At 36.6% G+C, this 68786-nt stretch overlaps 5 protein-coding genes and 1 pseudogene across 8 annotated transcripts; 4 read left to right on the top strand and 2 right to left on the bottom strand.

Moving 5' to 3' along the window:
- Positions 1 to 12169: 12169 nt before the first annotated feature.
- LOC137721890 (zinc finger protein 10) lies at positions 12170 to 13777 on the bottom strand. Of its 2 annotated transcripts, XM_088692668.1 has the most exons (3): positions 13591 to 13777; positions 12473 to 13443; positions 12170 to 12387 (listed from the first exon to the last, which is right to left on the bottom strand). In XM_088692668.1, exons 2-3 carry the CDS (start codon positions 13427 to 13429, stop codon positions 12370 to 12372), a joined length of 975 nt encoding a protein of 324 aa, XP_088548794.1. In that variant the 5' UTR covers positions 13430 to 13443; positions 13591 to 13777; the 3' UTR covers positions 12170 to 12369. The 2 variants fall into 2 exon arrangements, with proteins under 2 accessions (XP_088548794.1, XP_068317016.1); XM_068460915.2 differs by having other exon boundaries at positions 12170 to 13443.
- Positions 13778 to 21810: 8033 nt separating this feature from the next.
- Positions 21811 to 23749, top strand: LOC137723589 (tropinone reductase homolog; annotated as a pseudogene).
- Positions 23750 to 29335: 5586 nt separating this feature from the next.
- LOC137722682 (tropinone reductase homolog) lies at positions 29336 to 31993 on the top strand. The gene is made up of 5 exons (XM_068461743.2): positions 29336 to 29564; positions 29879 to 30086; positions 30895 to 31111; positions 31266 to 31375; positions 31482 to 31993. Exons 1-5 carry the CDS (start codon positions 29488 to 29490, stop codon positions 31650 to 31652), a joined length of 783 nt encoding a protein of 260 aa, XP_068317844.2. The 5' UTR covers positions 29336 to 29487; the 3' UTR covers positions 31653 to 31993.
- Positions 31994 to 35457: 3464 nt separating this feature from the next.
- On the top strand, positions 35458 to 37274 carry LOC137723485 (tropinone reductase homolog). Its single transcript, XM_068462680.2, has 5 exons — positions 35458 to 35659; positions 35772 to 35979; positions 36333 to 36549; positions 36651 to 36760; positions 36890 to 37274. The coding sequence occupies exons 1-5, from the start codon at positions 35583 to 35585 to the stop codon at positions 37058 to 37060; spliced, it is 783 nt and encodes a 260-aa protein (XP_068318781.1). The 5' UTR covers positions 35458 to 35582; the 3' UTR covers positions 37061 to 37274.
- A 2353-nt stretch (positions 37275 to 39627) lies between these two features.
- LOC137722236 (ultraviolet-B receptor UVR8) lies at positions 39628 to 43389 on the top strand. Of its 3 annotated transcripts, none has more exons than XM_068461193.2 (11): positions 39628 to 40053; positions 40160 to 40233; positions 40346 to 40430; positions 41077 to 41208; positions 41299 to 41535; positions 41697 to 41912; positions 42174 to 42217; positions 42404 to 42586; positions 42718 to 42808; positions 42907 to 42950; positions 43053 to 43389. In XM_068461193.2, exons 1-11 carry the CDS (start codon positions 39840 to 39842, stop codon positions 43173 to 43175), a joined length of 1443 nt encoding a protein of 480 aa, XP_068317294.2. In that variant the 5' UTR covers positions 39628 to 39839; the 3' UTR covers positions 43176 to 43389. The 3 variants fall into 3 exon arrangements, with proteins under 3 accessions (XP_068317294.2, XP_088548795.1, XP_068317295.2); XM_088692669.1 differs by having other exon boundaries at positions 39706 to 40053; positions 42910 to 42950; XM_068461194.2 differs by having other exon boundaries at positions 39706 to 40053; positions 41341 to 41535.
- LOC137722235 (transcription factor EMB1444) lies at positions 43215 to 48537 on the bottom strand. The gene is made up of 11 exons (XM_068461192.2): positions 48243 to 48537; positions 47707 to 48153; positions 47136 to 47342; positions 46709 to 46802; positions 46556 to 46597; positions 46387 to 46446; positions 44994 to 46169; positions 44805 to 44906; positions 44295 to 44435; positions 44079 to 44204; positions 43215 to 43627 (listed from the first exon to the last, which is right to left on the bottom strand). The coding sequence occupies exons 2-11, from the start codon at positions 47802 to 47804 to the stop codon at positions 43538 to 43540; spliced, it is 2136 nt and encodes a 711-aa protein (XP_068317293.2). The 5' UTR covers positions 47805 to 48153; positions 48243 to 48537; the 3' UTR covers positions 43215 to 43537.
- Positions 48538 to 68786: the final 20249 nt, after the last annotated feature.

A 68786-nucleotide genomic window follows, 5' to 3' on the forward strand; every position in this document is an offset into this window, starting at 1 on the left:
GGCTTCGGGTTCCGTAGGAACTCCGAAGTTAAGCGAGTAGCGCGCGAGAGCATTCCCAGGATGGGTGACCCATTGGGAAGTTGCTCGTGAGTTCCCAAAAAAAAAACCGTGAGGGAATGATAAGCCCAAAGCGGACAATATCGTGCTACGGTGGTGGAGTCGGGCCCGGGAAGTGGTCCCACCTGGGCCGGGATGTGACAAATTGGTATCAGAGCCTAACCCTGGCCACGTGTGTGCCGACGAGGACGTCGGGCCCCTAAGGGGGGTGGATTGTAACATCCTACATCGCCCAAGGAAGTGATCCTTAAATGTGTATTCTCATCCTTACCTAGCACGAGGCCTTTTGGGAGCTCACTGGCTTCGGGTTCCGTAGGAACTCCGAAGTTAAGCGAGAAGGGGGCTAGAGCAATCCCATGATGGGTGACCCACTGGGAAGTTGCTCGTGAGTTCCCAAAAACAAAACCGTGAGGGAATGGTAAGCCCAAAGCGGACAATATCGTGCTACGATGGTGGAGCGGGCCTGGGAAGTGATCCGCCCCGGGCCGGGATGTGACATATATATATATATATATATATATATATATATATATATTCAAATCTAACGGCTAGCTGACGTCAGCTAGCATGTGGGTTACTAACAATTGAGACAAGCTTTTCAGGCTGGCTGGCTGGCTAAGGATGCCCAGCTCGCTGGCCAGCTAAGGATGCCCTGCTCACTGGCCATATGGCTGGATTTTGGCCTTATGGGTCCCAAATGTTTTGGCCCAACCCTCTATTGGATATGGGTTTTGTGTCAAAAAGGGTCATATTTTGGCCTATAGCCCTTTGGCCAGAGGTCATCTCCAACCGAAGGGGCTATGTTTAAGCCTTCGTCCAAATTATAGCCCTACAAAAAATTATTTTTTTAATGAATAGGGCCAGACCATATTTATATATCATCTCCAACCGAATAGACCCCTCAATAATTTATTATTTTAAGTTTTTTTCTTTAATTTTATTGGTTAATTGAATTAAACTGCTATATTAAAATAAGATTTCTGGACATATTTTGAGTGCCACTTGAAGATGCGGAGAAATTATGCAATGGTATTGTATTACCACGTCATCCATGATACTTCCCCTCAAAATCTAACATCTGCACAATTTATTAACAGTTGGACTAAACATATATTTTACTCTTACAAAATAAAAATTAAAAAAAAAGGGAAAAAATAGTTAAATTCCTGTTGAAGATGTTTACTAAGGCTGTCTGGAATCAGAGAATGAATGACATTAATCTATATAAATTGTTTACTAATTCATATGAATCGAAATGAAAACTAATGTGATTACTAAAGTATCTTTATTTTAACTAATTATTTTATATGTTAATTATTACCCTTATTTTAACTAATTATTTTAAGTAAAATTTTATTCTTGATTTTTTTTTTAAGAAAAACTAACGAAAAGTCCAAAAAAACTTTAGTTTTAATGAAAAATGACAAATGAAAGTGTAGTGAATAGTACCAGGGAAAGGTAAAAATGTGGTTTTTCGTTAAAAGTGAACAATACCAGAGTGTTTCGTTAAAACTCCCTTTTTATAAACCAGAGATAATTTTATTTTACAAAAATCTTAGGCTTATTATGTTAACACCCCACAAATTGTTGAATAAACCCCACATACTTAATACACCCCACATTTGCTTTTTCACTTAAAAATTATCTTAATTCACCCCACATACTTTCCCATAATACCTCCACACCCCACATTATTAATATACGCCTTATATTTTATACATACACCCCACATTTTTCAACTTGCCTCTCAAACTGTAAACAATATTATTCAATGCTTTCGGTGAATGTGTCTCATCAAGCTGGTCATGTAGCACACAGAGCGCCACCTCCAAAAACCAACTGAGACTCGCCTCCGCAACATTAACAAGACCAAGCGATGCATTTATGTTCATAAGTTTCGTGACGACGAGTCCGGCTAGAAGTTGCTGATTTGCCTTCACATGCTCTGATATGAAACAAGGGAAAAGTATTCTTCTGAAAAGCAACGGCTATCTCTCTTTTTGCACTTCGGCTGCTTGAAACTTGTAGGATATGTTCCTGACCAAATAGCATATATAAGAGAAGATGTTTCCGTACGAAGAGTTGGAGATGATAGTGCGCAAAAACAATATTTCTCAATCAATATGTTTGTAGTTTCATTGGTTAGGGTTTTGTTCAACAATGGAGGGTGTGAGGGTTTTATTCAACAATGGAGGGTCTGAGGGTTTTGATAGTTGAAAAGATAAATAATACGCTAAAAGTAATTTGGGGTGTATTTAGATTTTTTTTTTTTTTAAACCTAATAAGATCAAAATTGTCATTGCATAGTGGGATAAATAAGTCATTTAATATTAAATTTTAATGTGGGGTGCTAATATAAAAAGCCAAATCTTATTCTTGCTGTTAGAGAAGACTTTAGACTCAAGTAGAAGACCAAATTAGTTCAAATTTAACATCAAATCCCCATAAGCCAAGTAGAACTAAAATAAAATTGTACTTATTTTTCTCTCTTTCTCCCTCTCTTCCCTATCTTTCTCCACAGCCCCTTGACCAAAATGCCCAACAAATTTCAACAACAAACTCTCGTCCACCGGAGGTTGCCCCAGCACACAATATCCACATCCCACCATCCAATGAAGCCATGACCCACCCCATCAACAAAAAAAATCTAATTTGCACAGAGTGAAAGTGATCCCTGTTTGGTTCTGCAAATCACAATAAATGGCGATTTCAGCTTTCATTGTTCCAGATCATGTTAGTCAATGCGGCATCATTCCAGATCCCGAGCGATCGTTATTCCAAATCGCAGGCGTTCTTTGTTCTAGATGAAGCATTGTTAGGAATATACATCAGAGTTGGGAATACGTCGGAGAGGGAGGTGGCTGGGTAAACGGGCAGGCTGGCTGGCTAAGAATGGTCATGCCGCTGGCCATATGGCTAGATTTTGGCCTAGTGGGTTCCCAAAGTATTTTGGCCCAGACCTCCATTGGAGATGAGTTTGGTGTTAAAAAAAAAAAAAATTCTATCCTTTGGCCTATGACCTTATGCCTAGCTCGATTAGAGATGACCTAACAAACCATACTGGCTGCCATGAATATCGAATTGGTGGAACCCGGATTCTTTTGTTAGCAGCACCCCGATCTCACCCAAGTAAGCTTGGAACCTTATATCTAGTTGTAAAATTGACCATTGCCTTTAATGCACCTGTGTAAGATTTTTACGAGCTCAATCGCCAAATGGTAGCTAATAGTGAATCTGCCACCACCTTAGGCCATATAATCTATGTTGCACTAACACTTTGAAACTTTGAAGTGTCAAAGGGTCGGACACCTCAACACGTCCTGGACATGTCCCGAGCACAGTTTGGACGCAGTCAAGACACAACATGGGCTTTTTTGAGAGTCCATAAGTAAAGTGAAACGAATTTTGAGTTTCAAAGAATAAAGCGGGGATTTTTCGGTTACAAGAGGTAAAATGAGATCAAATGGAGTTTTTAGGAGGTGTAGTTAAAAAAAAAAAAAAAAAAAAAAAAAAAAAAAAAAAAAAAAAAAACCTAAAAAAATTCTCATGTTTATCATTATATGAAGATAAAGATAAGCCCAATCCTACGATTAATTGTTTCGTTTATGGCAAACTACAATGGATTTGGGCTGCACAGAATTTCCCAATCCTACGAATCATTGTGCTCAATGCTCATGGATAGGATATTAGAGCAGGTCTAATGGTAGTAATTTAGCCCAGGTCAAATTGGATTCTATCTCAAAATGGAAATTCTGACCTTCAAGTGGAGACATTCCAACCTAGTACAGAAGGAGCCGAAGGCGAGAGGGGGGGCCATAATAGTCTTTCCCTAAGCCTAAGCAGCGAGAAAGAAGAAAAACAAGCCGACACATGTCCGCACATGAGGGCATCTCGTGTAAAGGGACTGTTGCTTACAAAGGTTTTTTTTTTTTTTTTTTTTTATAAAGAAGAGATTTTCCCCCGCTCTCTTTCACTAAGGTTACTGGATCAAGTGATCCAGGTTTCTAAAAATTCATCCAACGGTCCACCTATTTTTTATTCCTTAAAAGTTATAATAATTTTTTGCCATTGGATGAAATTTCAAATAACCAGATCATTTAATCCGGTGATCTTAGTGTAAGAGATCTCTCCGAATCTCTTCTCTTTTTTGTGTGCTTCTTTTAATAGCAGAAACTGGTGTCATAAAAACATACGTACAAAATAACTTTTTTTTGACGAAATTAACGACAAACTTTATATCCTTAGTGTTATTTTATTTTATTTTATTATCCACAAACTTCTTTTCCTTTCAAAAAGTCATGAGTACTACAATTTTTTCACCAATTTAGAAAACCATGCCCCTTCCATTGGATTGGCCTCTTGCCTCTTAGCCCCAAGCCCGCATATCATGTGTTATTTTGAAGGGCTAGTTTGGCCTCTTAGGCCATGCCTCTCCCATTAGATTTGTTCTTTAAAAACCGCCACTTTTCCACAAGATTTATCCACATTGAAAAAAAAACACCATGTTGAAGTTGGGTGTTCTTCTATAAATGGCTTGTAACAAGTAATAGTTAATCCCCATTAAAGATGAGCCATCAGAAAGTAGTTAGAGCATCTCTAAAGAAGATGTCAAAATCCTAGGTGAAATGTCACTGTGCATATTTGACATTAAAAGTCTCTCTAACCAAAGTGTTATTTGCTGACTGGATTTGAAAGCTTTGTGATTTGGAGTCAAATTTGACATCAATGTCAAATTTATTTTAATAGTGGGTCTCTTATTCCACTAACATTCCAACCAATAAAAATTTTGTTTCAACATTTTTTGAATAATTACAACCATTTAAAGCTCTATTTAAATAATAAAATAACATTTGACAATTTGGTTGGAGAAGTACAAAATTTGACATAAGACTTCAAATTGTCATATCAGCCATCAATTGTAATTTGAATCTTATAATTTGACATTTCCTTTAGAGATATTCTTAGAGTCTGCATATTTTTTTTTCAAGATATAAAGAGCAGTTAAAGAATGTGTGTGCATGTGCTTGTGATGCATGGTATAGGAACGTAGCTATGGATGCAAATTTCTTCCTCATTGATCTTGGACAAAATTGTACCTACAAAACACAAATAACACCTTAGGTCAAGGCCAAGAGCCTCACGCGCCCACGATGATTTTTTTTTTTTGGGGGGGGGGGGTAGGGCATTGGCCGAAATGCCAAGGTTAGAATTTAGAGAGAAAAATGTTTGAGAGTTTTGGAGAATTTAGCAAGAGTGCAGAACTAGCTTTTTAGAGAAAAATGGGGTTCAATATATAGAGCATGGCCGGTCCTCTTTGGAGAAAAGGTGGCCGGCCCTTTGGGGTATTTTTGGTGTGTAATGGGTGATGATTTGTGTAATGGGTGATTAATTGGTATAATGGGTGATTTAATTGGTGATTAATGGATTAATTAGGAAATAAATCCATTAATTAATCAATTAACCTAATTTTTATGGTATGTTTTGAAGGTTATGGAATGATTGCTTTGTAGAGAATATGGAATGAAGAAGGATGAAATAATTTTGAATTTGTTACCTTCTTTGGGCACTTTTGACTTGGTTGAGGGATGATTGCCCTTTGCTCGCACGTAGGAATCCCAGTATGCCTCAAGGGTATTTTTGTCCTCCTTTATCCAAAAATTCATGTGTCGCCTTGTGATTATTTTTGGCTCCACAGTAGCCATATGAAAGAAATTGGACAGAATGTAATATAACTAATGGAAGAAAAAGATTCATTTTTTATAGAGGAATGAAAAATTTTAATCAAAAGAGAGCAATGAAGTCACGAAATTTTTTTTGAGATAATTATATCATAAGCACCAAACTTCTTTATAAGTTCCTACAATGAAGTTGAACAAAAATTAATAATCATGGCTCAAAATGCAGTAATGAAAATTGTCTTTCAAGATAAATTCTTCCTCTATTCCATATATGCATGGTTTCACTATAAAACAACACTCTATCATCCAAAATAGTGAACTAATTAAGGAAGGCTAACTGATATAAGGCTTTAGTTTCATAACACTATAACTCAACTGTTAAACACATTATTTTTTTTTGTCAATTAGAAACACAATAAAGCTAGCTGACAGTAAAAGTACATAAGTCGAAGAATGCAGAGTATTCAACCAAAAGCACACAAACAGAAGATACAAAATGAAAAACTTCAGGGTAGGTCCGAACCTCTCCTAGTCCTCAAGTGGCTCCGCTCCTAGTTGTGATATTAGATAGCTACTAAAAGGATGCCATATGTTAATTTACATGGGTTGGAAGTTAAATTTTTTTGTAAGGTGTTAAGTTTCTATCTATGCGTCTCAAGTTCAAAAATTTCTCTCCTCTAAGTTTATGTAATAGTTTCAAATCCTAGAATCCTTCCCCTTTTCCTTAACAATAATAATTTCTCTTAAAAATGGAAGTTTTCAACTTGATAAATGTTTTCAGCTAAGGAGGATTTTGGGCCTTAGATCGTGGTGTGTATTAATCTTGTATCGGCTAGCGTACCTTAATCTTTGTATGTACATATTCAGGCCCATATAGATTCTACAAATTATAGATATTAATTATGAATTAATTTGTAATAATACAATATACTCATGGATTCAGTGCACAACAAACTAAAGAATCCAACAATCGATGTATAGAATCCATATTCATCCATTTCACACCAGCAATATCATTATAAGATTCAAGTCAAGGTGCTTAATTCCCATGCATAGGAATCAACCTCAACTCAACTGTGGAGACATAAATTAACCACACAAATTAAATTGTGCCATGTAAATTATGAGCTCAATGTAACAAAAATACCCTTGACGACGTGGGCATATTACAACGTCAACCCTAATGGGTAAGCATACCCGCACACTGAATGGCAAAAGGCCCCATCTATAGGCACCAAGGCCTAAATTTCGCCAAGCACTCTAGGAGAAAATTTTCAGGTTCCGGAACCCCACCTCAGCAGTGAAATGTGGAGTAACCAATGAGAATTAGACACCTACATTCTTTTTTTTTTTCCTTATATTAAACACAAGGTTCTAAAAGACTCTAGATGCTAGTTGGGTAGCAGGCTAGAGCCTAGCGCTTAGACGGATTAGGCGAATTTAAATAAATTTATTATATTTCGTGTAAATAAGTGTGTTTATACTTAACTATATATATAATTTCATCATAAACTACAAAATAGAATGACATATGTATTATGAAGTATTGGAACATAATGAAAACATGGAGAACAAGCATATAATGTGTGTTCATATAAGTATTCAACAAGTCTTTTACAATTTATTGAAAGAAAAAAAAACGCAAAATGAAAGTTATTTATTTTCTGTCTAAGTGAGTCGCAAACTAGGCGAATCTAAACAGGCTAGGCAGGTTCCTCAGCAAGTCTAGGCACCTTTTTTTAATTTTCAAACGCTTAAGTATTAATCGGGACGGTGACTAGCAGCCTAGCGCCTAGGCGGGACCTAGGTAGCGCTAGATGAGAATTTTTAAAACAATGATTAAACCACACTCTTAAAACTAAAACGTCAGCCCCAAAACCATTAAGTTTAACAATGGGAAGCAGTGATCCTTGTTACATTGTCAGAACTTTTGTTTGGAGAGGCAAATAAGAGTAAAAAATTATAACAATATTACTCGAAAAGAGACTAATACTCACAAATATTTAGTGAACTCTTAAATGCATCGAAATTCAAAGACCAGTGTTTAAGTTTTCTTTTGTGATTTAATATACAAATAGCTAGCATGGATACTTAGCGAGCTCGTGAGAGCTGGGACTCCTTCCCATACAAATATACCCTTCGTTGTCGAACAATATATAAACAATTACTCCCAAGTCCCAACACACCTACCTAATAACCCCAGAATTTATTCTTCAAAATTCTTTGACCAGAATAATATCTCATTCTCTCACTCAATTCTATATAATACCCCCCCGCCCTTAAATAGAGAAGAGAAAAACGACATCTGAAACCCCATGTGCACCACTGCCACTTCCCATCAAAACTTCTCTGTAAAACTATCAGACCTATCCAACTCATACCTTAATATATCAAGACAAAACCCAACCATTCACCATTATAACCGTTTTACATAGATGTAGCACTTCGTAGAAGCCGAAGCAAACAATCTCACTTTCCCTAAATTAACAAGCCCCGTCCTTGTATGGACATTACACAACCATGCATTGGTTGTTTTAAATTTCTACTCTGCCCTTCGTTTTCACATGTAACGTAGAATACAAAGTCCCACATCGAAAGCTTCTCAAATCATTAAAACAATCTTCATTTCATATCCTTTTGTGGAATATAATTGTTGGGTGCGACTTAAATTCCTTCCAAATAATTGACGTTTTCATATTTTTCCCTGTGAAACTCATTCAAGTCAAGTCGGTATAGTTCAAATTCTGTTTGGTATTGGTTTTTTTTTTTTTTTTTTCACCAAAAGTTATTTTGCTTTAGAGTTAAGCAATACAAAATATTGGCAAAACTAAAATATCTTATTTATTTTAAAAGCAATGGTCTTTAAAAGCTGTTTTCATAAAAAACTAACTCGAGCCCCTAAAGAATATTTTCAATTCTTGTAATGCCCTCATTAGTTTTGTTAAAAATGACATTATTCAACCTTCTACACAAATTTTATCCTTGTAGAACAAAAGTGACCACGACCACCAACAACTACAATCACTAACCTTTCACCACCACCACCATTACCACCACCATTGTTGCCACCATCACCAACAATTCCACCACAACAGCCGTTGCCATAGCCACCATTGTTACCTCCACCACCACCACTACTGGCACTACCAATATACCCTTACCATTGTCGCTAGCATCAGCCCCACTGCTAGCACCACCACCATCACCATTGCAGTCATCGCCACTCCCTCAACTATCATATCTAATTTTTTTTCATTATATACAATTATCTCACTTTTATATTAAATTTTTACCAAACACATTACCCTGTTTTTTCATACTCACAACACTTTTAAAATATAATTTATCAAATGCTCATCTGCTTTATTGTAAACTTGATTATTCTTAATGTAACATCTCACATTGCCCAGGAGAAAGGATCTTGTAAGCCTTATATGTATATTCTCATCTCTACCTAGCACGAGGCCTTTTGGGAGCTTACTGGCTTCGGGTTCCGTAGGAACTCCAAGTTAAGCAAGTAGCACGCGAGAACACTCCAATCATGGGTGACCCACTGGGAAAGTCTTGTAAACAAAATCGTGAAGGTGTGGTCGAGGCCCAAAGCGGACAATATCGTGCTACGGTGGAGTCGAGCCAGGGATGTGGTGGAGGCCCGGGTCGGGATGTAACAATTTGGTATCAGAGCCAATCCCTGGTCGGAAGTGTGCCGATGAGGACATCGGGCCCCTAAGGGGGTGGATTGTAGCATCCCACATCGCCCAGGAGAAAGGATCTTGTAAGCCCTTATATATATATTCCCATCTCTACCTAGCACGAGGCATTTTGGGAGCTCATTGGCTTTGGAGTTCATTGGAACTCCGAAGTTAAGGGAGTTCGCGTGAGAGCAATCCTAGAATGGGTGACCCACTGGGAAGTTCTCATGTGAGTTCCCAGAAACAAAACCGTGAGGGCGTAGTCGGGGTCCAAAGCGGACAATATCATGCTACGGCAGAGTCGAGCCCGGGATATGGTGAGGTCAACGCTGACTTTGACCGTTGACTAATTTTGACGTCCTGAACCCGTTTCAGATGTCCGTTTTCCCAAATTCAATCGTTTGAGTAGAGTTTGACTAAATGTACCCTTTATGTGCTTAGGGGCAATTAATTGTGGCGTTTCCATCTTCGCAAGTTGCGTGGCTCTTCGGCAGCTAAGTATTGTGAGTGTACCCCTACTAAAAATGCATGTTTTGATGGTAGAAATGCATACATGAAAAACATGATTTGAAGACTATGTTTTATGAAACATTTTATGAGATAACATGTTTACTGAGGCTAATTTGAATTATTACTATTTTTCCTATAACCCGTGTTCTTATAGAAGTTCTGATGGATGACGATATGGTATTTAGAACATGTTTAGAACACCTCTTTATAGTATATATGATGGACGACTTTATACTACGAAGTTGCTTTTCAATATATGTATGTTCAATGGTTTTGTACTTACCTAGTGGTCCTTATTCCGCTACGGGACGTAGGGATAGATTTCGGTCCGTCCGGGCGACGGTTTGGTGTAAGCATAGGGCCTGGAGTGTATTTTCCTCTGATTGTCTGCTCAGAAACGGGGAGCTGGCATGGGGCCTGGGGGTTATCGAACATTCACTAGTGATTATTATATATACAAGTTATGATTTGAGACATTGCACGACATGCTAGGTTTCGGAAAACCTATGTTTATCATAATATATGTGTTTTCATAAAACCTGTGTGTTAGTATGTGGATAACTGTTTTATTATATATATATATATATATATATATATATATCAACTTGGTCCACTTATGTTTGTTTTAAGCCCCCTTCAGGACTTAGAATCGAGGCATACAATCCTGGCGTCCAGGCACTTCCGTATCGGCATCTTCGAGTCCTCTTGGTGTAGGACCCACTCCTTTGTTTCATTCAATTTTATATTATTTCTTTTAGTGTTCTAGATTAGATGTGTGCTCTAAACACGTTCCTTAATTGCATATTCATCATTCTTTTATATTTATAAGCCTTATCTACCCCTTGTTTTCAGCATTTGCACTCAATAAATGGCTTTCGTCACCCTCGGGTGTCGGCCAACACGTGCATATCCTAGTATTCGGGGAATATCGGGATCGGGGCATGTCGCTTAAAGCACATAAGAAGTGTTTTTTTTTTTTTTTTTTTTTTTTTTTTTTTTTAAACACAACAATCCTAAACTGGTCCTAGTGTTAGAAAAAAGCAGAAAATTAAAGAACCCAGCAGAATGATCACCCTTGTGTCCTGCAAGAAGTTGAGCACTGTGCGTACCTCGCTAGGGTTAGGGTTTATATAATTAATTTGATGTTGTTTGTAAAATATAAAATCCGCAATTAGGATTTTGTAAACTATACGATGCATACCACAAGCAGATCCAAAAGAGGTGGTGAGACAATAATATTCTCTTTTGTGATTAAAAAAAGTTGGTTTTAACTATATAATGTAATGGTGATGAATAGTTAATTAGATTGATTCCATAGAGTTGGTGGCAATTTTGGACAGATTTGAGAAGACGAGGGGAGAGATAAAAAAGTGAGACAGATAACACAAGCAAATGGATTTTAGCGGGGAGAGGATACAGAAATCTGAAACAAAAGAGATCTGACGGGGGTGATGATAATAATACAAGAGAAAAGAGAATCGATGTTGGGAAGTATCTGACTTTATGTGGCTTTGAAAATCTCTCTCTCTCGAGTCTGAGTTAATTTTTTTGCGTGGGTAAGTTGATTTCTCTATGGCCCTATCTGACGGAATGTCAGTGAGGTATTGAATGGGAAAATGAGTCACGATATTCCGTGCAGTTTTTAGTCATTTTCTTCACCCTTCAAGCCCCACAAACAAAAACTCTACCACTCCTCTCTCTCTCTCTCTAACCTGAACTCTTGTCTGCACTCAGCATGTTGTTGATATCATGATTATAATCAAATTAACTGCTTAGTTAGCCTATAACAAGCTTACCTCAAAGTTTTTTTTTTTTTTTTTTTTTTTTTTTTCAACCAAACCAAAGTCTGCATATATTCAATTCATCTAAATTACAAGTAGAGGAATTCAAACTTGGATGGAGAGTGGAAGCAGGCTCAAGTTAAGTTAATTCTAGTCACATTTGATATTTAGAGTAGAGAAAGGAGTTGAAGCTCCCATTCTGGGCATGAGGAATGTCTTGAAAAAGCTAATCTTAATTATATGCATAACTGTTCGCACATACAAGTAAGTTATATACTGGTATCAATTTCATTTCAATAACTGAGCAAACAAAGCTACACGAAGATAATGGTTTTACTTGAAAGCGGATAAGAATCCTAATTTCACTATTTTTAATGAACATATTAATTGGTATGGACCCTGTCAAGGAGCAAACAATCATATACAATGTACTCTTAGGAAGTTGTAACTCCGATTAAGCTGAGATGCATTGTGATTACCAACAAAGACGAATTGTAATTAATTTCTTCCTTTCCTTTAACTCACATATAGTTGTTGTTACACCCTAAACAAATTCATACAGCACTCCAAGAGATCAAATCAAATTAAACAAAGACAGAGGCCTTGGCCTCAAAGAGGAAAGGCGAAAATAGGTGCATATTGAGGAGGATTTCATGAAACAGAAATGACCTGCACAAGGTCAAGCAATTAAGTATACGTTTATACGATCAGCAGTTGATGATGCGTCTCTCTGCTACTTATTAACTTTAATTACCTTAGGTTGGTCACCAAGCCTGAGCTCAAGATCTAAGTCTTCTATGGAGCTGGAGCTAATTTCAAACCCTTCAGCTGATTGGACATGATGCACTTTATCAGCAGAACCTGATTTTAGGAAGAAGGGTATCGATGATGGGACGTCATCCGTTCTTCTCCTCTTGCTGCCAACTATAGCTTCATCGCCGTCATCGGAGGCAGAAGTATGCGCACAGCATACAACCAAATTCAAACTCACAGATAAATTACGATCATTATTTGCGACATGGTGATCACCCTTTTCCCTACATGAACTAGATTCCACCTCTCTCGAAATCTTGTCTCCTTTGATATGATCTCTCTCGACAGATTTTTTGTTATAATATCTGTTTATGCCCATGACAGACGAAGATTGAGGAGAAGACGCAGAAGAAGAAGAAGGTGGGATCAGGGTTTGTTCAGCACAATTTTTTTTGCATGGTAACTGAGCTGAAACCCTAGAAACTGAGGACGGTGATGATGTTGCAATAGTACCGGGATCGGAACTAGGGTTTTTAGGGTTGTAAACCAGGGCACAAACTTGTTGAGATGAGAATTGAAAACTACCCAAAGATGATGAAGAGGGATTATTAGCACTATTTTGGACAGAATGGTCATGATCCTGATGATGATGAAGGTGGTTGTGACGGGCAGTTTCGTCATTTGGAGACTGCTTTAGTCTAGCCCTGTCTCTCCTGTGAACATTCATGTGGCCGCCAAGAGCTTGAGCTGAACGGAATTCTCTCCTACAGAAACTGCAAGAATAAGATCTCGGAGGCCATATGCAGCCTCCGAGAGGTCCTGCCGCATCTTCGGCGAAAGCTTGTTCTTCCCATGAATCATCGTTTGAAATTGGCACTTGAAGATGATGATCGTGATTAGATGAACTCAAGCCGTTGTGTTTGCGCTTCGCCCACATCCAGTACCGTGGTTGTTCCATTGTTGCACTGCTCTCTGCGTAAGGCTCAATTGAAAGAAAAATCAAAATTCCAAAAAAAAAAAAAAAAAAAAAAGAGGAAAAATTTGGTAGTAGATGGGTTATGAAAGAAGTAGTGCTATAATATTTAAGTTTATATGTTTAAGTTGGAGACTGAAAAGTACATGGACTGATCTTAGCCATGGAGGACTGAGAGGTTGCTTAGGGTGGTGTCTGTTTGATTGGCAGGTAATCAAAGAGGCGAGTACTCTATGCCTTGCCTGATAAAATGGTAGCTATACTTTTTCTTTTTGTTTAGTATTTCTGGTTGGCTTTCAGTCAGTATTCACTGAAACGAGAAGTATTATATTTTTTTTTCTCTGTTTTTATCTTTGGAGGGGGAAGCAATTATGGTTTAATATATATTAAATCACTGTTGCGAGGTCCTGATCTGATGAGTCCCTCTTGTAAGTTGAGGGTGCTTAGTGACAAACTGAAACAATCTGACTGAAATCTCCTCAAATGAAAGAGTGCCAAGATGTTTCAATTCCTCCTCCTTAATTTGTATTTAAATTAATTTAGCCTCAACAATCAAGCAACACGCATGATTTCATGCATAATCATTATTATTTCGTTAGAGAACAAATTTTTTTGGAGTGCGATCGTCACACAATAAGATAGTACGTTCTACAATTAAGCCGTCAATTAGGGCCGTTATAGAGATGGAATTGTATTAAATGAATTAATTTTTACAACTAATTAACATATCATATCGGTCAACAAAGCTCATAAACAACTACATGTATAATTCTCACTGAACAGTAAATTTTGATTAAGAGGCTAAAAAACTATTTAGCAGAGAGGTAGCCAGGCTGCCTTGACAATTTTGTATTAATTCTTTTGTTTCTCTCATATTCCAAAGATATACACATGTACCGAATATTGAGTCTTCTGGGTTGACAGGAAGCCGTCCGTTGTTGAACTTCTAGCAAAGTACCTAAAAACCACATTTACAACACATGACCGAAGGGCCAAGACACATACAATATTGGAAAGAGAAGAAAACACCCCCATAATTAAAGAAACAAAAAGAGGAAAAGCAATGGTGACCATGCAGCAGATTGCTCCAGGTTTATATTTTGATCTTTCCTTTCATTCCTTTATATCAATTTTAAACCACTGGTTGTCAAACATAATTTTATACAACATTAGATTACATTGTTTGATAAGATTTTTGCCTTTTGTTTTCACAATGGGAGATAGATTGGACTTCTATTTATTATTTATATGGTGAACGGAAAACCCCATATATAACAAAACCTACAACAGAACAATTGTAGGACTTGCCAATTTAGATTCTTATGTCCTTCTAATCAAGTTTATTATGATCTAGTGATATTCTTTTTTACTTGTATTACGATCTAGTGATATCCTCATATGTATATTAATAGGTTTACACATATGATTGTACTTATAATTATGTACCTATGTATATATTCAAACAAATTGACCCAAAAAATAGATATCTCCTAAGTAATTATTAACATATTTATGGTGGAGATTGGTTTATTATTGAATGTTGGAGATTGGTATAGCTGATGAAAGCTATTAGAAGAGTTTGTTGGAAGGTTATAGAGTTAGTTATTTTGTAAACTCTCTCTCATTCTTCTGTAATCTGTTCAACTTAAAAGATACCAATACAAGATTTCATTTCCTTCTAAACCTTCATCATCTCTTCTTCTTCTTCTCTGTTCCACTGTAATTAAGTTTCATGCCTTTTTTCAATGTAGTTATTATATGTACATTATCAAAAGAGTAAGATCACAATTTGAACAGAGTTTACTTTTTTAATGAAAACTAATCATGGAGTACATACAGAAGGATGTGGTTGCAAGATTATTCTACTGGATATATGTGTTGAAGGGTAACAAATTTTCAGAAATATAATAGAATAATATGTAGTTTTTTATGTGATAAAACTATATAACTAGCTAATAATAAGTAGTTAAGGACAATATTGACGATGTTAGTAGTAGACTATGCTGAGCTTAAATTTTTTTCCCTCCAGTTCCTATCTTAGTTGGAGCAGGGCTTCTACTTTTTCCAACGGCAACAAAAAAATATTCGCCATTTCACCAAGGGCAAATTTAAGCTTTACTTAACCTTAATTTGTCGACTTGAAGATGTTTCTTATTGTTTCTATATCGAACTGAAAGTGTTTAGATTAACTTGCAAGACTTAGAGTCATTATATATATAATAACGATTTTAGATTACCGGAAATGACTGATGCTATGGTATTTCGTGGGTCAAGTTTTGAAGTTTTGGCTTAAAGGTTTGACCAGAGGTTCATTTGACTGACTTGGGTATTTGGCCCTGCGTGTAAATATGAATAGAAATGTTTATATCAGATACCAAGGTGTTAAATAACCAAATTGGCATATCGAAGCTCATTGCAAATCACACATACGATCTGTACTGACAAAAGATACAGCCAAATGTGTAGCTCGATTGCATAACTGCGGCTGCGGTACATGAAAGTGAATGTGTGATTGAAAAACTTAGAGTACACAACTCTAGCACAAGTGTTGGAGAGACAATACAAGTAAACAAATTACTTGTATTACACACACAAAATATTACAACACAAACTATCAAGGACACTCTTGGGAAGCTATGACACTCACTCACTTTCTAGAGACAAACTCTAGACCACTCACACTCTTACAAGACTACTCTTTCTTCTCACTCTCACTTGCTTGCTTGCTTACAAGCTTGCTTGCTTGGTTTGTTGATTTTTTTATACAAATGGTGTGGATGCCTTCTCCTTTTATAGGCATGGATGGAACCTTGGAGAAGCATGAACACACCATGCTAGAGATATCTAGATAATTCCACTAACTTCCTAAGCTAGAATTATCTACACTAATCTTGCATGTTGGTGGAAACCTCACCATTCTTCTAGACTCTTCCACCAACTTAAGAAACAACATTCTAGTCATTTCTACAAAGTACTAATTTAACTTGGATAATCTAGCTAACCAACCTTAGTGAATGTTCTAGAATTCTTTATTCTAGATTTGTGTAGGTCCTTTAATGAGATGGGGTTGATTTCTTTAACAGTGAACTGCTTTCAAATGGTTGAGAGGATGTCGATAAGAATTTTGGAATCAGTACATTTCCACCTCAAGCTTACCGAAATCAGCACCACTGCAAGCTAATTTACCTTCTCTAACTGCAAAATCTTACATGTTTTGTTCTCATGTATCGTTGCGCCTTATCTATGAAATTGCTGCCGTTTTGAAGGAAATAAAACTGCGAAAGCTTCAGCATCATCTCAGGAGTATGCTCTGAACTAAACCAAATATATAACTTAGTATTATAAAACAAGGTGAAATACACGTCTTTAATTAAATCATCAATAACACATGATAAGAATTAATCAATTGTATTGAGATTCGGGTTAGTCATTAATTATATTAAAGTAACAAGTAGAGTTCAAACCAGCGAGGCAATGTACTGCAGCTAGCTTGACATGCATGTATAGTAATCAGGTTAATATGGTTAGTAGAATTGATTCTTACATATATACAGGTACTTACTATAATATTCATCTACAAGGGGTGGTGCTATTGAGACTGATTTTAAAATGGAACAAGTCACATACAAGTGCCTGCTAAAAAATATCCTTGAATATATCTTGCTAATTAAGATGGGGCCTTCATTTTCAAAACAAGAATTAATCCATTAATTTCAAAATGTTAACGGAAACAGAAAGGAGATTTACTTTTCTCATCATAACAATAAATAAATTTAGAAGGGCCAAGACTCTTCTTTTATGTTGGAATACGTTAGTGAGATTGTCCTATCCCGAGAGATTCTACGGAATTAATGTCCTCAGTCTCAACTTGTTTATGTATGATTAATTAATAATACATACCTTAAGTGAGCCCTCCTGGTTCTCCATATAAAACGATGTAGCAAAGAGAGAAGAGCTGAAGGTGTCATTTTTTCAAAGACAAATGAAGGTGATGGTGGTGAAGGTCAAGAAATTATTTGAAGGTGTTGGGTGAGACATGACACTGAGCGACTGCAAAATAATAGAGGACAGAGTTTTGCTTACGCACACATGTTCTTATTGATACATGTAAGAGATTCATTTTAGGATCTATTATTATTAACAATTGATAGTTATTCATACATTATTGGACGTCTTTAACGATGCAAAAGATAATTTAGAGTACTCAACCACACATATTCAGTTTTAGGTAATATTATTGTTCTTGGGCACCCTATTTTCTTGTATATATTTATTCTTTCCATCTCTAATGAATAGAATATCGTATTATTTCAAGACATTTATTTTAATCTTGGAAGAATTCATTTTTACTATCCGCATTGCTGGGAAATTCTTCAAAAGCATTTCACATACGCCTCTTGCATGTTTCTCAAAAGCAATATAAAGGAAAGAGTGTACTTACCTCTATGTTTGCTTCCTAAAATATATAAAAATGGGAAGTATTTTTCTAACCGATTCCTAATTAATAATTAAGAAGCACGGTCGGTAAGGTCATTATCTTTGGAACTTATTATTTTAAAAGAAAATAAAGACAAGTTTAGGTGTAATAGGGTACTTTTATAGACTAACTTAAAATACACGCATCTTTAATAGATAGTATTTTTTTTCAACAAAAATTGCCAATAGATTGCATAAGAAGACATTCCACAAAATACCAAAGTTTTTTCCCTTTTATTCTCTTGGTGCTAATTAATAATGAACTCTAAAATGAGGGTAATCCTCCACATCCGCAACATCCTGTCATCATCTCTTGCTTCCTTTTAAACAGAAAGATGCTGTATATATAGAGCAAAATTTCTATAAATAAATGCTCATCAGACCCGAAAAAAAAAAATTATCATTTAAGAATGATTATTATTACATCGATTTTTTTTTTTTTTTGCAGTCCTAATTAAGTTAAGAGTATGATTCTACCATATCTTATCTTTAGATAGTATCATGTTTAAGTTGTAATCTTTATTGGGTAAGGAATTTACCTTCACTACTTCTATAAATAAGGGCTCAATAATTTGAGATCAAATCCGCCTCACAATTACATCAAACTCTATCTCTTTCTTGCTTGCCACACCCCTCTTTCTCGCTCTATAATTCTTCAGTTAAATAGGTCTAGAACAGCACACTCTAGCCTGGTGCTAATGAAATTGATGCTAAGGAATTGAAGATTCGTGGAGGAAGTTCTTCTACTAATTCAAGGACTCAATTTTGTTTTCAATCAATTAGGTTCTCCTAAAATCCAACTTGATATTCTCAACGACCTTGATGAATGAAAACATTCCACATGTGCATGTACCCCCAGTTTATATTTTTCCATATATATATATAGTAAGTATAATGCATATATTTGTCTATATATATGTATATGTTCATTCATACACAATTTATAATTGCTACTTGGAATTTGTGAGTCAATGAAATCGAAAGAAATAAAAGCATGAATTTTTTGGGTTTTGAAAACCTTGGAAACGAAAAATAAATAAATAAAATGGGAAAATTCGGGCTGAGACTAGGCTTGGAGCCCAACCCCCGAAGCCGAGCCATGTTGCACCGAGCCTACAGCTCGGGTTTGCAGCCAGGACAATGGCGGTTTGACGTCTGGCCTTCATCAGCAACCTTTTGGGCTTGCTACTGAAAAACTGGACCAGGGTTGATGCTTCGGTCCCTTGATGTTGGGATTCTTGCCATCGGCCCGCCTCTAGAAGCCAGCGTCCTTTGTTGGGTTTCTCTCCCGCACCTTAGCCCACCTTCCAGCAAGCCTGCTGCATGCTGGGTTGATCTTTCCCTTCGGCCCGTAAGCCTGCAGCTTGCATAGGTGTGCTGGGCTGCCTACAACAACCTGCCCCAAACCCACCTAAGCCTATAGTTACAGGGCACATCAGCTAGCAATTCCATGTTAGGCTGCGACCTTTTTTAACCCAACGTCACATTCTGGCACTTATTGCTTCTTAGCCACACCCAAATATTTTGGGATGTCCCCCAGCAAAAGCCCTATTAGCCACACCCAAATATTTTCGTAATTGTAAAACAAAGCCATTATGACTTAAGCTTCCTTATTTTTCTTCCATGATCGACCTCGAAGGGTCTCAATCTATTGAATTAATTTAAATGACCAGCAGTCCATTAATTCGACAAAAATCCAAAATTATTGACCTAAAGTCCACTTTTTGGCATTAATGATTTAATATTTTTTTTTTCTTGAACCTTGATATCCTTTTTTAGTCCTGAAACTACTCACACTTGGGTTCCTAAAGCAAATCCCAAATTCACTACACTTTAGTTGTATATTATATTTTGTGTTCTTGCAAGTACCCTTTTTTATAAACCAGAAGTTCATACTAAACTCGAACCTATAGTTTCGAATTTAGCACGTTTGAAACTTGAAGTTTTCAGTTTAAAACATACACTATTAAACCTAAAGTTGTCATGTTAAATTAAACCAATACATGTCTATAGAACCCGAATGTTCAAACTATATGTCTATGGATATTTGATTTCCATAAGACTAACCAAGTTCTTGGTTCCTCCATTTGCAGGGACACATCGAACTTGAATAAACTCAACTTTACCACTTTTGAAGTATTCGGAAGAAACTACCCGAAGTTAGCCCCGATTTTCTCACCCTTACGGCTTCTAACTTCAAAAACAAGGAAAAAACTACCGTTCAATCATATTCCACTGAATTGGATATGTGTTATTGTTGTGGATCAAGAGAACATTGGTCACACGTTTGCTGAGCTTCCATTGCAGCCATTGGCAAGTATCATTTACATCATGATACTAGCTTTGCACAATCAAAAAAATCCCGAAGATACTATGTAACGACCTAAATTTTCTTCCAGAAGCCAAACACAGAGGTAGGCCAAAATAAAAATAATGGTTAATTATAATTCTAATTAACCAAAAAAAAAAAAGTCATTTTGTTTTATTTATGGCTGCATCTAACATCCTAGTTAGACTGTCTGTGTACCCTTGAAAGGGATCAATCCATTCGTAATTCGTCCTCCATTTTCTAAATCAATCGAATGACTAACATTTCCGAGACTAAGTTCAAACATTTGAATCGCACCACAAGCATATCAAACATGGATTCAAAATAACAAAATAAGCTTAAAAAGACAAAGTCAGACCACTGCCACGCGTCGCCCAATTTTCCGACAAACTTCAAAATTTACCAAATTTAATTTACAAATTTAATTTTCTTAACATTACTCTTTTGGGAATTTGAGGATGTTTTGGGCGCTACAGTGGAATGACGTGGGCAAAATTGAAGGGTGGTTTAGTGATGCGGTGGCCGGTTCGCCGATTACTTTTGAGGCGTTGCTTTTTGCCAGATATATCGTCTGAGATTTTGGGTTTGTTATATTGGGCTGGTCAGACCTTGTGGAGTTGTAGACATGGGCTAATGCTTTTTCATTCAGCCCCAAACAAATTTGAATTGGAAAGATGCAACTAATGTTGAATTAGGTTAAACTATAAAATAAGAGTTTAATTATTTTTAATTCTATTATTTGTTCTTATATTTTGATTTGTATATGCAATTGAAATAGATATTATATAAAATTTCATGAACAAAAATATTGAGTTGGGTGGTTTGGCCACTGTTTTAAAGTCAGCGCCTAGTGTCGTTTAGTCTTGCCTAGGCATTAAGCGCCAGATCACCGTCCCAACTAAGAATCGTTCTATGATGTTCTTGGTCAACAGTACCCATTTTTGCCAAACAATTTCTGATTTCGCCACTGTACTTAAGTTGCGTACGTACATTCCGGTTCACATGCCGAGGGGTCAGCTTCACAAAGCCAATTTATCATATTTCAATTTTTCTGTTAATCAAAAAAAAAAAAAAAACTATAGAACTTTATTACAGAATCTAATTAAGAAATATGACCTTTTGGCAACAACAGTTATTACGGTTCAATGGCTCGCACTTTGTAATAATAAGACAATCTTATTAGATTGTAATCAACGTCCTCCCTACGTGTTGAATATATCAAAGTCAAGGACAAATAGTTGACGTTCGATGGATGCTTCCGTGTTCCAATTACTTTGCATTAAATTTGACAATCCCTAATAACAAAAAGTTTGACTCAGCCAATGGATGGCGACTACTATTGTTTTCACCTTTCATCTTATTAGTTTAATATTTTGGTTTCCAGCAAGAACGCTATGTATATCCACAGCTAGCTTTCACAGAATATCATCACCACATCCACATTTAGCTATTTCATTAAATCTTCTTCAACCTACAGTTATACGTAGCTTTCATATTACCTGTTAACCAATTACCACTTCAAGTGAACAAACATCTTTAGTTACAGATCAAGCAAAAATACATGGCAGGTTTCGACAGTCAAAGATGGTCTCTAAAGGGCACGACTGCTCTCGTCACCGGTGGAACCAAAGGCATAGGGTAATTAAAATTCGCTATTTCTTCTCTTATTTGTTTCTGCATCTGATAATTCAGATCAGTTTATTTCATGGGTATATTATTCTAATTTTTCAGATGCAATTTTTTTTCAGATATGCCATTGTGGAAGAGCTGGCAGGACTTGGAGCAACCGTGCATACCTGTGCCCGTAACGAAGCGCAGATTCTTGAGAGGCTTCAAGAATGGGAAAGTAAGGCATCTCCAACCGAAGGGTTCAGAGGGCCAGAGGGCCGAAAATAGTTCGAAAACCGTCTCCAACCGAGGACTAAGCCAAAGGGTTGTGGAATCTAAGAGGGCCCCACGGAATAAGAGAGGCCTAGAGGGCTTGAGGGCTGGTTGCAAGCAACCAGCTAGCCAACCTGGGGTTGGCCAAAAAATATAGCTTTCTTGTCGGTTATAACGGACAGGAATATATTTATATTAAAAATTAAATGTATTTTTGTCGGTTATAACCGACAGGATTGCTTAAAAAAAAAATTTTGAATACAACGGCTAGTCAACTAGCCGTTGTATTCATTTTTTTTTTTTTTTTTTTTTTGGTTTTTTGGACCTTTTTTTTTTTAATTCTTAAAAATTCTAATTTTTTTTTTCTTATAAATACCTAAACCATTCATTAAATTTAAATTCTAATTTTTTTGGTTTTTTGGGCCAGTTATCATTGTAGTTTTTAAATTTAAGTTGTTGGATTTGAATTTAATTTGTTGTAGTTTTTAAATTTAAATAATAAATTATGTTTGGCCCTATGACCCTTTGGCTCTCGGTTAGAGACGGTTTTTTATGACAAGGCTCAAACGAGTCCTCTGGCCCTCAGTTGGAGACGGAGGCAAATATGACCCTGTACTGTTCATTAAAATATTAATATCTTGGAGAATCTTGGAGGGCCAGAGGGCTAAAAAGAGCCCTCCGGCCAGACCTCGGTTGGAGATGGCCTAAGGGACTCAAAGTAACTGGCTCGGTTTGTGACTTAACCTCTAAAGCACAAAGGGAGAACCTCATCAAAACCGTCTCCTCTATTTTTGATGGCAAACTTAACATTCTTGTAAGTCCATTTACGACTAAATAAATAATAGTTTAAACCTTAATTAGCCGCTTAATTAATATGAAGAAGGTTTTGACATGTCTACATATGGTGCAACATGTAGGTAAATAGTGCTACGACTTGCACACTTAGAGGAACTACAGATTACACTTTGGAAGATTTCTCAAGTATGATGGAAACCAATGTTGAATCTCCCTACCATCTTTCTCAACTTGCACATCCTCTCTTGAAGGCCTCAGGAAATGCAAGTATTGTCTTTTATTGCCTCCATTGCCGGTGTAGTAGCTCTACCGAAACTCTCTGCCTATGCAGCAACAAAAAGTGAGCAACTAATTAATTTTACAAAATATAGAAGTTTATTTAACTGCAAGACCTCTAAACGTTAATTTTCATTTCTATTTTATAGGTGCAGTCATCCAAATTTCAAAGAACTTGGCATGTGAATGGGCAAAAGACGTCATTCGTACTAATGTTGTGGCGCCATGGGCTGTCAACACCGGTGTTAAAGTTGAATCTGTAAATACCTTTCCTTCTGCCTATATATATTCTTGAGTCCTTGTGCCTTACCAAATTTGATCTTTAATAATAATTTGGGCAACTAATCTAACAATTAAACTTGGTTTAGCATTCTCAGGATGGTCATGCTGATGATTTCCGACGCCTAATAGGTCGAACTCCCATCCGCCGTCTTGCACAGCCTAATGAAATTTCATCTCTCGTCACCTTCCTTTGCCTGCCAGCTGCTTCTTACATCAATAGACAAGTTATTAGTGTTGATGGAGGATTTACAGTTAGCGGCTTCTAGAGAACTCATCTCATCAATGTCTAGGCTGCAAAATAAGCATCCTAATCACACATTAGCTAACAATCCCAAAAGTTCTTTTATTTTTTTCCTATGGATAATAATCAGTCTGTCCAATTTCTATGGAGACATCTAAATGACCAATCTACTCCTGCTCCAGCTCAGCGATATGATCGAGGTTGCTATTTCTTCACCGCCTATAAATATAGTCAACGGCCTCCAAGGTCAGAACCTTTGTCAAATTCAATCTCTACAATTAAACAAAACTTTGAGTGATTCTTCGATCAACTTAACTGTTTTTCATCACAAACCCAATTGCTTTTCAGCAAAAGTCTCTTAGCTTTTCAACTATAATCTCAAAGCCTTCATTCAAAGCAAACACCGCCTACGATCCCTAAAATCTAAAACTTTTACAACTCTGCCACCCGTGGTATAATTTAGTTGATGTGTTTTCCCAACCACCATAATTCTCTATCAGCCATATATTTTGTACTAAGTCCAATCAAATACTAGTGAGTTCAGTGGGCTACTCTACCATTATCTTGTCCCTCATAAAGTATAATTCAAAGTGTGAATAATAAGCCTAGAGCAAATAGTTAGTGCAATACTTCTGTTGTTAAAAAGTCTATAATTTGAGCGTTTAATTTGTAAAATGTAAGGATGAACAAAATTTGTACTTTGGATTTGGATGTCAGCTAAATCAGAAGTATTATCCAAACTAGCTACTAAGCATCCACATCTAACAAATGTACATTGGATTGTATCTCATTTCCTTCTGCTTTTTCTCTCTGCGTGAGAGACATTCTCTCTATGTGAGAGACTTTCTCACCGATGTGTGAGTGCTCTTAATTCCGTCATCTCGATTTGTCACCGACCCTAACAGTGGCCAGGGTCGGTGGCCTTCATTTTTATTCTTCGTCTTTTGTCTCTCTTCCCTTCTCTGTGCAATTGGCTTTCTTCATGTTTTTTGACCCGTTTTTCTTGGTAATCCATCCCCTAAGGCCTCAAATCTAACCTTTCTTTGGTCTCGATCTGACAGTCCCATTTCCAACCTTCCTTTTTCTTCTTTTCCCTCAAGTTTTTCCACCTCCATGACTCTAATCCAGCCATTTTCTGACCCTTGCATTTTTTTCAGTCATCCATCATTCTCACACATGTCCAATTCTGCAACCATCTCTTCCACCCGCGTTTTGCGACTTTCTCGAAAGATGTGCAGAGCTTCGGCTCATATGGTGTACGCACCACCACCTTCCACTTGTATGCCGTTTTTGGCTTTGTTGATGGGGGAAAATTCTTTCCCGCTGGCTTCTTTCCTTGATGGCTACAGTTTCGATATGTGTGGTGCTTGGTGGAGGAAGGTTGAGCCTTCTTCTTTGGGGCTGTGTTTGGTGCGATCTTTTGCATGGGATGCTGGATGGTGTTCAGCGGCAGGTTCTTCGATTGCATCGGCGGAAACTAGTCTTTTAGGGTTTTTGTTTTTCTATTTTTGGGCTCTTCTCTTAGGTGGGGCTTTTGTTTAGTGTTTGGGGTTCACTTTTTGTTTTGGGTTTGCTATGTAATTGGGCCCCTTTGGTTGTACTTGTGCTATCTTGGTAACGAAAATTACCTTTGTCCAAAGAAAAAAAAAAAAAAAAAAACTAGCTACTAAGCACCACCCGGTCACCTCTACCATCTGTAGTGACAAATTTTTTTATTTAATTATTATAGTTAATGCTATGATTTTGGGATGTAACACTAGTACAAAAACATGTTTGCGCGATGGAGCAAATTTAGTCGCACAAAGTATGTTTGCGTGACACAAAACACAAAACGTCGCGCAAACGACCTTTGCGCAATGGCATTTTGCATGACGTTTTGTGTGTCGCGTAAGATTTTGGTGCCAAACCAAGAATGCTTTACTGCTTTTTTTCCTAACTTTGACAAAGGTTTGCATTCGTCACGCAAAATAACTTTGCGTGACATAGGTGCACCTGCGTCGCGCAAAACAGCTTTGCGTGATGAAGACTACCGTCGCACAAAACTACTTTGTGCAACGAAGGTTCACCTATGTCATACAAAGTTATTTTGCGTGACGAAAGCACACCTTCATCGCGCAAAGTCAATGACTTTGTAGTATAACATAAGATTTTGTGATATCCACTTGTGTAAATATTTTAAATTGACGATCAAATTAGTTCATTGTATTCATATAGGATCAAGGAGTGTAGTTGTAAAAAATCATCAAAATTGGAGTTAAAACTACCGTTAAATCGTGATTTTTTATTTATAACTGTCGAAAAGGTTTGTCCCGTTATTTGATCTCTGAATATTTGTTTTTTGCAATTTTTAGCGTATGCGATCTCGAAGCATATACAAACAAGTTTTGACGGTTCGATCGTTGAAACTAGTTTCGTATAATGCGTATCCCATCAAAACAATAGATTTACTAACACTTGGAGTTTATTTATACTTTCATTAAGTATAACATAAATATTTTGTGGTATCCACTAGTGTAAATATTTTAAATTGAAGATCGAATCCATTCATTGTATTCATATAAGGTTAAAGAGTGTAACTGTAAAAAATCATCAAAATCAGAGTTAAAACTACCGTTAAATCGTGATTTTTTGTTTTTAACCGTCGAAAAGTTTTGTCCCGTGACTTGATCTCTGAATGTTTGTTTTTTGCGATTTTTTGGCTTATGTGATCTCAACAGATATACAAACAAGTTTGACGGTTGGATCGTTGAAACTAGCTTCGTAAAATGCGTATCCAATCAAAACGATAATTTCACTAATACTTAGAGTTTATTTATACTTTCATTAAGTATAACATAAAGATTTTGTGGTATCTACTAGTGTAAATATTTTAAATTGAAGATCGAATTCATTCGTTGTATTCATATAGGGTCAAGGAGTGTAGTTGTAAAAAATCATCAAAATCGAAGTTAAATAACTATTAAATCGTGATTATTCGTTTATAATCGTCGAAAAGTTTTGTCTCATTACTTGATCTGTGAATGTTTGTTTTTTGGGATTTTTGGCGTACGCGATCTCGAAATATATACAAACAAATTTGACGATTGGATCGTTGAAACTAATTTCGTCTCCCATCAAGTTCAATAGTATATATATTTACTAAGTAGATTTTAATTTATTTATTTTGTACTCATATGCAAAAGGCGAAAATATATATATATATTTGTACTCATAAGCAAAGTGGTTTTGTGTGACGCAGGTTATTTGTTCGTCGCACAAGTCCTACTGTGATTGCTTTGGCGCGACGGTTGGCGCGCGACAAAGGTTCGTTGGGCTAATTTTTGCACGACATTTTTTGCCTTTGCGCGACAAAGGACCTGCGTCGCGCAAAGTTTTTTTTGTACCAGTAAAACATGAAATTTCACTATGGACAAATTTAGTTTGTAATTTGTAATGTTGTTTGTAGTATAATTATAAATGAAAAATTGGTAGTCTATCATTCTATTTTTCAATGTTATTTTCGCTTTGATTTTTTTTTAAACTTTTATATTGAGACCATATTGGATATTAAAATTCTGAATCCACTGCTAAATACATAGGAAGCGAAAAAGTCTATAAAAACAACTTCTCCTTCCTAATAATACAACTAGGAAGTGTAAATATATTGCACCTAGGAATGTATTAATACGAGATAAAAGAAAAAAGACCAAATAAACACCATCAAAATGGTTAAAAGGACAGCATATTAGGAGATGAAGCTTGCTTAGCATTACAAGAAAAATGCCTTTTTGCGACACTTTTTTTGCGTCAGATTACACTACCATCACAAATAAGAGGAAATTGGCGCGGTATTTGTTAGTGCAAAAATATTTGCGACACTGCTATAAGTAATGTCGCAAATAGTTATATATGTCATCTTAAACAAATAGCTTGAGACGCCCCTAACGATGGATAGAGTTTGAGCATGAACAAATTGGGCGCTTAGTGTTAAATAAACCAGTGCACGCTCCTTTTTTCATTTTCCCAACGCAGCCTTAATTCTCTCCCTCAACCGTTTCCTTTTCTCTTTCGATTGTAAAAAATAAATTATGATGTTCTGCTTTGTTGTGCCTTAGCTCGTTCGTTAGTGTGGAAACAAGATTCAGATTACCTCACCAAGATACAGACCCACAGTTGAACAGAATAAAATACAAGAAATAAAGACATTGAGAAATTTATAAGATTATGCAAAAACCTGTCTACGTCCCTGGAGAGATATTGCTCTTCACTACGAGAATAACAGTATAAGTTACACATGAGTTAAATCGACATAATCCAATCCCAAATCCCTTGTACACCCACTCACAGAATTTTTCCAAAAACCTCACTCTACCCTAAGAGTTCTTTAACTAGAATACTTTTCACTCTAGCTCTCTTGATTTTCTCTCAACCCATGTTCAACCTTACCTATGGGCTCTCCCTCTTGAATGCTTCTATGATGCTTACCTTCGCACTTTCCAAGCATACGAAATGCACAAATATTGCATCTAGTTATGGACATACACTAGCAGCCAACAACCAAGACCAAAAAACCTTAAGTTCACATGACATAATCATCACCTAGCCTACCTAGCATGCACCAAAGTCTATACATAGCCTATAGAGTACAACTTTTTCTCCATTTGCCATTTAATGCATAGAAGAGAAAGCATGCACAATTGCATGCAAGCAAACACAAAGTCACGGTTGTTGCCATTTCCTTGTACCATTCACATGGTTTTCAATTGTTGTCAACACATGACTCATAATTACTCACAAATGTATGAACATGCTCGCCCTAATCAGAGATTCAATAGAAAATTCTGGAGTTGTATCGGAGATTCCGGAGAAAAATCGGAGTTCTTGTCAGCCACTGCAACCATCTTCATCTTCTCTCTTTTCTGATTCCATAAGTCTCGCTAAGTGTGTTCTAGGATTTCTGTCAAATTTGAAAGCCAATTATTATTTTAAATTTCGAATTTATTTTCTAATTGGTGAATGTATTGTTGTTAATATGTTTTCATGAATTGATTATATACTTGAGGGGTTAAAGAAATCCCCTGCTTTCAAGTTGATTGTCGAGTGAATTCCCTAAAAAAAAGTAAAGCATATGGCATTTGATTGTTGCGTGAACATGGATGAAAATCTTTTGTGGTGGGCAAAGTGATGAGAAAAGGAGTTGGGTTTCGAGACTAGTAGATAAAATTCATTGATTACTTGTTGAACGGGGATGAAAATATTTGTATATGCTGCAGTATGTGCAGTGGGGATGAGAATCTTCGTATGGCATTTGATTGTTGCGTGAACAGGGATGAAAATCTTTTGTGGTGGGCAAAGTGAAGAGAAAAGGCGTTGGGTTTCGAGACTAGTAGATAAAAATTTTGGAGTGTTAGTGGTAAATGATGTATTAATCGGTTGTTCTGTTAATGGGGAGGGACCCCTTCCCCACCGGCCACTATATAGCTTTACTCCTGCATACACCCAATCAGTTCAAGGAATTGACACAATCCCTAATTAACAAGAATCTTGACTCAACCGAATTGGTGGGCCACTGTTACGCTGTTTGACAGTTTCTTGTGATATTTCAATATAATTTGTTTTGGTCAAGCAGGACTACTATATATACACACTGATTGCATAGAATATGAGCACAACACATTTTAGTTCATTCTTCTTCAGTCTTCAGTAATATACAGAGCTTTCTTCTTGCCTGTTAGCTGAAGAACATTTGAGGGTTATAAACATTCAGTTTGAGAAGCAAAATACATGGCAGGTTTCGACAGCCAAAGATGGTCTCTCAAAGGCATGACTGCCCTCGTCACCGGTGGAACAAAAGGCATCGGGTAATCAAATTACCTATCTCTTCTCTTCAGTCTTCACGATAATTTCTCTTCAGTCTCCAGTTCTTATTAGAGAATAGAGCCTCTCAGATCGTAGATATAATTATGTGTGGGAGGTTCACTGTTAATATCGTATAAATCATTTGTGATAAGACCTCACATTTAATAATAGTTGGTTAAGTTAGGGACAATATTGGTCATGATGACGTTGAGCTATATGCTTGGTATAAAAGTTTGTCAGTTCTCATATATATTTGTCTCTTTCTTAACTGGTTGCTAGTTAACTAACATTGTTGTTGGGTGTGCAATTGTATTAGATATGCCATTGTGGAGGAGCTAGCAGGACTTGGAGCAACCGTTCACACCTGCGCTCGCAACCAGTCACAGATTCTTGAGAGGCTTCAAGAATGGGAAAGTAAGGGATTCAAAGTGACTGGCTCGGTTTGTGACTTAACCTCTAAAGCACAAAGGGAGAACCTCATCAAAACTGTCTCCTCTATTTTTGAAGGCAAACTTAACATCCTTGTAAGTTCATTTATGACTAATACAACCTTAATTAATTCACATCTTATTAATTAATCTAAAAATATGACTTTAGCCCCTAAAACTTAATTTTCTCTACATCAAACCCAACATAAGTTTTTTACTAGAATAAAATCCATAGACTAGATTCTACATCAGCAAATTCATTAATTATGTTTGACTTCACACATTTAAAATTTTTGGATGCCTAAAATACCCCTATTATGATGTACATAATTAATGGCCTGCAAATTGTAAGGGAGAATTAATGATTTTACAAATAATAATAATAATAATAATAATAATAATAATAATAATGTTATAAATTTATTGCCTAATATATAATAACATAAAACATGTCTAATATATGTTATTATACATGCTAAATTAAGTCAATAAAATTATATTTTACATATTAATGTAGGTAAATTATTTCACACACACACATATATATATATATATATTTTAAATGCCTGATATATGTAAAATTCATGCAAAATAATATGCTTACATAACAAAAGAATGCAATTTCATTCATATAGTGCACCTACGTATACTATTAAAATTTTAAAATGTTAGATTGCTTTAAACATTTATTGTTTTGATTTGAACAGTGTGGCACAAGTTGTATATATTTTGTAATAATAGGTCAATTACTTTTCTACTTGGCAGTCTTGTTTAAATTTGGATTTTATTTGGATGTTTAGAATGATGTGAGTTTTTATTTAGAAAATAAGAATTGTAAGGGTCTTTAATTAACTAATTACCATTAAATGGATTTTGAGTGTGCTACGTATGGTGCAATATGTAGGTAAATAATGCTGCAACTTGCACACTTAGAGGAACCACAGATTATACTTTGGATGATTTCTCAAGTATGATGAAAACCAATGTTGAATCTCCCTACCATCTTTCTCAACTTGCACATCCTCTCTTGAAGGCCTCAGGAAATGCAAGTATTGTCTTTGTTGCCTCCATTGCCGGTGTGGTAGCTCTACCGAAACTCTCTGCCTATGCAGCAACAAAAAGTGAGTAATTAATTAATCTTCCAAAACTGTCTTCCTATATTTTTTCTCAGCTTCTCCAGCATTAACTGCCTCACATGAATAATGTGCCAAATCACTAGTGTTATTGTGTTATTGATTGCAATCTCTAAACATCACTACCACTGCTATCTTATAGGCGCAGTCATCCAAATTTCGAAGAACTTGGCATGCGAATGGGCAAAAGACAACATTCGTACTAATGCTGTGGCGCCATGGGCTGTCAACACCGGAGTTAAAGTTGATTCTGTAAATATCCATCCCCTTCTACCTATATATATTGTTCAGTCCTTGTGTTTTACCAAATTTTTAGGCATATCTCATCTAACAGTTAAACTTGATTTTGATATGTCAGGATGGTCATTCCGATGATTTCAGACGCCTAATAGGTCGAACTCCCGTCCGTCGCCTTGCACAGCCTAATGAAATATCATCTCTGATCACTTTCCTCTGCCTTCCTGCTGCTTCTTACATCAATGGACAAGTTATCAGTGTTGATGGAGGATTTACAGTTAGCGGCTTCTAGCGAACTGAACTCATCAATGCACAGGCTGCAAAATCTGGCATCCTACCTATCTGATCGCATATCATCTAAGAATTCCAACCATATTTCTTCAATTATTTCCTACGGGCAATATCAGTCCCTCCAATTTGCGGACAGGTTCACACCTCTATGCTAGTAGTAAGCCCCTGGGAAAAGTCAATGCAATGTTCATGGTTGTTAAAAAGTCTCTATAATTTGAGCGTTTACTTTGAAAATCGTAAGCATAAGCATAATATGAGTGGCCCCATATTTATGATGGAAAAGGCAATGAAATGTTCATGGTTGTTAAAAAGTCTCTATAATTTAAGCGTTTACTTCGTAAATCCTAAGGATAAGCATAATATGAGTGGCCCCATATTTATGATTGATATAATTCCTTTGTCAACAATTGCGGTTTATAAGACTTTTCCTTTATCGAAGGATGTATTTTATTGAAAACGTCAAAAGGCAAAAAACCAAACCAAATGCACAAATGGCCAGACAAGAGCCGATCCGTACTATAATAAGATGACCATCGTGTGACTAGAGCATGACCAGGGACGAAGGAGGTTGGGAAGCCCATGAGATATTGCATACCCTAGACTTGGCCCAACAGCTCGATTACTAGAGCGCAAAGCACAATTTGCTTAGAGTTAATTAATCTCAATATTAACCTATACCATGGACGTACCTGAGTACTTAGCGTCATCGTCACCAACGTCATGCTTTTTTCCTTGATGATAACTAATAAGCATGATTTTTTTAATCTATAAAAGAATGTATATAATTATATCTATCTCTTTTATCACGTTATATGTGACTTATCATGTAATATGAAATATATATCATTTATTGTAGGAAAAAATGAATGAATTAAAACTTTTTTTCATAAGTCAACGTTCAATTATCATTATTATTCAATTTTTTACTCATACTAGAAAACGAAAAAAAAAAAAAAATCTTACAATTGGGGCCAACTACAGCTCATGCTTTCCAACCTAACTTCTGGTTCAAGTTGGCCAAGTTGGTTCATTCTTTGACCGCAAAACTAGCAGAATTCTTAGCAAATATGTGATTTATGGGCTGTCCATTCTTTCATACAGGCATCTGTTATTTTATAAGTTTCTTCCTCTTGGTCAAATTAGTATACGCTTCCCTACATGGAGCGAATTTTCAAAGCTAACATGTTGACAACATAAATTGGGTTAGTGTAGCAATTGGGGTTCACCCGTGGAATAACATTCTCTTACAATATGAAGAAAGTTGAAGTTATACTCTAAAACTAATTGGCTATATGGGAAATAGTCAGCTTATTTACAAACATATGCAAAATCTCTTCTTTCTCTGATGTCGAATTCATACTCTCACTACCAATACCAAGTAAACAGAATTTCCGTGCCTAAACTAAAGAAGCTATTTCTACCACATTTTTAATCACCAGTTTTATTACTAGTTGAGATTGATTTGTAGTTACTCTCTCTCTTAAGCAGACCAGCTGATGATCAGCGTGGTGAGCTATAGAACTTAGCATTATGATGAATTCACGCTAATGCTAAATGCATGTTCAAATATATCGGAAGTCCAAGATGCCAAATATTTTGGATCTTAGCCTTAGCCTTAGCGTTTCACATTCGCAATTATGTCAGCCGCACAAAGTCAATTTAATTTGTGAACAGAAAATCTAAGAATTATACATTTTCAAAGTAAACCCTTTGACCAACATTCTACGTAAGCAAACATCTTCTTTTTTTAAGGTATTAGAGTCAGGATAGGGGTTAAAGAATTGAGTGAATTTTTCATATCTATTATACATACGATAAATTTTTAGTTGTGATGGGAACACAGATGGTACACCACGTGTTTTTATACAAGTGGTGAAAAATTTTAATTTTTAAGTTATTAACCTTTTAACACACACATCTCACCATTTATATGAGGACACGTAGTGTACTACATCGTGTGACGATTACACTGAAAAATCTCTCTATATATACCCCTCAACGACTAATATGCGCACAATTACTCATTATTTATTGTATGCATTTGCTTCCCCTTTTTACATTATTTATTGTAAGAAAATTTTATCTCCATATTACCTATGCGGTAGGTATCAAAACCTATGTATCAAAATTATCCATAAATTTGGTATCAAACCATCCACATTATCTACAAATTCGTTTTCAAACTCATTCATATTATCCATATAAAAGACTCAAATATAATAATTTTAAGCTAAAAATCATTTTGTTCTACATAAATAACATTAAATTAGAAAACTAATGTTTGACAAAATAAAAAAAATAAAAAAAATATTAGAGAGGATAAAATAGGCATGAAACAAAATTAGAAATGAAACCCTAGCTATTAATTAATTGACCTTATCATCTTACAAAGATAAGTCACAAGAAAATATTACCAAACAAAAGTCAATAATACGCATTGCTGAACTCCTATCAACGTATTGATGAATTGACAAAACCCCAATAATAAGTTGGACTCGGCCAAAGGATGACTAGTGACTAGTACGTAATAGGTACCGTGTTTGATCCTTTTTTTTATATTTTTTAATCAGTCTTTCTTCTTTTTAATTAATTAAAACTTTTTGGTTTCAATTTGGCTGTTCAGCAAGAATTAAAATAGAGAGTTGCTAGACTCATCCCGTTAACTTATTTTTCCACCCACATTATATTTGCACTTGCTATAAAAAGTTAAAAAATTAAAATGTTATTTCCCCACCCACTATTATTCCTCAAATAACCCTTAATATATATAATTATAACTTATCTCTTAAAAAGAGAATATAAACAAATAATATTACTCTCTTCTAAAAGGCAGCAGAAAAATAAAAAAAATGGAGTCTTCCAATCTTCAGCCTGATGTACACCTGTTGTTCACCATGGAAAGGGAAAAATCGGAGTCTTCCAGTTGCTTGTAGAACACATTTTTGGTGCTCTCTCTCGAACCCGAACCCCTGGCCTCCGCAAATGTGGCTCACACATGTTCTAGTAGTTGTAATTTTTTAGAAGCCCTTCTAAGTTGTAAGCAATCCAGTAAAAACAAGTTTGGTTGAGATTGAAAATGGAGCTTACTCATGTAAACCATCTCTAGGAATATGCATATGAAAACGTGAAACAAATTGTACCCTAACCTAAGGCTAATCATAATAATGTACGCAAAATTTAAATATAAAATCATAGCCACAGATGCAAATTCAAAGAAAAAAACCATAAAGCTATGCAAATTCAATTGTACGATGGCGACAAATTAAAACGACTCACACATAAAATTATTCTTCTACCTCTTTGATGGAAACATAATCCTCTACTTCTTCCATATAAACATCATCTTCTATGTTCATTATTTTTGCTTTCTCTCTCTGAATGATTTTGCTTTCTCTGAATGAAAAGAGATGAGAAGGATGAATAGGATTTAAGGGAGACAAATCGTCTAAATAGAAGATAAGAGCTATCATGCCCAGAATTTTCCTTTTTTTACAAAAAAAACAAAAAAAAAAAAAAAAAAAAAAAAAAAAAAAAAAAAAAACCAAAAACACAAAACTGGATAACTAAGGTCCTAACTAGTCATTTTACAAAAGAATAAATTTGTAATTAAAAAATTCATTAAGGTGGATGGGAAGATAAAATATTAAGGTGGGAATAACAGCTCTCATAAAATATTAAAACTTTGGTTTCAATTTGGGTGTACGGGAAGAATTAATATATTAAAAACTTTGGTTTCAATTTGCGTGTTCGGCAAGAGTTAATATATATTATATGTGTGTGTGTGTGTGTCTATATATATATATATGCAAAGCTTTCATAGATTATCAGCACATCCACATTTTAGTTCATTCTTCTTGAGTTCAACCTTCTGCACTAAACTCAGCTTTCTTATTGCCTGTTAAGCAATCAACAGTTCAAGCAAAACATACCAATGGCCGGTTTCAACAGCCAAAGATGGTCTCTAAAGGGTATGACCGCCCTCGTCACTGGTGGAACTAAGGGCATCGGGTTAGCTAGCTCTCTGATCTCAGTCTCGCTCTCAATTTGTTTCGTTACTATTTAGTAGATTCATATCTATATCTCTTGCTGACGTTGTTCTCATAAATAACTTGTGCATTAGATATGCCATAGTAGAAGAGCTAGCAGGACTTGGTGCAACCGTGCATACTTGTGCTCGTAACGAAGCACAGATTGTTGAGAGGCTTCAAGAATGGGAAGATAAGGGATTCAAAGTGACAGGCTCAGTTTGTGATCTCACTTCTAAAGCTCAAAGAGAAAACCTCATCAAAACCGTCTCCTGTATTTTCAATGGCAAGCTTAACATCCTTGTAAGTTTACTTATTGCCCTTACTTTTCTCTTTCTTTCTGTGTTATGTGTCCAAATTTCCGAGTCGGGTCAGCGGTGTACTATTGATCACATTAATATAGTTCCAACTTAACCACTTGCATAGCCTGGCATGTGGTGCACAAAAGGTGTTGGTGCAATTAAGAGGGAAATCATTCAGTATAATTGAGTCATAATTTTTTCTATCATGTTTCCGATGTTTGGATTGCATTGTTCAACATTATCTGTGACTCTACATAATAATAATTATTAGACCGTAAGACCTAACTATTTTTGCTTTGTTTTTCAATCTTGGTGTAAAATCTAATTTTCTAAGTGATATTTTATTTGGCACAGGTAAATAATGCTGCAATATGTACTCTCAGAAGTACTGCAGATTACACTTTGGAAGATTTTTCAGGCATGATGGGCACCAATGTTGAATCTCCCTACCATCTTTCTCAACTTGCATATCCTCTCTTGAAAGCCTCAGAAGATGCAAGTATTGTATTTGTCTCCTCTATTGCTGGTCTGAAAGCTCTACCCAGACTATCTGCCTATGCAGCAACCAAAGGTAATATATTACTTATTTTTGTTTTAGTTAAAATAAGATTGCAAATAGTTCTCACCTACAAAGCCCTAAATTTTTTTTTTCTGTTTTTTCCATATTTACAGGAGCAGTGATACAGATTGCAAAAAATTTGGCATGTGAATGGGCAAAAGACAACATTCGTACAAACGCTGTGGCACCATGGGCTGTCAACACTGGGGCTAAAGTCGAAAATGTATGTAGCACTCCCCTCCGGCCAATTATTTTTCTGGGCTTAATTAACCTTGATTTGTAACAATTTGACCAAACTGCATTAGGTATATTGATCTGACACGTTTAAAACTTGATCATTTTAAATTATCAGGATGGTCATGCTGAAGATTTCAGACGGCTGATAGGTCGAACTCCCATCCGTCGTCTTGCACAGCCTAATGAAATTTCGTCTCTGGTGTCCTTCCTTTGCCTCCCTGCTGCTTCTTTCATCAATGGACAAGTGATTAGCGTTGATGGAGGATTCACTGTTAGTGGTTTCTAGCATACTGAGTAGTAATATGCAGGGTTGCCAATTTTCAACCTACCATCAGTCCCCAACATTTGTTATCCTTTTCCATTAATTTGAAGATGTATAGAGTTACATTTAATCAATTTCTTAATAACTCTTGTCCAAAAAGTATGTAAAATGTGTACGTTGGCGTTTATGTTGTTTTTTTTAAGGATAATACATTTTAACATCAGTTCAAGCTCGCGTACATATATTTGCCTCAACTGTTGAGATATTTCAAATGTGAACAATTTGGATATTTATGTAGGAAATAGCCAAAACATGAACTTTGTGATATAAAGTTTCTCATGGGATTTAGAGATAAGGGCTTAAATAAGATGATCCTTTTAATCTACCTAAAAGGTTTTCTAAATTTGAAGGGGAGTAGTATTCCTGATTATTCGTAATTTAATCGAATTATAGATACGGATTATATATATGGGTCATTGTATGATCAAATTCTATTGAGTTTGGCTCATAGTAATCATTTATCAAAGACATAATAAAAAAAAAAGTACGGAACAAAGTCAGATTTGTATTGTAATAGAATAGATTGAATAAAATAATTTCTATTTTAGACATAAACAATCTTTAATTTACTAGAGTGTAATATTGTCCTATTTTTATTGAATAGTTGTTCGTTGTTTTTCACTATTAAATGAGCACATTATTAGTATAAATTGAAAGCTTCACTATTTTATCGTGCTGGTTTTATATATAAATACCTAGCATCAAAATTGAGCACACTAGTCTATAGAGAACGGGAAAAACCCCAAAAATGCACGGACGAGTTTGATTTGTTGATGCAAATAGATCCGTTGGTACTTGGTAGGGATGGTAAGGGCTTGAAGCCGGCCAGTCAAAAATCAGATTATTATGAAAGTTGTTTATTAAATTGTTTGAAATTCGAATAAAAATGATACTAATTTCGTACAATTTGTTTTATTTCCGGCTTCGTGCCCTATCCCGGTCCCCCTTACCTGACTTCGTGCCCCATTCCAGTTCTCATTGGGTAAGGGGGTTCCCACCCTCTAACACAACTTGATTAGATCCACGACGTTGTGGCACTTTTCTGACCATCGGTTATAAATATTTGGATCCAACGTTAGATCTCTTTCCACGCAACTTGCACTGTTATTATTCTAAGGCCTGGTTTGGTATTGTTATGCTTTGAAAAAATATTACTTCTGTTGTGCTGTGAGAATAAGCAACTGTCAGAGTGCTTGGTAAATTTTTTTGTAAAAGTGCTGTTGGGAAAAAAAAAAAAAAAAAAAAAAAAGCAGTATGATAGTATTTGGTAAATTTTTATGTAAAACAGCTGTGACTGTGTGAAATGACCTTTTATAATACTAAATGTACTATGATAAGCCACGACGTCGTTCGTTTTTTCATCTCACACTATGGAACCCTCACAACCTCCACCGTGAATTTGCAGAAACCTAATAACCAAACACATGCACAGTCACTACCATGATCCACCATACACTGATGCCACTCAAACAATGAGATGACGACGACGACGCGAATAGCGACTCTAAACCTGTTGCTGCTGCGTACAGTTTCGTTCCTTTGTGCGCGAGTCCACCATCGACGCTTGGGCCTTGGGCTTGCGGTCCCAAGCGACAGGGCATAGTGCAGCGGGGTGAGTGGGTCGACTCGGCTGGAGAGTCCATTGTCCTCAGCAGAGAGGTCCTCGTTGAGAGGCTTTGCATGAAAGAGCCATCGAAGTACCCTCGCTGGGACGACCCTGACTACTGCAAGTGGAAAGTTAAGGAACGGGAGATTTTAAACGACATCGAGCTCATCGTTTTGCTAGCCAAGGAGATTCTGCACTCTGATAGGTATTTGGATGGTGAGCAGCTGACGGAGGAAGATGAAGGATTGTGGTGGAAAGGCTTCTTGCTCATCATCCACACTCTGAGGATAAAATTGGCTGCGGAATTGATTCTATCATGCTCGATGATAGCGCTCGTGGACCATGAGTCTTTCCTTCAGTAGGCTGCTCCTGACAGCTCCACCACCGATGGAATCGGGGGACTCGGACTGTTATCACCACTCAACCCGAGCGACATCGGCACTGCAAGCTTACCGGAGGCAGCTTCTCTGAAATTTCTGGCCACACCGTACATGTCGTATGGCCACGACATTGTTCTTTCTCCTAAGAAGAATCAGGAGAAATGAGAAAGGAGAAAGGAGGGCAATATTGGTAATTTCCACAATACGCCATTTTTTGAAGTTGCTTTTTGTAGCTTCCACTTTTTAGCTTTTTTTTTTTTATCTACTTTGAAGAAAAACTAAATTAGGGTGTTTACCAAACATCAAAAACTCTCCTAATTTTTTTTTTCATACCAGTGTTTTTTTAAATCACCTCAACCCCAAACCATATCTAAATCCGAGCTAAATTTCAGATTGGACAATGATTAAAATATATACACGCCAACCCGCACAGGGCCCACCACACACGTGGTGACCCACCAGACCTCCTCGACAACTCCCTCTTCCAGAATGTTCCAGCACACTGGTGGCTTAAAAAATGGTAATCCGCACTCGGGGTCCAGATCGCTCCACGTGGCTTCCGACGTGGCGCAAGTTGCGTCCCGGTAAATGAAATGCCTCGATCTCATGTCTCTCTCAGTCCTTTTGCTTTCTTCTCCGGTCTCGCTGTAACTTTCCCACTGAAGCTTTCGCTAGAGAGAGAGAGAGAGAGAGAGAGAGAGAGAGATTTTGTTCTCAGATTTGTTACGCGAGAAAACGAGGTCGTTTCGGATCGGCGATGGACTGCAATGAAGGGGTAAGAGGAGGCTCGACGAAAACGGAGGAGCGGGGAGAAGCTCTGGTGTATATGTGGGGATATCTTCCCGGAGTATCGTCGGAGAAGTCTCCGACACTGTCTCTGACGCCTGTGCAGTTCCCGAATCGGATGGACGGTGGGGATTCGTGGAAGGACGTCTGCGGCGGCGGTTGCGGATTCGCCATGGCCATCTCAGGTTTGGTTCTCCAATTCTCAATCTTTAAACAAGTGATTAATGCTTAATTACATGTTCAGTTTGTAAATCCTTTTTTTCAATTTGCTTGGATGATGATTCTGATTAGAGTGTGGGAAGTTGATGACGTGGGGGTCGACGGACGACGAGGGGCAGAGCTACGTCGTTTCAGGGAAGCACGGGGTAATGCAGCGATCTTCTAATTGCTGAAATGTTTTTAGAATTCGAATTGTTTGGAACTAATTTTTGCATCTTTGTTTTGGATTTTTGTTTATGTTGCTGCACGTTTGTTAAGGAGACGCCGGAGCCTTATCGTCTCCCAAATGAGGCTTCAATACTCAAGGCTGCTGCCGGTTGGGCCCATTGCGTTTCTGTTACGGGTAGGTTTTTGCTCCGATTTCTGGTGACCGTTTGGATTGTGAAAATGATGGAATGAATATTCATAATTCAGTACTTAAATTTGTGTTTGAAACGAAATGAGTTACGTGTAAATTGGTTAGTTGACTGATGTGTGGATTACTAGTGTTTCTTAGTACTAGTTGCATTTAGGAAACACGTGTGAAACACCACGGTAATTCTTCAATTTGAGTTTGATAACATGAAAAATTATGGATAATCTAGGGCCCGTTTGATAACCATTTCGTTTTTAATTTTTAGTCCATTTTTTGCACCTGAGATATGGAGAAAGTTTAGGGAGAAAGGCGAGATGAAGAAGGGTGGTGAGAGGGAGGGGAAGAAATAAAGAATAAATGAAAACAAAATTTGTATAGCGAAAACAACTTAAAATAAACTTTGGTATTTAGTTTTCAATTTGTATTCCTTTTCTTGTACATTTTTTCTATGTCTCTCACACTGTACTTCCTCCTCTCCTCTACATCATTCATTTCTCTCATGTATTTCCCCTCTATATCTACAAGAAAAATGAAAACTACAAAAGCTAAAAACAAAATGGTTATCAAACGGGTCCCCTTGTTTAGGAGCAGAATGTGAACTAATTGTGGTTATTGGCCAATGTACATGCTACAGAGAATGGTGAATTATACACTTGGGGTTGGAAAGAGTGTGTCCCCTCTGGGAATCTTATCGGTGATCTGGGTATGGTGGGATGCCTTCAAAGGGATACTACTGGGAATCAAAGTTCATTACTAGTTGAACAAGGTATTTCTGTAACCTGGGTATATCTGGAGAAACATGCACCTTCTAAATTGTACTAGATCAATGTGATTAAGACCTTATTATTTAATACAGTAAACTCGGTGCCTAAAGGCTTCAATCTGACTAGTGGGACAGTATCTAATCTTGACAGCAAAAGGGCCGGAGAGGACATTGCAAAGCGAAGGAAGATTTCGTCAGCTAAACCTGAATCTGAAAGCTCAACAGGTAGTGAAGAATTCTTCACTCCCTCTCCTTGTCTTGTAACTCTGGGTCCTGGAGTGAGAATCACTACTGTTGCAGCTGGCGGACGCCACACTTTAGCATTAACAGGTAATAAAGTTTCAGGTTTATATTTAAGACTTTCAGGGCAGTTGCTTTTCTTTGTGGTCACACCATATAGTTTTGTAGGTTTGTAGGATGTACGAAGCTATGGAAGATTTTTGATGTAACGCAAGACTCCTGATGCATCATAATTTTAACCGAAGTTTCAGATATGGGACAGGTGTGGGGTTGGGGCTATGGAGGCGAAGGACAGCTAGGTTTGGGAACCAGGGTAAAGATGGTTTCTTCTCCTCATGTCATACCCTGTATTGAGCCATCTACTTCTGGGAAGGATAGGTCTTCTGTGGTATCTCAAGGTTCAAAAGTTCCTGGAAGTTGTGTGAAGGAGATTGCTTGTGGAGGCCGGCACAGTGCGGTAATAACAGGTCAGCATTTAAGGGATCGTATAGAGCTTGTAACCAGAGAATGAAGAGCTGGTTAATAGACTGCGTTTGTAGGTTGTATGCGTTGATATAATCCTACTTATTTGCTTCCCATCCTTAATTACCTTTGGATCCATGCAAAATGCCGGATTGTTCTTGGTTGTTCTATGGGTCCTGTTAATTTGACGAAGACGTCCACTTTTGTGTGACCAGTTCATTTTGTATTCACTTCTTTACCCTTAGAAATGATCTTTCAATTTACAGATGCTGGAGCACTGCTTACGTTTGGCTGGGGGCTCTATGGACAGGTGAGCTTGCTATGCTAGTCAAGGTCTAATGCTATGTTGTCTTGCACTGAGTAAATTGTTTGCTTTCCTTACACACTGTTATAATTAGGAGCTCTACTGATTACATTTTCAATTGAATCGCATTTTCTTTTCTTCGTTCTTGTTATTTATCTGTGGCATGTCTTTTCTTTTCTTGTTTTGATCCAGTGTGGGCAAGGGAATACAAATGATCAGCTAAGACCAAGTTATCTGAATTCATTATCCGGTACTAAAGTGAAAAACATCGCTGCCGGACTATGGCATACTCTATGTATATCTGATGATGGTCGTGTACATGCTTTTGGTGGGAATCAGTTTGGACAGTTGGGAACAGGTGGCGACGAGGCTGAGGTAAGCTCAACACTCTCTCTGTCTAGGTTCTTTTTTCAGCTTTCTGTTCTTAACTTGGCCCATCTTCTTGCTGTATGCATGCATTTTATTTCCTCGTATAAATTAACTAAATCATATTCTTGTTGCTTCAGACTCTACCTAAGATATTGGATTTTCCGGGTTTGGGAAGCAAGCATGCAAAAGTAGCCTCCTGTGGCGCCCGACATAGTGTCATTCTAACAGGTAAGCAAATGAAGCTGAAAAGCGTTGATACTCGCACTAGTCACTGATAATTCTCAAATCTTTTAATTTGATCGTTCCCTTTGTTATTTTGGCTGCAGAAGACGGCCAGTTATTTAGTTGGGGGTGGAATAAGTATGGCCAGGTATACTAATTAACATGATCAAAATCTTTGAGCCACAAACGTATATTCTTGAACAATCTTTTTTAACTTTTAACGAGCTTTTCCATTCCCGGTTGTATGTAGCTTGGCTTGGGCGATTCCGTGGATAGGAACACTCCTTCTCAAGTTTCTATAGAAGGTTGCCTACCGAAAAATATTGCATGTGGCTGGTGGCATACGCTACTTCTAGCCGAAAGACCCATTTGAGTTGGGGCCAATCGATGATGACGATAGAAAAGGAATGACTTTTTAGGATGACCAACTTCACTAGCCTGTGTTATTAGCCGAAAGACCCACTTGTATCAGTTGTACATTATTTCTATGCGCACACTCGCGGAGCCGTACGGCCATGTGTTCCATTCTTTCTAGTGATGCCGGTTTTCATCAAAATGCATAGAAATCTTAATTTGTACACAGACAATTAAGTACTTGTACTGATAATTTACAGTCTTCTGATGAGGATTGATGGTGATGTCTCCTAGGTATCGTCATCGTCATCTGGTTTCTGAGGTTTCGAAACCACAATATTCGACGGCTTACCCGTTTTCTTGGATGCAAATGGAGGCGCATCATATCCTGCTTGATATTGAACTACTTCTGCGTTGCAGAAGATGCAGCAGTGGCCAAAACACATCCATTCTGTGAAACCCCAGTGGAGCCTGGGCATATTCAAACCAACATAACATTTAGAACAGCGACAATTACGGCCTTCTTTCAACTAAATTACGATTTTCGTCTTCCTAGTTTCCGAACAATTGTTGGTCTATGTAGTTTCCTCTTTCGCATTTGGTATCTGTAGTTACTAATTGCAACAATTCAAGGACAAAATTCCACAACTCTTTCAACACGATTAGCACATCATAGACAAATGTGAGAGTAAATAGGGTGTTTTACACGAGTAAAACACCCCGCATTTACCCGAAACGTGCTATTTTCGTTGAAAATTTGATTGAGTAATTGTTCTTAAATTGCAACTAGTAAACCATGTTCTTAAAACTGCGGAAACTGAAACTACATGGACCAAAGTGGAACTTCACCGAAACTACATGATACGACCAAAACCATACTTCGGCCTTTTTGCTAGATGGAATTATTGTAGAGACAGTATACCTCAACAACAAAGTGTGCCCACATGTTGCTTAAGCGAGTTTCCATGACACCCTTCAAGATAGTCAGTTCCAACCGTCGGATAGCTTGGGCTATGTCTAAGAAAAGTCCATGTTCATCACATAGCATCTGCAGTAGTTATAGAAGATTTGGATGAAATGTTTCTGCTATGAAGCTCTGCGTTCAGAAAATTAACAAAGACGAGGACACGCAACAGACCTCTATGAGAATGTGTCCCGAGTGTTCAAGATCTTCTACCACAATGGGGCAAATCTGGTGTTCGCTTCCAACTTCAAAAGCCCTGCTTGTCCCATTTTCACAGCCACTTGTGGCTTCGCTCATGTTATTGGAACGAGGTGCCTGAAAAAGCATCAAGGATTTGGTTAGAAACTTGTGATTAGTGCGTTTGTCTTCAACATCAACGCCAACAGCTGGATTTGGAACTATAAAATGGCTTTGCGGATTAAAAAGCTTATATGAGTCCAGTATATTGTTACATAAGTGTTTTTTGTCTAAGAGAGTCATCGTGCTTGTGGTGGCAGCTATTCATTGGTACATTCATTCTAATTATTTCATGCAAAGAGGTCAAGTTGTTCCAAAATTTCTAATTTATGGATGCTTTTGTTCTTCAACCTACAAAGTAGATCGAAAACTGTCTGGAAAATCAGATGGCAATTAACGGAAGCTCTGCAGCACAAAGGAGCGTTACTTGAAATAAACGTTGCATACCTCTTGCTTTGTGTAGCACTTCAGTTTTTCGGCTTGGTCAGTCATGTTTCTTAAAAACTGCATGTGTTTTATGGTTCGGTCTAAAAGGCCGTCAATGCTGCACTGAATTCACCGCATACAAAGCACATTAAGCTAGAGAAAAATAATCAATTCTGTATAGCCTACAACAAATACAAAAAGGATATTCACCTTGGCACCATTTGGGACAAGTTCCCGCAGCTCCTTGACACGATCCTGAATCAGTTGTCTATCTCTTGGTCTTAGCTTCGGGCTATTGCCAATCTTGGTCTTCCTTGCAGTGCCACCAGATAACTTTTGTTCCCTTTTAGGCTTCACAGATTTGTACCCTTTCCCCTGCTGCTCTTCATCAACCAAAGTGCTCATCATGTCTGTGAAAGAAGCTGGAGTAGCACCCCTGGCAAGTAAAGCAGATGATTGGTTCCATGTCACCGAACCACTTCCTATTGGGGCACACGCTTCAAATTTCAATTGTTTAAAAGAAGCAGGAAATTGACTTGATGAGGTAATAGATGATTTAATATTGTCTGATCGGCTAGACGAGGTTTCATCTTTGGCTACAAACGCTTTCACGAGGTTCTCAGCATCACTTCCTTTGGAAAACCATGATGGCTCAATACAGCTAGCCAGATCTTTCTGCAAACTAGAGCTGCTACACGTATCATCAATGCCAATGGATGGATCCCATAAATTTTCATCGGTCTGCCTCTGCGAAAGTGTTCCAAGTGCTTTGTGTAGTTCACAAGTTTCAGGAAAGCTAAAGAAATTATTCACCATGCTGTAACTTGTATCTTTAGCATTACCGTCTTCGAACAGTTCAGCTACACCTCCAACAGGGTAAGAAGTGAAATCGCTCATGGATTCTCCAAACACTTCCAAATTGTAACCACCAAATTGAGAATAGGCTAGGAGTTCTTCCTCCAGACAAGACAACCCAAACATCTGACTTTCCATCATACCCAGCAAGCTGGTATCTATCGACTGACTGAGTGGACTTGATTCTCCAATGTGATAAATTGGTGGAACACCAGTCACACTTTCGTCTCTACGCTTTAGAACTTCTGGCTGATCTGTTCCGGTCTCTAGAAGTGAATCTTCAGCAGTTGGCAACAAGTGCCCCAATGTCGACAATAGGTTATTATATCTGATGTTATCAACATCTTCTGACTTTTCAACTTTCAGTGGGTTAATGGTAACACCTGATGGCTCAAATGTGGTCTCCATTAAATTTGATGATTGTGACCATGACGATTGAGCTTGACTGTAAGGTACAATTTTCCCCATACCATTGTGAATGTCATTGAATCTATCTTTCACAAAAGCAACCACTGTTGGATCTTCAGCAACCTGAAATCTTGATAAAAAGAGAAAGGGATAAATAAGAAGAATACAAATCGATGTACATGGGACACAGACAGAGAATTCAGACCGAGAAGCACATGCTCCCTAAGATCCAGAAAGGGGAAAGGACATAAACTTGTAAGCTATAAGCTACGACACTATAATGACAAGGGTTACATGACATAAATTGCTTATCTAGAATGAGTTCAGAATGAGCACGAACCGTCTCCAAGGAGCCAAGTTGCAAAACTCCATATGGAAGCACAGGTACAAGTAAAATCGTCTGAATGAGAAATCAAATATGTACTCAGATTTCCATCCATCACAAACATGCGAAACTTGAGGAATTAAAGTCATAAGTGTGGGCTAGTATGTGCTGACAAACTAGTTACCTTGATACCCGATGAAAACTGAAGAATCCATTCATCTGGACACTGCGAAAATATATTCTTATTTAGATATACTGTTCACTACTAGAAGAAATTTTAGCAACTGTATACAAAGATCGCTAAGAATTTACATCAGCATGTTAGAATAAGATTTACCTCAGGAAATAACTTAGAGCCAGACTCTCTGGTGCACAGATTGTTAAGGAATACCCAGCTATAGTTTCCTGTACATGCCACCTCACCAACAACCCTGAGAAATTATTCAAATCCACAGTGAACCATTTTTCATTCCCTACGATTTTGAGAAACTTAAAATTAAACACCTTGTGCGGCTTGCTGATATCTTTCAAGAACAAAACATTTGCAAATAGCACCGGTTTTTTTAAGTAGCGGTCATTAATGTGTGTAAAGAAAGAGTTTACGCAAACGACAACTGTAAGACAAATGGAAATTTTGCACCTCCGCCGAAATTTCTTTGGTTACTTATATATTTGCATATATTTCTTGTAAAACACATATACAGACTTTTTTGGAGAGTCAACGGAGGCACACAACAAGACTAGAGTCAAGAACAAGATTGTACCCTTTTCCAAATGTGTGCTGAAGATATGACATATCAGCCACTGCTAGTCCAATTGGATATCCTGTAGATCCACCATCATGTATACTTGTTGCAAAACCTTTAAAAAGCATCTGATTTGCGTTGCTGAAATAAATATCATCCGATCCATGCTCAACAGCTTCTATTGGCTTTGGGTGATGACAGTACCCATCCTCCCACGACAAAATCCTTAGACAACAAGAAGCTCAGTATCATAATGAAGATCGTCACTGGATTTGATATAGGTGAGATACACATAAAACTCGGCACAGAAATTCCATTAGTATGTCAATCCTAAATTCCTAATAACATACAAATATTGAAACCTCTCTATGCATTTATAATATGTTTCATATCTTAATGTGATTCGAATCAAACAAAATGCACATAGTGCACCAAGGAAGCAGCAAGATCATCATCAAAACTAAAATCGCAAAAGCATTTTGACTAACTAATTAATTACTTTCCAAATTCTAATGACGGATAAACAGATTAAAATTTTCTACTATAATTCATAGCGAAAACCAGATAAAAGAAGAGAAAAGAAGCTTACAAATCACTCTGGTGCTTGAGCTTCCAAAACACAGCATAATTCCAAGGCGAATTGCTGCACAGGTTCTTCAGCAACTGCCTCAGAGCAGTAGTCCCCATTATCTTCTCAACTTCCTCAAAAGTCTCTCAAATACAACAACTAGTAACAAAATCAATCAATCACTTCTAGAAAAAGCACGCAAAAACAAACAAACACCTTATCTAGCTGCCCCGATACGAAGCCCGACCCGCCTGTTTAATCCGCAATCCAGCTCTTCGTTTAATCGGTGGACCGGTCGAAAACAATTCCATCACTAAACACTAACCCGCTCTCTCTCAGCTACTAACCAGCGTAATCAAAAAGCACTTTAACAAATCGAGAATCGATAAGAAGCTCAGCCTCTACTCGTTCGACCGATTCAAATAAGCAGTTCATAACTCTGTTTCGATTAATTCGAACCAAAAATCGCTGCCACACACACAAACAAACACAAAATTCTTAGGATCCTTTCATGAAAATTCGATCAGCTACTGCAAGAAAACTGAGAAAGCAGTTACCTCTAGAAACGAAGACGCTGATCGAGTTCGTATTCGGTGGCTTCCATTTCTCTCTGTGTATTCAGTGTTTGGTTGGGCCTTCTTCTTCTTTGTCGCGCCCCCGAAGTGCAGAAGCTCCGAATGTCCAAACGCAACACAAACTAAACAACAATGGCTTGTATGCTTTTCTTATACAATATGTCGCCGCCGGTGAACCGGTCACGGATTTTTTTATTTTATTTTATTTTTTTTTATGGCGGATTTCAAACTTGTCCAAAGTCGGATTCTATAACTCGATTAGAGAAGAGATTTTTCAGTATGACCGTCACACGAAATGGTAAATCATGTGTTCCTATATAAATAATTTGTTATATGTGTTAAAAGGTAAATAACTTTAAAATTAAAATTTTTCATCATTTACATAAAAACACGTGGTGTATTATCCGTGTTCCCGTCACAACTAAAAATTTCTTCAATTGGAGGGAGAGGGAGTGGGTTTGGGGACCCACAAATTTGTTTTTCTATGGGATGTGGGGGCCACTGTCTGCTAGTCCTGTTAATGGTTATTAACGACTATGTGTTTTACTGGTCGTATTTCGTGATAGAATGTTAATCATTTTCGGATCTTCAATTTTAGGAATCCTTTAATTATATTCGTTCATCACATATCGTGTAATCATAAATTATTATAAATCTTTTCATTTAAAATTAAATATAAATAGTACCTGATGAAAAATAACTCATGATGTACGATAAACATATGTGATTGAAGGATTCCTGGGATCCTCACAAAGAGGATCCGGAGAGGATCCTCATTCTTCATGTATTGAGTGTGATACTTATATACAGAAATCAGACAGTCTGAGTAGTTTGATTGAGTGTGTGATACTTATATATAAAAAAACAAGCCGTCTGAGTTTGATACCTGTAATATTGCTGCTACTACACTAGTTTGACTTCAATGACTGTGAGAGTCATACTGTAGAACATACTAAATATAAGTATCACACTCACTCATAGGTTCAATATATTAAACTCATGAATTCAATATATTGATATCAAACTCAAATCTTTCGGTCCACTATAGGAGTGATTTTTATATGAGCTCAATATTGAGAGACGGGTGGAGTGTTCACAAGGGGTACTGCAAAACATGTACGAGCCCCTTCTAATGGAAAAATAAAATTCAACGAGGATTTGGTTCATCCTACGCGTACACATCATGGGCACCTTCTCACATTTTTCGACCTATTGTGGAAGGCCTAACTTCAAAAGATAGGAGAATTCGAATTTTCGTACTAATGAATGGATATCTTACTTGACCAAGTGGCCTAACTCATATATGCTATTAACTATATCACATAAAAAAAATAAGCGGAGGCATACAGGAGGAATGGGTTAATCTGAGCCTGGTTTGGAATTGTGGAACGGTATTGAGGCTAGCCTTGAGGTTGGTCTCGATGGGGAGGAGAGAAAGGAGGAAAGAGAATGAGAGGGATAATAGCAATGGTGACGCCTCCAACCTTGGTAAAACGCAGTTAGCCATTAACCTACTACAAGGCGACACGTTTGTGCGATTTATAATATGCGACACCTCCCACAATTATTAGTTTATTAATTAACTAAAGCAACTTGCAAGTGGAAGTCACGTAAGTTAAGCTAGATTAATATACGAGATTTGGCATTTTATGATAAACGTTGACATAAACATACTTATTAATAAGCTTACATATACTGACAGACTTTGAGCATACACACACACATACTGACAGACTTTGAGCGCGCGCACACACACACACACGATAAGTAGTTCGAGTTTTCTAAAGTTTATACCTTTTAATTGAAATATACACCTATTTGATATGTTGACCTCAATTACCTGGGATAAGCACACCAATAGATTGAAAGCACCTATGTATGAAACCAAATTAAGTAGGGCAACTTCAATTATGCATACTTTTAAATAATAGGTTCGTGCTATTCACACACCCATATTCTTACTTTTTTCAAAGAACGAAATTAAAAGAGATGTGTGAAAAGTAAAAATTGATGTACAGATAGCAGTACCCGATAATATTGAGAGGTTCTTAGGTGCCTTGGCATGCCAGTTGACTTAATTACATTAGGAATATGCTATTAATTATGTGATTCTTTTATTTTAAATTTTGGTTAGAAAATACGGGTGTACAAGTGCAATATTAAGACAATGTGTTTTTCCTTTCTTTTTTCTCAGGAATATGAAAATCTTAACCTAACGGACCATTGCTCCATAGCTATCTATAACATCTGTCAGCAAACTTCTTTTTTTTTTCTTTTTTTTCTTTTTTTTGGTATTTATCTTCTTTAGTATTTAATTATATAATTTATTGATCTTTTTACTCTTGTTCATTTATTTTCCTTAATTTATGTTGTTTGTCACCACTCTCAAAACTACCAAGCATGGGTCAACTCCATACATTCAAGGACCCACTGAAGAGTTCATGTGGAAGCACCCCTGCCGAAGCACACGAGTTCCTCTCCAATCAAGAGACCAATCACAACACAACACTTGTCAACTTCAGAATAAAACTCCTAGAGTCCCACATCGACCAGGAGTGGAAGACTCTCCTCAACTATAAACGGTGACAATTCTCCTACAATTAAATCCGGATGTCATTATGGTACTGAAACTTGTCATTAAAACCGAATAATGATGATTATGCTTGAACTTATGTATTGTGTAAACTCTTCACTATTAATGAGACCTCGATCTACCCTGTGAATGTAGCTAAACTTAGGGTAATCTGTGTACATCTTGTGTTTGCTTCCTTGTCTCTATTTCTTTACATATTATCATCACTAGTTGATCGGAACAACCAAGTGAAGGTCACAAACTTGACATTTTACGTTGTTCTAAAGTCTCACTGATTTTGTGCATCGACACATGTTTATTTAGTCAATCTAATTAAGTCCAGAAATCAAAAGAAGTATGCATGGAAGAAAAATAATATGCAAAAATCACTTCTTTAAGCTTAGGCAAAGCACTTCTGAATTTGGTTGGTTGAAGTGGGTTTTTGAAGTTTATGAAATACTAATCACGCTAGTTCGTGTCGTCGAAGATCAAACAATTGCCACATAATTGGACCAACCACATATTTCTTAAGGTCGAGTTAGTAAGATTAGTTGAAGTCAGCTATGTGAAATATATATAGTAAGTACAATTATTTGTTTCGTGTTTTCCACGGAAAAACAATGTCAATGAATTAAGGCCACACTGCTTAAAATGGAAGATGATTATTTCTGGAATAAAATTAGAGGAACAATTGGAGCTTAGTCTTTTAGATCATTTGGTCAACAAAGATGACCTAAAACATGAATTCGTTATGCTTTAACCATCATTCTACCCTCTTCACAAAATTATTAATTCATACTTTCTTAAGCATGCTAACTTAAACTTGCATACGATTTCCTTTGAGAAAATATGAATGGTTCTGATGAATAAGGCATTTTTCAACAGATTAAAGAATGAATTGTGATGCCTATAGATGACTTAAAATAATGGCATTAAAAAACAAATAAAATGTGGAAGTAGACTGATCAAGAGTTATTTTGGTTAAATGAAAGCAGCATTCGTCATGCATGGATGGATAAATTATGATGAACAGATTAAAGTCGTACATGTGTTTTGATCTAACCTATTATTAACAATGAAAAATCGTTATTATGTTAATTAATTGGAAGTGACCCCATACAAAATTGCAAAAGAAGAGCAAAGAAGTAAACTAATTCGGCAAACAAATAAATTACAGTCTTACTAGTGTGAGATTTACACTAAATCTAGTTCTATTCATCTTTGTAATCATGTTGGTTTCGGTTAGCTTGGCTATCAACAAAGTACTTAAGAACTGCTCAATAATTTGTGATTAATAATGCTTTATTAAGATTTTTTAAACACGTCTACGTAATATTTATTATTTAATGAATGAATATCGTACTCTTAAAAAAATATGTTGGTTACTACGTTTCTGAGTGAAAAAAAATATTCATATAATTTGAAGCCGAAATGTAAGAAACAATCCTACAACTGATAAGAGGCTCTTTTTTTTATTATTATTTTTTATTTTTTATTTTTCTCACAACCTATAGCTAGTCTGACGATTTAAAAATATAGCCGACATGGTTGAATTTGCAGAACAGCAAGGATTGGTGGCGGAGGTCGAATAAGAACAACTTCTAATTATTTTATGTAATTAGTTATGTATTATCTTACATCAAACAGAGGCATCTTTCTGGGACAATATTGTTAATATATTTAGGGTTTTAATTAACCAATGGTCGAAGACTCGGAGCTGATAATTCATAACTGAAGTCCCCACAAACAAAGCTTTGAAGTCCCAACGCGTCGCTTTTGGGATGCGATGTTGCTAGGGTTTATTATCTAGAAAAACCAAGGAAGTGCTAGTTGTGAATTGATTAGTTAGGATTTATTCATGCAAGGCATTAAGAAATTAAGGAGTGTTTTTTCCTTCTTTGTTTTATAAGAAAGAGAGAAAGAGTGTTTTTTTTTTCTTTGTTTTACAAAAGTTTGGATGCATGCATGGATGCAGTCAAGTAGGTTTAATTCATAATTTGTTGCAACTTGTAACTCAACATATATATATATATATATATATATATATATATATATATATATATATATATTGCAAAAGGAAAATAATAATTGTAAACTAAACAAGAATTTGGCTATAATGTTATGTCTCATTTAGTTATACAAGTTTTATTCAAGTTTAACCATTATAAAGATTCATTAAAATTGGAAGAACGAAAGAGAAGGGGAAGTTAGACATTTTTTTTTTTTTTTTTGTCAAATGGAAGTTTTATACTCTTATAGCCGACAATGAAAAGAACATACAGTAAAGTTTTTTTGGGTTAAAAGCATATATTAAAGTTGAAAAAGATAAAATAAAATAGAGCAGAGGTAGGTTATTGGTCCGGCGGCAATAGAATTATTGTAGAATGCCAAATACATACACGTGAGTGGGGTCTTACTCACTCACAACTTGCAAAAGTAGCCAAGTTGGGATTCTCTATCTGATCACTGCTTTGTTATTAGTATTTTTCTCATCCCATGACATGATGTATTTATGTAGATTCATTTATCTGAGTTGCTATATATAAACAAAAAAAATTAACTAATTCTTCAAATCATGATGTAAAAGAAACTTACGATCATTATGTCCCTTAGAACAAGTATCATGCTGCATGGCAGATTCTCTCATTTGAGCGGCTGTAAACATTCAAGGTTAAATGTATCTTCAAAATCTTAGGAAACACATGATCATTATGTCATAGCAAACGATTTGTGGTGGTTACCACTATAACACTGCCTACTGCCTCTTGTGTATACATTAATTGCTTGGTGTAAGAAATACTATGACTAATTGTTCATACGCTTGAGTGTTTTTTAATTGTAAGTCATTATATAACTCACATTTAACTCATAGTCGAATATTGTTTGCGTACAATTAACCTTACCCTTCTTGTAACTTGTAAGTTGCAACTGAATCACCTTAAATAATAACATCTTACCATGCAGTTAAGAGAAAGGCTTGAATCCTTAATATTGAGGATGAGTTCCTCCTCAAGATACTTTATGATATTTACAGAACTTCGTGATTATGATCGGCATTGTTCATATTAAGATTTACCCTGAGATTTCAAGAGTTCTGTATGAAATTTTAATTGAGACTTCTAAGAAAAAAATAATTATATGAATTAAAGGTAATTGCCAAATCAAAGAGATGCAATGAGCAAAAGGGTGAAAAATAAGTAGGGCATGTGGCCCTTTTTTCACAAAATAAAGTGCTGTACGGATATGAGTGTTACTCAAGGCACAGACCAAAAGCAGCATTAGTGCACAAAGCTAGGCAAGGGCATACGTAAGCATTTTCAGTGGGGCGTTTTTTGCACGTTCTTCTTTATATAAAAGCGCGCCAGAGATGCGCCATGAAGGGCCCATCACAGTGGGAACCTTTAACCGTCCATACATGTGGGCCTGGGCATTTGGCCCGCCGTTGACGATAAACAGTCTAATTCAGGAATGATAGCAGGGTCTGACGCTATGAAACACAGGACGCTTTGTCGGCAGTCGTTTGTTCAATCAATTCATTTTGTCGACTCATTCATTTGATCTTCAAATTAAGCTTTAGGATTCACTTATTATTACGATTTAGTAATATTTTTCTTTTATTTATAAGTGAAAGATTTTAAATTCGGTTGTAACTAAAGATAAATTTGAATCATATTATTACAGTTAATCCATTATAAAACTTAACTCACTTCTTCCAACCTGTCAATATAGATACTCTCATTTGTTAAAAAAAATCAAATAAAATAAGCGCCAGAAAGAGGTTCAATGTTCCGCATTTATATTGGCAGGATTTTGCATTGGGATAGATTACCAACCAGGTAGTTTGTTTATAAACAGAAGGGGAAAAAATGTAAGAAGTGAATTGTTTTCGTGATTAGGCTATTTCTCTTTAACCAGTTGCATTTTGAGCTTAAATTTTTTTCGTCTACTTAATATAAATTAAAGTAATAATACAGCTTGTAATTAAAAAAAAAAATTTGAATCCTCTTTTGACAAAAGAGAAAATATGTAGTTTATGCATTTTTTGTTTTTATTGAATAAACGATATTATCTACATTAAAAAAAAAAAAGTGTGCTTAGCCTTATAATGAGATAACAATAAAGTTGTTCAAATTATATTAAAGGGTGGGGAATAGTTTGGTTGCAAACTTATCATTTTCAAAATTCAAACTTTAGATCTCTCAGTTATATGTTAATAGAAATACCAATAATAAAATATGTTAATATTAGGAGAACTCTGTGTGAGATTCTTTTATTCTTCACCATAATATACATGTAGACGATGGGTGCTTGTGTCCAGTCTCCTCTAAAGAGTAGGAAAAATAGACCTTCACCAGTGTAAGTAAAAAGGCTAAAAAGGGGACAGCATTAATGTTAAAATGTCGAACATTTAATTACAAAATTTTCCTTTTTTTTTTTTTCTCTCGAAAAAACTGAAGTTGTATACCGAAAAACACACAAACAATCTAACATATATATATCTGCTCTGTAATATATGCATTCCAAGATAGAGAAACCTAATTCCTCTTTACAAATGAAGGTCCATAGCTAGAGACACAGTTTCCATATGTATAATCAAATTCCTCGGAAGGTAGGGGTTATATCCCAATGCTAAATAAAACTTTATTGTGCTTAACTCTAAAAGTTAAAGGGGCTGCGATTGTTACTCAGTATCGTCGCATGGTGTTTAAAATAATTCATAGGATTCTTGCTAATCGAGTCGGACTTATTGTCAACCGTATTATTTCTTCTTAGTGAGCGGCATTTCTAAAAGATAGACGTATTTTTTATTGCATGGGCTTAGTTTCTAAGGGTTCAATTTTATGGGCAAAAAGGTTTTTGACAGTAATGTGCACATAAAAGTGGATATTGCTAAGGCTTTTTATACCTTAAAACTGGGATTTTCTTCTTTGTGTTATTTCAAATTTTGGATTTTGTCGTGTTTTTGTAGATTGAGTTCATATCTTATTACAGTCAGCTCGTCTTTCAGTTCTAGTAAATGGCACCACACATGGATTTTTCTCTTGTGTTGCAAGGTGTTTGTTAGGAGGATCCTATTTCTCCATTCCTTTTTTGTCTTGCAGAAGATGCTCCAACTAGAGGTTTAACCTTACTTTACTCCACTGGACAAATTATTGCAATTACGGATTGAAGGGTTGTTGCCCTCTTACTCATGTGTTCTATGTATATGACCTTTTTATTTTTTGTCGTGGAAATGCTCAATCTATTAGCTCTCTTCAGAATTTCTTGAATAAGTATGCACATCTTATGGTCAATTTGTTAATGCTAACAAGAGCAGTTTTTACCTCCGGTGCACCTCTTCTCATCACAAAGCTCATGTGGAGAGACATCTTGGTTTTCGTTTAGGTATGTCTCCTTTGCTTATTTGCGTGTTCTGATTTTTCTTGGTAAACCAAAGAGAATTCATTTTCAAGCTTTGGTTGATAAGACAATGGCTTGTCTTTCGGGTTGGAAAGGTAAACTTCTCTCAATGGTAGGATGGATTCAATTAGTGCAGTATGTTTGTCATAATTTGTTTCTCCATAATTTCTCTGTTTATCAGTGGCCAACCAAACTTTTGAAGCATCTTTTTGCTTGTGCACAAAATTTTATCCAATTAGGTGACTTAGCTTCTCGTACATTAGTAACAATATCATGAAATATGGTTTGTGGTCCAAAATGTGAAGGTGGGCTTAGTCTTTGTGATTTAGCTACTTTGAACTTGACGGCTTTGCTTAGTTTTAGTTGGGAGGCCTTATAGTTTTCTTCTTCGTAGGTCTCTTTTGCTCGTCAGTGGTTTCCTCTTGCATCTTATGAAAAAAACAAGATGCGTACCCTAAGTGTGGCATGGTTTGTAGCGTGTTGTTCCTTTTTTTGAATAATTGCTCAATTATTGGGCAAAAAAGGTTAGTTTCCTTTTCGTTTGATAAATGGTTGGATGAACCCATTATTAATCCTTCATGATCTTCGATTATTTCTCCGTACTTCTTTGGTTTCAAATGTCGTTCAAGCTCAATGTTGGAATTTGCCAAAATATTTTATGGATTTTTTTCCTTTAGCGGTGGATAAGGTATTACACCTTCCTCTGTCGTTGGCTACGAAGGATGACAAGCTAATTTGGGAGCCCTCTTCTTTAAGACAATTTTCCTTTGCTTTTGGTTATGAGGTTCTTTGCAGTAAACATAATGTTTGTGATTGGGGAAAGGTGGCTTTCCATACCTTCACAGTTATCTATTTCAGCTTGACAGCTTTTTCATGATAAGATTTGCACCGAGGTTGCACTTCAATGACGAGGTTTTTCTCTAGCATCCATTTGTCATTTATGTTGTGCTTCTGAGGAATTTGTTGCTCATCTTTTCTTTCAGTGTTAGGTATCTAAGCAAATTTGGAGCTCACACATTTATCAAGAAGAGAATGTGGTTGCTGAGAAATTTACTAATATGGGCTTATATTCTTCAACCTTGGTTTGGCATCACTCCCTGCCCACCGGCAATCTTTGCTTCCATACATTCAGATTCTCTTGATTTGCCTGGTTTTTCGATTTTCATATAATGTGCATCTCGGTTTGTAGGTTTGTCCTCCTTCATGATATGTGTTTTTATTTTCCTAACCTATTGCTTTTGGTGCTTTGCGACTTGTTTTGCAAGTTTAGATCTTCTAGGTTTTTCTTTAGACGAGTTTAGGCTTTACATCCTTCCTCTTTTCTTGTATTTTTATTTGTTTTGTTGAGAGAGATCAAGTTTATATCCATCCTCTTTGCTTATATTTTTCACTTAATATTTCTTCTTGTTGTAAAATCGACGATGTGTGTACAGTGGAATAAATAAAACAAGACACAAAATTTACGAGGTTCCTCTACAGTCAGTGTGACTGGAGTACGTCCTCGGGCAGTTGTGGTGCTTTCATTATAATTGGAATAATAGGAGTACAAAGATAACTCTATGTATTCTCTCCTCTCCTCTTCCTCTTTTTCTTTCTCTGCTCTTTTTCTTTTTTCTCTTTTTATCTTTTCTGTTACATGAAAACATATGGAGTGCTCTATTTATAGAGCAATTCCATATTGATGCATTAACTGCATGTTGAAATTTGTAACGCGTCTTCTGACAGCACAATTCATTTTCCACTTTCATTTTCTACAAATGGAACTGTGGGCATTCATTGCCCATGAGACTTTTCAACACTCCCCCTTGGATGCCCACATATCAACATGAGTTGCCTCGTTAAGATCTCGATCTATTTTTGGATGCTCCCCCTTGATGAGTATCTCCCCCTGATTTCAAATTATTTAGGCTGATCATTCATCCTGCTGCTTTAGTCTTTTAGCGGTGATAGTTGCCGAATAAGGTGTTTCACTTGTTGTTAACTTTCCACATACTTGTTCTTGAACTGGGTTGGAGGGCCTTCTGCTAGACTTCCTCCAAAGGTCTGAATTTACCTATTTTATCTGGAGCTGAATTTGATTCAAGGGTGGTGGACACTTAATCTTGAATCGGACTTGTGATTTCTTCAAAGGCCGTCTAGGCTTGATCTTGAATGAAATTGAACCATGAGGAGCTGCATGTGACAAGTGATCTTAGACTTTGTCGGGGATGAACTGACATGTGTTTGTTGTGGTTGTCTCCACATGCTTCAATGTATCATTTTCACTTGCCTTATTTGCTCCCCTTGCAGAAGTGGTATTTTCCTTATGCAGGTTTGGCATCTTCTCGTGTAGTATTTGTCCTCTGATACAGGAGTGGGATGCAAACCTGGTATTTGAATGGACCATCACTTCTTGGTGGCAACGCAAGTTTGAGTGGAGGTTCCGACATATTGCTTTCTTTATCCTTGTCTTGGCAGGTAAGAACAAGGACAAAGGAAAGGACAGGGAGATTGCATGATATGAGATACTCTTGCTCTCATCCCTGATGATATGAGATACTCTTACTCTGGTGTGACTTGTTTGTAGATGTATTTTCAGAGAGGAAGAAAACTGAGTATTTCGAGATACTTTGTGAAAGATGCATTCTCGGAGATGAGGAAGAGTTAAATATTTTTCAGTTCTGCCTTGCCATGGAGGACAGAGGTTGACATATATATGGATTTCCCAATAGCAGGTAGTAGTGCTGTGCCTTTACTCTTATCAGCAACTGTGGTGTAATTAGAACAGTAAGATTCACGCGTTTTCAACTTTATCAGAGATCTTTGACAAAGTTGCACGTGATATCCAAGAGCTGAGATTGCGTCTGAGAAAATGTTGACAGACATCATGCAGAGAAATCCGGCTTTTGAAATTTGAAAATCGGTGTCTCTTCGATTTTTGAATAAGTGGTCCTGTTGCCCCTCATTTTATAGAGATATCAATTTTTGTTCAGAAACACTCAGAAAATTGTTGCCGGCAGAAATTTCCCTTTCTTGCACTTCTGAGATTTTATCTGACTTCCTTCATCATTTTTGAAAATGGCTTGCCCATCTAACATTTGCTTAGATTTGAGTCTCAGGATTGATACAGACGAGCAGCGTCAGGATAACATATGGCGCCCGTCCTTCTCATCTTCTAATGGTCCTCTTACGGTTGGGGACTCTGTGATGAAGGATAACATAACTGCTACAGTGGTAGCCAGGAATCTTCTCACTCCAAAGGACAACAGAATCCTTTCAAACCGGTCTGATGAGGCAGCCGTTCAAGACTCATTGGCTCTCAGTATTCAATGTGCGGGCTCTGTATCCAATATGGGCCAGCGCTTACTTGCTCGAACTCACCAAGTTGAATCATTAATGGCTGAGGTGGCAAGTCTTAAACAAGAGATTAGAGGGCTTAAGCATGAGAATAAAGTGTTACACATGCTTGCAAATAATTACTCTACGAGCATGAAAAGAAAACTCGACCAGCTACTGTAATCCGAAGGTCGGACTCAAAATGACAATCGGCGGTTCGAGTCTTTATTCCAAAGACATCCATTGTCTTAGCTGTCTGGAGTTCCACCAAGTATTGAGACTCCAAATAATCAACTTCTGGTGTCTTCCTCTTCTGGGGTACTTCCGAGTACTGAGGCTTCACATGAGCAACCTTTGTAAAGGATCCCTCCTATTTGTTTGTTTTAACTCATGTGTATGTAATTTCTCGGAGATATTAATATATAAGCTTTATTTCATTCAGTGTATTGTGTTAAATACAATAAAGCATATATTTCACTAAGATGTGGTACTTCTGGACCAAATATCAATTTATCTTTACCCCTCGCGAAGATAAATGATCATTCTTAGTGTATTAATTATTTGAGTATTCAACTCATAATCTTCAATCCATATGATTCTTTAATGTCGTAAACATCATGGATAAGATTCGTGTTGGCATATTGTTCGATTCTGCAGTTCGAGACAATATTTCTCTCAACACTTTATAATCTTTCTTGACTCTTCAGGAGTCCCAATTTAATATCATCAACTCTTGCAAGAGATTTTAGTATGTTGCAACAATATCATAATGGAAGTACTCACTAAGGCAATTTATACCATTCATTGGTATTGAGTACATATTTCATGCTTTACCCTTCCGGGGCTTTCTTCAAGCAATTTGAATCCTTCAGGGATTTTCTACATTTTATGACACATTTTCCTCTAGAATTTATACAGAGCAATTTGCTTCCATGTATATTTGAAGGATTTATTTATGGAGATATTATGTGGGCGACTCATAACCCTTCATATATAATTCTCCATTCATATGAACTCGTTTCCAACCCTGTGTCTTATCATATGAGTGTATTTCACGGTATTACAAATGCCCATATGTAACCTTCTAGGTTCAACATCTTTTGGCTATTTGTATTGTATCCAAGTATATAGGTCTATTTTTCTACGTTCTTACAAAATTATAATGGAATTTGCCTTTCTCCATCTTTAGCCCATAATTTTGTTGATGGAAAAAAACGGGACTCAATATCACCACAGCTCATTGATGAATTTAGTAGCTACTGGTAAAAACCAAAATTACCATTGGTTATCATCAATCTGTGATCCCACATTCTCATGTGCATGTTTCATTTCTTTTGGGATATCCATTGCCTCTTCAAGGGCATTACACTATCTCTTCCAGGATAGTTATAATTTAGAGAATGCGGATCATAACCTCCTTTTGAGCGTTATAGAGCTTGGATTTTAATCTCCACTTCGGGAGTTGAGTCATTAGAACCTATACGTCTATCATGCTTCATGCATGAGACATCAATACTCTCATGTCTGCGGATTGACCTTTCCGGGACAAGTATCCTTGCAACAACTGTCATGCTTCTGGCATGCGACAGTTATGTAATAGTTCAGTAGTGCCATATTTTTCTTCTTTCGAAGGACTGAACCTTTTGAGTCTGAGGGTCTGCCACGCTTCAGGCGTGCAACAGATAAATCATTTGCTGCCATATTATTTTGTCCAACAGGGACATTAATTCTTGTAGGCACATTTGCAGCAAGTATATGTGATTTCATCACTTTCGTTGCATCATTAAATGCATCATTCAATTATTCTCACTTCGTTTGTATATTGATTGCTTCATGAATCAAAATAAGACAAATTCTCTTCGTTCTTCTGGAACGGTTTTTTCTTATCATTCTTCTGGAATGATATTTGTTCATCGTTCTTCTAAAACGAAGTTATTTTCTCCTCCTAACGGCAAGAAAATTGTCTTATCAAAATGACAGTCCGCAAACCACGCGGTAAATATATCCCCAGTCAAGGGTTTTAAATATTGAATGATAGATGATGTCCAACATCAATGCCTAATCCGCAATGATGCTTCATTTCAGTATGTTGTGGCAGTGCAATAGGCACATAGATAACACAACCAAAAACTCGTAAATGTATCATGTTTGGCTGGTTCCCAAACACGAGTTGTACTAAGAAGTATTGATGGTTATCAACAGGTCTCAACCAAATCAATAATGTATCATGTAAAATGACATGTACCCATGTAAAAACTGGCAATTTTATTTTCATCAGCAGAACGCGGGTAATCAATTTCATCCGCTTAATAAATGCTTCTGCTAAACCATTTTTGAGGATAGACATAAGGAACTTCTGGTCCTTATTTAATAGTCTGCAGACTGAGACTCTTATGACTTTTATTGCAATTAAGTTGAGGCACTGCGGCACTTCAAACTTAAGGTACTTATCAATGAACTTCATGTCCTGATCTTTTTGTTTGATGGAACTTCAGGTCCAATCATTTTTATTTGATGAGGATCAAGAAACTGCAGGTTCTGATCTGATCAAGGAACTTCGGGTCCAGTATGTACTCATCGTAACAAAAAGAAGTACAATAAATAGATTAAAGCAATAGGCGGTAATTCCAGCCATAATGAATAAATTGCATTTAAGTAAATAAAGCTTGTGACAATGGCTTTAATTTAGTACCATTCACATAAATCAAAACTTAAAGCAGTAGGCGGTAAAACCGTCCATGATAAATAAATTGCTTTAAAGGAAATAGAACTTGTGAAAGGGTTTTAAACCAACACCAATTCACATAAATAACAAGAAGTATTATACCTCCTTTTATTTATTATTTTTCTTTCTTTTTGTCAGCACTTATTCAAACCTTACTTTTCTTATTTCTGTAGCATGGTGCCATGCACCAACAGAAACCATTTATGTCATTTTGACTAAATGGTGTCATGCACCATTCTGCACCATTCAAATCCAATATATATATATATATATATATATATATATATATATATATATATATATATATTTTGTTAGGTTGCAGTCAACATCTCTCTTTTTTTTTTTCTTCTCTGTCTTTGCCAATCTCGAAACGCAGGACCTGCTGGGTAGTTATGGAGGTTGCTCAGAATTCAATTCAATCCAAAAAACGCTACCAGAGGCTGGCGTGGTTCTTGCATGACCCAGGGAACATGTCATCGTTAAGCAAGAACCTCCTTACAGAGACATATATGACAGTGGGGTTGACGAAGGCACAAGAGAGGGAGGTCTGTGTGGATTCATTCTTGCCATCACCATCTCAAACAACCAAGTATTCATGGGAGTTCTCAAGATCCGTCGAAAACAACGTGATCTGGGTTTCCAAGTCTGATGAGATTCTTCTGGATCTCTGGAAACCAGTTGTCAAGTACGAGTTTTCTAATCTCGTGACGACTTCAGGTCGTAAATTTCAATTTTTCACCGGAATTCGGTGGGGCGCTTCTGGCGCAGTGGGAGAGACGAAAAATGGACATACCTTTTATTCTGTGAGATTTTAGATGACTGAGGTGAGAGGTGAATAGTGCTTTACCGAATTTATGGCGTTATGCTTTCCACTGACATGAGAGCTTTTCGTGCTGATAACGTGTTGTAAAATCGACGATGTGTGTACAATGGAATAAATAAAACAAGACACAAAATTTACGAGGTTCCTCTACAGTCAGTGTGACTGGAGTATGTCCTCGGGCAGTTGTGGTGCTTTCATTATAATTGGAATAATAGGAGTACAAAGATAACTCTATGTATTCTCTCCTCTCCTCTCCTCTTCCTCTTTTTCTTTCTCTGCTCTTTTTCTTTTTTCTCTTTTTATCTTTTCTGTTACATGAAAACATATGGAGTGCTCTATTTATAGAGCAATTCCATATTGATGCATTAACTGCATGTTGAAATTTGTAACGCGTCTTCTGACAGCACAATTCATTTTCCACTTTCATTTTCTACAAATGGAACTGTGGGCATTCATTGCCCATGAGACTTTTCAACACTTCTTGTATTATAAAGGTAAGGTTATATCCCCTTGGACTAAGTCCAACTGTTTTTGGCTGATTCTATTAAATTCCATACCATTGAGGTTTCCCCAAAAAAAAAAAAAAAAAAACAGCAGCCTCCCTAGCCTGAAGCTAGGGTTTTATATTATAATTAACGACCATTTTTCCAAAACCGTTTTCTCGATTCTTGCATCTCTCTTGCGCTTTCCGCCATTTCTATGAGGTAGCTAGGTATGCAGCTTTTTCTGTAGATTAAAGCTACCTTCTTTATTCTTTACAAAAAAGCTGCATTATATATACATGTACTCCTTTGGGGGACCATATGGGAAAAGAGGAAAAGATAAGAATTACTGGATTATAGAACGCTAAAGAATCAAGATACATTGGGCATGGCAGTGGGGATACTACTTTATACTCAGATGAACGAAACAAAATGATTTGCATTTATGCATCATACCCTGAATAAGACAATTCTACTGCTTTCCCTATTGAAACGGCAATCAGCACGCGTGCATCCCCCACCGGAACAAACTCCCCATGCTACCTATATTTTCATGCTTTTGTTTCTTCAACAAAGTAGAGGTTTTTTTCATTATCTTAATTTACGAGAAATGGATTCAAATACATATGTAAAGAGGCGGACACGTTACATATACCCTGTTTAACTAGCCTAAGACACATGCTGCATATATATTTTGCCTTTGGGGTTTTAAGCAAGAAGCTCAGAACTTTTGCCTTTGATAGAAATACAGTGGAAGGGGTGAGTAGGACCTTTCAAATTAATCCAAATGTGATCAAGGAACTGGGAAAAGTAGTGACAAGCATGAAGTTTCTGTTTCGATTAATTAGTGGCCAGAGTATGTGCAAGAGATCACACTAGTAAGGGATGGGAGATATATAGGGTGATGATGACTGATGAGGCTCTATAGGTTTGGGTGGTGCATGAGTGAATTGACTTTACCACATAGGATGAGGTTGCTGTTTCAATGTCAAGAAATATAAGCAAGTAATACTATCAATTGGGCATTGAACCCTCATAACATATACAAAGAAGAGAGGAAAGGAAAGGCAAAGCCTAAGTACGTTGAGGCCCAAGAAAACTTGCAACCTGCATGCCAATTGGAGATCAGAGATTGACCTAAAGACACTGTTTTGACGTTGAGGCCCAAGAAAACTTGCAACCTGCATGCCAATTGGAGATCACAGATTGACCTAAAGACACTGTTTTGAATTCTGATTTGGGAGATAAACATTACTGTAACTGGTGACACCACATGACAAGCATCATATAGCTGAGTTAATTTTTGAACATGCAGCAAACGTTCAATGGACCGGTAATGCTATTGGGATTATGCATTGATTTCAAGAGAAAATATCTCTTAATTCAATTCCTATTATTTGACGTCGGTGAAAAGAAAAGTATTTTTGATACTATTTGGGAAAAAATAACTTTCTAGAAAGCTCTTAGGGTGTTTTTGTTGTACCGGACTATCTCGAACTGGTTAGCTTTTAGGACTAAGCTAGACTGGCTTAGACTAGACTAAGCTAGACTTACTTAAGTGAAGCGTTTAATGCAGTATTGGACTAAGAAGCAGAATAATTAATAAATTATAATATTATATTATATAATTTGTATCAATTAATATTTTATGTATGTGATTATTAATTTATCATTATCTTTTTGGATTCTTTTCCTCTTTCTGGAAACATCCACCATTTTACTACTTCCCACCCCTCTCCCTCGTTTTCTCCCCTTTTTTCTCCGACACAACGTCTCCCTCTCCTCTCTCTTTTTGCTCCTTTCTCCCTGTTTTCTTTATCAAAGAAGGAAGCTGTGCATTTTGCACCTAATTTGGATCAAAAGACCAACAAGTCTTTATTCTTGTTCCTCGAAGCAGAGATAGCTCTTTTTTTGACAAAAATCCCAAATCAAAGTTATAGATTTCTGGGTTTCTGGAGAAGAGCCTTAGAGATTTCTAGAGGTCTTTCGTTTTTTGCCTACGGATTTCTGGAGAATAGCACAGCAACCCAAGTAATAGATTTTTGGATTTATTGCAAATTTTGATATTTTCTATAGTTCGGATTTATAAGGTTTAATCTTCAAATTGAAGTGTTGTTTATGGTGTGGTTACGCTTATTGGAAGCTTAACTAAATGAATTCATTACTGAAGCAAGAGCAGGTTGGGTTCGTGAGACGGAGATTGGCGAGAGCAGTTTCAGATTTGGAGACTAGAGAAAGGGGCAGAAGGCATGATTTGGTGACTGGGTTCGCGGAGAGAAGGAGATCGGGAATGCATGCTTGCAAATGATGCAGGCGCTAGAGATGTGATTAGCAATCCACCAGTTTTCAGGGGGAGAAGGGGGACTCACTAAGAACAACTAGTGAAACTTTTAGTCAGAGCGAGTCCGACTTAGGTCTCATTTGGTATGCCGTACAACACACCGAATATGACTAATAATACAGAATAAAGTGTTTAGTGTCCGATCGTATTAAATAGCCACCAGAGTAAATAATCCAGGCCCATCTACTTTATACGGTAAACACCCGCTTACTTATGCCCTCCAAAACCATGGTACAATTTATTAGTCGAGTGAAATCTCTCGCTCCCTCCTTCCTATCCAGACGCACTGTTGGTCTCTCCAGATGCTTTCTCTGCCTTTTGCGTTTGCTCTATCGTCTGAATCCCAGGTTCGTCTTCTTAAACGCCTTCTTCTTCTTCGTCTGAATCCCACACTACTACAAAAGGGCCTTATTGTGTCGGTGGATGGTGTCGTTTTTATACAACATAGTGGCATATAAGACATTCCGACACCCACTTAATATGGTGTCAGAGTTACTGTCACGGCTATAACCGACATAAACTGTTAATGTCGCTTATAACCGACATTGATTTTAATATTTTTAATACTAGTGTCGCATTAAAAAAAAACTGTACCGCTTTTAACCGACTTAACGTTAGCGTTGGTTAAAAGACAACTGGTGTTGCTTCTAGATGACACTAATGATAGTTTTTAAATCTTTTCAAAGATAGTGTTGGTTGTAGCCGACATAGGTTTTAATTTTTATTAAAAATTTTGAAACTCGGTATCAGTTGTAACCGACATAATGTTAGTGTCGGTTAAAAGAAATATTTTCAAAGCAGACATCGGTTGTAGCTGATAGAGGTTTTAATGTTTTAAATACTTTGAAAACAATGTCAGTTGTAAGCGACGATTGGTGGCCTTTATATACCATCCCTGTGTTTTCTCTTCCTCATTGAAGGCATCAATTGATTAGACACAATCTTAATGTTATGCATATCGAGAAGAATATATGTGACAATGTGGTGGGAACATTGCTAGATATAGAAAAGTCTAAAGATGGATTGGCTGCACATGTAGATCTTGAAGTTTGAACATAAGACGTAGTCAACACCCACGCAGAGAAGGAAATAGAATATTTTGACCTCCATCATTGTTCATGTTGAAAAGAGAATTAAGAAAAAACAGCCTTTTGCAAAGTGTTGTTTACTATTCGGGTCCGCGATGGATATTCATCAAATTTGTCGCAATGGGTGCACATGAATGAACGAAAAATACATGGGTTGAAAAGTCACGATCGCCATGTTTTAATGCAGCAGTTACTCCCGCTTGCAATATGTCTGGTTTTGCCTAAAGTTATTACTATGATATTATTAGAGTTGAGTTCAATTTTCAGACAGTTGTGTAGTAAGAATGAGTCTGAGGAAGGATTCAAGCAATTGAATTCAAGAATTGCATTGACATTATGTCAACTTGAAAAATTATTCCCTCCTGCATTTTTTGATATAATGGTGCACCTCCCAATTCACTTGGCAGATGAAGCAGCTCTTGCAGGGCCTGTTCAATATAGATGGATGTATCCAATTGAACTGTAATTAACAAATTTTTTTACAATTATAGTCATAACTTTAATTAATAATTATAATAATTTGTGTTTCATTTTATAATTGTAGGTATTTGCAAACACTGAAGCGCTTTGTTCGTACTAAGGGTCGTCCTGAAGGTTTTATTGCTTAAGCATATTTGGCGGACGAGTGCTTGTCCTTCTGTTCAATATATCTTAGAGATGTGAGTCTCATCACACTTGTAGAGGCCGAAATGAAGATGGTATTGGACGTGGAGTATCTGGTGGTTATCAATTTTTGCCCTCAAAGGATGTTATATGGGTTTAGGAGAAAATGTGGAGCTCGGTCAAAATGTTGTTGATCAATGCCATAGATACATTCTAACTAATTGTGATGAAGTTAACCCATTTAGAAGGTAAGAATGTTTAATCATACATCTTAATGTTTTATTGGTTTTCTTAACTTCAAAAAATTAATGATCTAAATTTGGACATAATTGCCCAAGCAACATGAGGAATTCTTGAAAACGAAACATCGTCGAGAAAGGTTAACTATGCAACAAATTAAGGAGCTAAGCAAGAAATAATTTAACTATGCGTGGAAGAGACTCATTTTCATGAATCATTACTTTTGCCTACTGAGTTCGTTATTTATGTCAATACCAACGACGACCTAACAGATGATGACTTGGAATAAATATATTAATTATTTTATGTATTTTAAGTATTAATTAGACTATGTTTCAATTAGTATGTGATGATATTTTATAATAAAATTATATTTCTGTTTTTTATTACGTATTTTATTCAAGTTAAATTTTATTCTTAAAATGTTATACGAGATAACACAAAAAAAAAAGTTGGTTATTTTTTTTCTTTGGGTTAAACTTTTTTTTTTAAACTAGTCTGTTGTCGCTTGTAGCCGACGGCATTGGTCGGATAATTTGAAATATTAGGCGGGAAATTTTCTGCTTGGTTTGCACAAGGAAATGGATGGATAGACTTAGTGTCGGTTTTAACCGACGCTATCATCTTTTAATTTGACGCGAGTTTTATTAAACTGACGTACGTGAATTTCAAAAAGTGTGTCAGAAATTGGTGTCGATTAAGACCAACACCAACATTAATTTAAACCGACTCCATGATTTCCAATAAAGAGTGTCAGAAAGTTGACTGGTTCATTTAATTCATCAGTAAAGTGTGTTAGGTTGGTGTCGGTTTTAACCGACGCCATGTACATTTAATTCGACACCAGTGGCTTTTAATTCAACGTTAGTCAAACAATGTCGATTTAAACTGGCGCCAACTAAGTACCCATTTTTAAACCCCTCTCTTTCCCATTTCA

Source organism: Pyrus communis, chromosome 4 (genome assembly GCF_041283825.1).
Source record: "Pyrus communis isolate YQ-2024b chromosome 4, ASM4128382v1, whole genome shotgun sequence".
In the NCBI taxonomy this organism is placed as follows: Eukaryota; Viridiplantae; Streptophyta; class Magnoliopsida; order Rosales; family Rosaceae; genus Pyrus; species Pyrus communis.

What these genes read in the sequence shown, in the direction of transcription:
- LOC137722235 (XM_068461192.2), bottom strand. Translation starts at nt 47,804, where the DNA reads ATGGGGACTACTGCTCTGAGGCAGTTGCTGAAGAACCTGTGCAGCAAT. An exon ending in CAGCACACATTTGGAAAAGG is followed by an intron (nt 46,803 to 47,135) that starts GTACAATCTTGT and finishes ATAATTTCTCAG; the next exon opens with GGTTGTTGGTGAGGTGGCAT. An exon ending in TTGTCCCAAATGGTGCCAAG is followed by an intron (nt 44,907 to 44,993) that starts GTGAATATCCTT and finishes CGGTGAATTCAG; the next exon opens with TGCAGCATTGACGGCCTTTT.
- LOC137723485 (XM_068462680.2), top strand. Translation starts at nt 35,583, where the DNA reads ATGGCCGGTTTCAACAGCCAAAGATGGTCTCTAAAGGGTATGACCGCC. An exon ending in ATGGCAAGCTTAACATCCTT is followed by an intron (nt 35,980 to 36,332) that starts GTAAGTTTACTT and finishes TATTTGGCACAG; the next exon opens with GTAAATAATGCTGCAATATG. An exon ending in CTGGGGCTAAAGTCGAAAAT is followed by an intron (nt 36,761 to 36,889) that starts GTATGTAGCACT and finishes TTAAATTATCAG; the next exon opens with GATGGTCATGCTGAAGATTT.
- LOC137722236 (XM_068461193.2), top strand. Translation starts at nt 39,840, where the DNA reads ATGGACTGCAATGAAGGGGTAAGAGGAGGCTCGACGAAAACGGAGGAG. An exon ending in CCATTGCGTTTCTGTTACGG is followed by an intron (nt 40,431 to 41,076) that starts GTAGGTTTTTGC and finishes TACATGCTACAG; the next exon opens with AGAATGGTGAATTATACACT. An exon ending in GCACAGTGCGGTAATAACAG is followed by an intron (nt 41,913 to 42,173) that starts GTCAGCATTTAA and finishes TTCAATTTACAG; the next exon opens with ATGCTGGAGCACTGCTTACG.
- LOC137722682 (XM_068461743.2), top strand. Translation starts at nt 29,488, where the DNA reads ATGGCAGGTTTCGACAGCCAAAGATGGTCTCTCAAAGGCATGACTGCC. An exon ending in GGTGGAACAAAAGGCATCGG is followed by an intron (nt 29,565 to 29,878) that starts GTAATCAAATTA and finishes CAATTGTATTAG; the next exon opens with ATATGCCATTGTGGAGGAGC. An exon ending in AAGGCAAACTTAACATCCTT is followed by an intron (nt 30,087 to 30,894) that starts GTAAGTTCATTT and finishes TGCAATATGTAG; the next exon opens with GTAAATAATGCTGCAACTTG.
- LOC137721890 (XM_068460915.2), bottom strand. Translation starts at nt 13,429, where the DNA reads ATGGAACAACCACGGTACTGGATGTGGGCGAAGCGCAAACACAACGGC.